Here is a 72,089-nt window from a genome sequence, read left to right as displayed (position 1 = left end):
GATTACAGGAAGAGAGTGAGAAGGGGCAAAGCAGTCCTGGTTTGGATCAGCTGCAGCCACTGTGGAAGCTCAGCTACAACCTGAGCCTATGGCACGTTCAAAACAAATAATGACACTCAGGACTCACCCCCTTCATATTGAGGGGGATGTTAGCTGTGGAACTGCACGGTGGTGATACAGATAAGCTCTCTGGCTGCTGGTAGTTTTATTAGAAACATCCATCTAACAGGATAATCCTGAACTCGAGCAGCTCTCCCCAGGGTCAGAAGCCACAACTATGCTCAGCCCATACAGAAGAACCACAGGTTTTCTCCACAACAGTTTCCTGTAAATGCCACACATTTGTCAATACAAAAATCTGCTGGATATTGGAAACAGAGAATGTGGAGACAGTATGAAATTGAACGTAATTTAAAACAAATAACACAGGGACTACCACCAAGTGTACTATTGACTTTTAAACACAACTGAGTGAAACCCACTGGACATCTCCTATTTAAAAGAAGCTGCCATGCAATTTTGAGTTTGTTGCCCTGTTGCCACATATTTTAGTAATGTGGGAAGAGTCTTTGGCTCTATCTTGTCACAGATCACATGCAATCTTACTGAAACCCCAAATGCAAACACAGAATGGGACCAAATAATATACAAAGGGAAAATGACAAATAATTTAGGCCCAAATACACTTTAAGAGCAACTAGAGATAAGAAAATGGAAAATGAGGGACAGATACCCAATTAATAAAATATCTTCTTGAAATGCCGTGAGGTTTATGATAAAACTCTTTCACAGGAGCATTAGAAACAAAGCAGAAACCAGCTGGAGGCAGCAACTGATGTTGTCAAGCAAAAGTGCAAAGAGTAAACAAAAAGTTCAAGGAGAGGATGCAAAGGTTAGTTCAAAATGCTTTTAGTTTTAACATTTCAGCCACACAATGGCCGGAAGCTTTAACTCTCTCTGTGTCTCTCTGAGTGGTGCAAAATTGCACATCTATTTACGTCGGTGCTTTGTGGGTTATTCTGACAGTTAGCTCAGTATGTGCTCGCCTTTCTAACAAGCCAGGGCAGCCAGAGGATGCACTCCCTGGTAACATTAGAAGAGCAGAAAACCACTTCAGAAACACGTGGTAGGAATGAGTAAGCAAGCCTTCCTAGCTGTTGGGCTGTGATATACTCAGCAATTCCAGCAGAGGAAATATTTATCTTAGAAGGGTGTACAGCTTCCGTCAGGTTTTCACTCCGGCGCTAAAACCTGGTGCTGAAAGCTTTCACGATCAGATGGTTTTCTTTCTTTCTTTCTCTGAGTCACAGTAGTGACTTTTGCTGTATGTTTTACCTGCTTAAGCAAACAGCCAGTGCTATTAGGTGGTGCACTTCAGGGGCCAAGCAGGAAGTTTGTCCCAACGTGCAGTGACAGAGCAAAATGTTTGCCTCCCCTGGAAGCTGGCAACATGGATAAATAGCAGAGCAGATTGGCTGGGTCACAGGTAGGCAACCTCCCCTCCTCCAATAAAATCTGCCTTCCTAGGCTGGGTCTCTGGAATCCTAACAGTGCTGTTAGGCCAAGAGCAGAGATCCTCATGCCTGTGGTATTTGCTCAGAGGGCATGACCACTTTGGGCAAGTCTTTCATGTGAGTCAGCTTTAGCTGATCCATGGGAAAATTCTTTTGTGTTGTCAGGCAGGGTTTGCTCACAGTTTCAAAGGATAATCCGACTGAAAGGAAAATGCATCTAAATTTTAGCATATTTTGGTCAGCTCTTTGATTTAAACCTGGTGCAAAGCAAAGGATGCTCAGTTTGCTTTGCAGGTCACTTCTAATCAGAAGAGCCCTCAATAAGGAACATGCACTCCCTGAAATACACCCCCTTCTCCCTGGATCCTACATCATCTCTGACCACACCAAACACCATCTGTGCAAATACCGATGAAATAGATTCAGATGGAAAGCGTAAATTCCAATAATGATACCTGGAGAAAGTAAAGAGCTAACCCTGCAAATGTTTATTGATTTGGTTACCCTGTGTCCTGCCAGGTTCTTTAGTCACTCAGAAAGGAGCAGCAGGGTCAGAGCAAAAGTAAGGCAGAGTACCTTCCACTTCCATTTGGTGTTCCTGTGTTAGGAGTATCCAGGAGCCTCCACTGCCCCATGTCTGCAGAAGAGCTGTTCATTCAGAACTGGTCAAGGGCATTGGAAATCCTTGTGTCATTTTATTGCCTAATCCATGGCTGTGACAGTCAGGCCTCTCTCAGTTGAATCCACTGGTGACAATGAGGATGGCAAAATGCAGACCTACCTTCTTCCAGTGCCTTCCAGGACCTGAAGGGAGCCCACAAGAAAGATGGGGAGAGACTATTTCCAAGGGCCTGGAGTGACAGGACAAGGGGCAATGGCTTCACACTGACAGAGAGGAGGTTTAGATTGGATATTAGGAAGAAATTCTTCCCTGGGAGGGTGGTGAGGCCCTGGCACAGGTTGCCCAGAGAAGCTGTGGCTGCCCCATCTCTGGAAGTGTCCAAGACCAAGTTGGATGGGGCTCTGAGCAACCTGGTCAAGTAGAAGGTGTCCTTGTCTATGGCAAGAACGAGTTGATCTTTAAGGTCCCTTCCAACCCAAGCCATGATTCTGTGAATACACACCTTGTGCATCCTTGGGATCCTACTGCCATGTAAGCACATGATGGTCATTCTACAATGGTGAACACATCGTGGGCTTTCAGAGCCAATCTGGCTGAATTTTCCTCTAGTTCAGTTATTGCTTCCCTAAAAAAGCCACATCCCTTTGCCATGGTACCTCATCCAAAGGCAAGGTCAGGAAATAGAAGGGCTTCATATACAGGTCAGAGAGAAATCCTGATCTTCTGGGACAAAGAACTTGGGGACAAATGCAGGGAAGGAAGATCTTGCAAACTGGATGCATGGACACAGTAGTTTAGTCTGGACTCTTGGCGAATATGAACTGTCATAGTCTATTGACTTCAGTGGATCAAACTGTGTTGTTCTACACCAGCTGAGAAGGGCAATATTGTAATTGTAACTGTATTGCAATCACTCAGCCATCGGTCACCTCAAGAAAGTTGCTAATCACACATTTGGGTTTGGTTTGTTGTTTTTTTTTTTTCCAGTGTAAGTTGCCAGTCCTTTTTTAATGAAGATAACCTTCAAAATGCCTTCAACCTCACTACTGCTGAAAGTCTGTCAAGGTGAGCTCTCTCACAGAAATCGGGTGAGTCACAACTCTTCTTACCCTTTCTCACAGCAGGCTGTGAATCTTCAGGAAGTCAAAACACAAGATCCACAGCCTGAATCATAGTCCAGCCCCAGCATCCTCATGAAGTAAAGGATCTGGGGGCTGCTGTGAAGATGCACTGCTCCATTACCAGACCTCAAACAATGGCATTGGACAGGTCATCGCCAGCTGACACGTGGTCAACAAGTTACTGGAGATCCACAAAACTCTAAGGAAGAGCGTGTTTTCCTAAATCTTCTCCATGTGAACTTAAACAATTCACCTCATGCTTGCAGGGAGCTTTTCCTCCTAAAGACTTTGACACTGTGTCTCAGAGCATTCTCCTGGAGAAACTGGCTGCCCATGGCTTGGATGGGTGCACTCTTTGTTGGGTAAAACACTGGCTGGATGGTCAGGCCCAGAGAGTTGGTGGTGGATGGAGTTACATCCATCTGGTGACCAGTCAGTGGTGTTCTCCAGGACTCAGTATTGAGGCCAGTCCTGTTTAATATCTTTATTCATGATCTGGATGAGGGCATCATGTGCACCCACAGTCAGTTTGCAGATACCAAGTTGTGTGGTGGGAGTGTTGATCTGCTGGAGGGCAGGAAGGCTCTGCAGAGGGATCTGGACAGGCTGGATCCATGGGCCAAGGCCAGTGGGATGAGGTTCAACAAGGCCAAGCGGTGGTCCTACCCTTGGGTCACAACAACCCCCTGCAGCTCCAGGCTGGGGCAGAGTGGCTGGAAAGTGCCCATCAGAAAAGCCCCTGGGAGTGCTGGTGACAGTGGCTGGACATGAGCCCAGGTGTGCCCAGGGGGGCAAGAGGCCAATGGCACCTGGCTTGGATCAGCAATAGTGTGGCAGCAGGACCAGAGCAGGGATTGTCCCTCTGTACTGGGCACTGGTGAGACCACACCTCAAATCCTGTGTCCAGTTCTGGGCCCCTCAGTTCAGGAAGGACATTGAGGGGCTGGAACATGTCCAGAAAAGGGCAACAGAGCCAGGGAAGGGTCTGGAGCACAAGTGTGATGAGGAGCAGCTGAGGGAGCTGGGGGTGTTTAGCCTGGGGAAAAGGAGACTCAGAAGGGATCTTATTCCTCTCTACAGCTGCCTGACAGGAGGCTGTGGCCAGGTGGGGGTTGGGCTCTGCTCCCAGGTAACAAGAGGAAATGGCCTCATGTTGCACCAGGGGATGTTAAAATTGGATATTAGGAAATTTTCTTCACATAAAGGGTTGTCAGGCATTGGAACACGCTCCCCAGAGAAATAGTGGAGTCATCATCCCTGGAAGAGCTCAAAAAACATGTAGATGTGGCCCTTGGAGACGTGGTTTAGTGGCAAACATGGAGGTGCTGGGTTAATGGTTGGACTCAGCGATGTTAGAGGTCTTTCCAACCTCATCAATTCTATGACTCGGTGATTCTAAGTGTTTAGTCACAGGTAAGGTGAACCCCATGGGAAGATTTCTGATGGCCTGCAAATGCAGAAAGAGTAGAAATCCCACTAGATGTCCCTCTGCCCCTTTATGCCATGGCATGGTCTTGACATAATGAACTGTCACAGCTGTGTTCAGGTGCTGGACCTGTAAAATGGGATCAAGAGATCCCTGTTACATGGAGATTAAGGAAGAAGCAATACATGAACAGCTAGGAGATGCTTGGATACTGCAGTAATGGAATTCATAAATGTGCCCGATGCCTGATGGCTGCCCCTGAAAATAACTACATATTACTCAATTCTGCCACACTTGTTTGTCATAAGAGTCTTTCAAAGAAGAAGTAAGAGCCTCTGGTTCTCTGGAGCTGTAGAGGATATCCTCATGAGCACTGGAATTCTCCATATGATCCAGCCCATCTGGGGATACATGCTGACTATAAAGTCTTCAGTGTCTGCTGATATTTTCACCATTTAACAAAGGTTTTACGAAAATCCATTTCAGCCTCTTGGCTGTTTATGAAGATTTCTTGTGGCTACTGTTTGCATGTTTGGTGTTCCCACAGATGTTTGCAAACATTTTGTGTGTGTTTGTGTGTGTATGTTACTTACAATATGAAGAACATGAAAAGTAAATACAGTGGGAAATTGAGGACATAACCTTCCTCAACACAAGTCACTGGAAAATCCTTTGGAGGTGGTGTATCCTGTATGCAGAGGTTTCCACAGGTGTTCTCCATAAACTATATTGAAAGTCTTTCTTTTACAAAGACTCCTACAGAACCAGTCTACAGCCCTGCACACTCAGACCCTCACAGTTGCATGAGGCTCCTCTGAGCCCCATCAGACAATTATTTCAGTACTATGGCCTGTCCACTCAAATTTTAGATGATTGAGTCACTCCTGAAGTGCATAGGCATCCAAACCCCCTTGAAATTATTGACAGTTAATTAGACATTTAACCACACGAAAGAATTGGGGGTTTGGGTAGTGCATCAGGTGGAAGAGGGTACAACATTCACATTTACAAACAGTAAATGACAAAGTGACAGCTGACTTTGGTTTTATCCTAGAATCAGCATTCAAGTGATCAGTTGCACAACAAATTAATTTGCAAACCACCAGGGGCAAAGCCCCCAACAAATAAATTATTTCTGAATCAGATACAGTTTGGAACTAGGGCAAGGGAGGGGATTCTGCCCCTCTACTGTGCTCAGGGGACACCCCCCCGCAGTGCTGCCTCAAGCCCTGGGAGCAAGTCCAGAGGAGGGACACCAAGATGATCAGAGGGAAGGAGGGAAAGGCTAAGAGCATTGGGATTGTTCAGCCTGGAGAAGAGAAGGCTTTGGAGGGATCTGATTGTGACCCTCCAACACGTGAAGGGAGCCCACTAGGTAGATGGAGAGAGACTATTTCCAAGGTCCTGGAGTGAAAGGGCGGGGGGAATGGATATTAGGGAGAAATTCTTCCCTGGGAGGGTGGTGAGGGACTGGAACAGGTTGCCCAGAGAAGCTGTGGCTGCCCCATCCCTGGAAGTGTTCCAGGCCAGGCTGGATGGGGCTCTGAGCAACCTGGGCTAGTGGAAGGTGTCCCTGCCCATGGCAGGGGGTTGGAACGAGATGATCTTTAAGATCACTTCCAAGCTGGGCTGTTCCATGATTCTATGGCTAGAGTCTCATGTGCAAGAGTCATGGGACAGTGTTGTGTGGGAATCTTTTCCATAGCATTTTTCTGAGATGCTGTTGGAGTAGGAGGGCTCTCTGGAAGATATAAAGAAGTCCCAATACCAATCATCAAAAAATGAAAAATCAAACAGCTCAGCCAGAGAACATTAGCTTTGCCTCCAAACCCAAGCTCAGCTCTTCTGAGGTTGCATCCCCCACAGCAACCATGTTGCAGGGTTCACCTGCAGTATTTCAAAATGCTGTGCTCTGGAATCTAATGCTGATCTGTATAGATCTGAACTTTTGGTCTTCCACACTTTATGTCCTCCTTTGGCACTCATCCTTGGCCATCTAATACAACCAGCTTCCTGAATTTCATGCAGCAGCCCCCCGAGCCCTGAGGGGAGCTGCCTGCAGCAAGCTTCCCTCCCTCCACCACTGGAGTCCAGCACCCAACTATTTGGCATCTTTGGCTCTTCTGGAAATGAATGTAGGCTTTTGCTAAAGATAGGAATTAGAGAACAGACAAATATCTAATCATCTAATTGCATTGTGTTCTGAACGAGTCAATTGTTTTATGGAAAGATAACATGGTGAGACAGCTATGAACTGGAGTAAGAAAAGAGCAGAATTAGGCTTGTGTCCATGGCCTTGATTGAGACATTTCCCATCTTTTCGATGTGAGGCATTCACTAGATAAGTTGTTTTCTGTGATTACTTAATTCCTTACTGAAGGGACCCATCTCTTCCTGGGCAATTTCATGTCACCTGTTGTACTTTTGATGTCTGTTGAAAAATATTTGGAAGGGACCTTTGTCATTATGAAAACACAATAACTTACCTACTAATACTGCAAAGTATTTTATGCATTTAATACCAGGCTGTATTAAATGTACTCTTCACCTGGAGTAGAGGAGACTCATGGCCATCTGCAGCTTCCTTGTGAGGGGAAGAGGAGGGGCAGGCACTGATCTCTGCTCTGTGGGGACCAGGGACAGGACCCCAGGAAATGGCTGGAGCTGTGTCAGGGGAGGGTTAAATTGGATATCAGGAAAATGTTCTTCCCTCAGAGGGTGGTTGGGCACTGAACAGGCTCCCCAGGGCAGTGGGCACAGCACCAAGGCTACCAGAGCTCAATGAGTGTTTGGACAACGCTCTCAGGGGCATGGTGGGATTGTTGGGGTGTCCTGTGCAGGGCCAGGAATTGGACTCAATGATCCTCGTGGTAGAATATCCTTCCAACTCAGGATATTCTATGATTCTATGGTTCTGTGATTCTATGTTTCATGTCTGATACATGTAATAATTTTTGAGTGATATTTTCAGCCTTAGAAACTATCAGTAGCACACTTTCCCCAGTCAGTAATTCAGGTAACTCAACCTACCCCCAGAAGCACATCAAGTGTAATTAAAGCTAAAGAGTGTTTAGATATACGTACTTATTGGTATTTTTGATACCAGGGCTAAGAATAATTTGCATATGAGACAGAATCCAGTACTCAAGTTTGTGCCTGTAGAGCACAAGACTTTTGCCTTTAGTTTTGAAAGCAGGAATTGCTTTCTGGGGTACTGGGACTACGTTCACAGAGGGTTTCTTGAAACTAGAAAAGCCACCTGTGTGCCAAGGCACAGGTTCTTTTCCACACTTTATTTGCACACAGTGCTTTCCAAGAGCCTGGCTATAAGGCAGAGCCTGGGGCTCCTGGACACAGTAGCGAAAATGAGACCTGGGAGGCAGGGAAAAGGCACCATCCCAGCACCTTGCAGGAGGCAGAGGAGAAAGAAGGAATGGGATCCGGAGTCTCCCTTGTGGGAATCTGCTGCTAAAGAGCTGTGGTCAGTCCTGAGCTTGTCACTCAGCTCTTGGCACAGCCTTCTATTCCTCAAAAACTCCACAGAACATCTGTATCAAGCCATCGAAGTACCTGATTGCAGGTCACTGATCCTTCTGCAAGGTACCCAGCCCCACAAAGGTAGTTGCAAACAGAGGCCATTTCACCTGAGTAGAAGAACAGAGAGCAAAGGACAAGCTTCTGGCACTAATAAAGAGCTTTCTGGAAATCTGGAGCATTTTTCTTTCCCCCTTGCTTTTTACTTAGGTCACAGCTTGGGCTTTTCTAGCAATGGCTGGGAGCCAAATTCCCTAAAACTGCTAGAAAGGCAGTTCTCATACTATTTACAGCATAACTGGAAGCCAGAATTAGCAGATATCTCATGAGTAAGCTCATTCTCATGAAATTTCAGGTCCAACTTTGCTCAGTGGGGCAGATAGAAGTGTTATGGCAGGACCATGTTAAGCTCCATACAAATATTACACGCCCAGACTGGTGTATTGCTTAAAAGTGAAGGATTTTAATAAAAGGTGTGCCAGCACCCAAGAAAGAGAAGGAAGGGAGTTCCCTAATGACTGGGTTATCTCATATTCTGGCTGGGAAAGATTGTCAAAGCCCCTTTTTTCAGGAGATAGGGAATATGGTTTTGATTTCTCCACTTTTCCCCAAACAGACCTTTTCCTTTCTCTAGATGAATAGTTAATTATTTGGCTGTGAGGAAAAAGAAGACACATCCCAGAAAGGTCAGCCCATTGGGCTTCTCCTGTATGGTTACTTTTCTGAGGATCCTTCAGGTTTGGACTCAAGCAGTGAGACAAGTTGGGGTGAGAAACTCCAGGATGTGGGATTTGCTGCATGTCCCCCACTGTAAAAACTTCAGTGCCAAGGGAACTTCAACCAAGCAATGCACCTGGAGAGTTAAAGTGCGCTAGGAATGAGTATTTCAGAGCCTCAGGGTGGCCAGCGTTGGACTTGAGGAACAAATAAACATATTTTAATAGCTTTGTACCAATGTGTTCTTCCCTGTTCTAGTTTCTGGATTTGCAGATTGGTGTCTACATTTATTTTTGTTCTACTGTCAAGTAACAAAAGTGAATACCACACAATTGTTCTAGATGAACTCCCAATCTAAATTATCTCTTTCTTTAATCTGAAAACACAAGATAAACCTGAATTCATAAGAGCATCTTTTTGCTAGATAGCTATTTATTTCATAATTCAATAGCACTTGAGGTTCTCATGTCAAACTTTAAAGCTATTTGAAATGATGATTTATGAGCTAAAATGGCATGGAAAACTTGTCAAGGGACACAGGACTTCATGAGCCTCCCTCCACAGCACCAGCAGGACTTTCATTTATTTCAATGTGTTTAGACCTAACTTTTAAATTGTGCTCAATGAAGAGCCCTTTTCTGTTTCTGGGAGAAAGGAAGATCTGTTCCTATGTGCCCTGGACGCAAGGCCAAAATTAATTTTTTAGTATATAGTTAAGAGCAGGATCAAACCTCTATTTATTTATACACCAATTAAAAAGTTCCATCCTTCCAGCTGGGAAAATGCTGTCAGACCAGATTTGTTGCGTACTGTACATTTTATTTTTGGAGCAGGGAGCTAACAGTAAGTTGAGAGATATTTTTTTTCCCAGGAGAAAAGATATAGTGAATGTTTTTAGACATTCCTAGAATTAGATCAAGTTTTGAACTGAAGGCATAATCAGTGGCTCATATCATGAAAAAAAAATAGAAAAAGAAAAAAAAATATCAAAACCTGTGCAATTATATCAGGTACACCACTCACAACAGCAATTATTGTTACTGTTATTTATTGATCAATACCCATTGCAACCGACATTTGGGAATCAAGACTGATTTCCATCTGCCTAATGTAATCCATAGCGGGGGATGAACAGCTGGAGAGCAGCCCTGGGGAGAAGGATTTGGGGGTGCTGGTGGGTGAGAGGCTGGACATGACCCAGCCCAGAACCCCCCCGTGCCCTGGGCTGCACCCAAAGCAGTGTGGGCAGCAGGGGAAGGGGGGATTCTGCCCCTCTGCCCCACTCTGGGGAGAACCCCCTGCAGTGCTGCCTCCAGCTCTGGGGGCACAGCACAGCAAGGACATGGAGCTGTGGGAACAAGTCCAGAGGAGGCACCGAGATGATCAGAGGGATGGAGCAGCTCTGCTGTGAGGAAAGGCTGAGAGAGTTGGGACTGTTCAGCCTGGAGAAGAGAAGCTTTGGGGGGACCTAATAGTGGCCTTCCAGGACCTGAAGGGAGTCCACAAGAAAGATGTGGAGAGATCATTTGCAAGGGCCTGGAGTGACAGGAGAAGGGGCAATGGCTTCAAACAGAGAAGGAGGTTTAGATTGGATATTAGGAAGAAATTTTTGCCTGTGAGGCTGGTGAGGTCCTGGCACAGGTTGTCCAGAGAAGCTGTGGCTGCCCCATCCCTGGAAGTGTTGAAGGCCAGGTTGGATGGGGCTCTGAGCAACCTGATCTAGTGGAAGGTGTCCCTGCCCATGGCAGGAGGTTGGAATGAGATGATCTTTAAGGTCCCTTCCAACCCAGACCATTCCACGATTCTGTGTTTCCGGGGAAAAAGAGGTCACTTTTCAGCAAACTCTTACTGTTTCCAGCACATCAGTTTCACTTCTTCATCTCGCTCGTGCTTGGTCTTCATAGCAATCAGCACAGTGAACTTTTCATGGTAAGGCTTTTCTGTTGCAGGGTAAATTCTAAGCAAATTGTGCAGAACAATTCCATGAAGTGGATGGAATGCACATTTGTGATTTGCTTTCGAAACCTAACTGCAGAATTTACATTCCTCAGGGAACAGGAACATTAGCTCTAATGACATTTCTTCCAGTAAACCAGCTTGAAGTTCAAATATTTGCAGCAAAATATTTCTGATGGCCATTAGGATGTGTGTATGAACCACAACAGTGCCACAAATAAATTTTAAGTAGGTCAATGAGACAACTTCTAGAGCTAGTCAGGAATCAAGGATTCCATTCCACACCTAAGAAAAAATTGGCACCGCTGAAAAAAGCATTTCCCAACAGAAGCTGAAATTCAGCAGAAATACATGATCACCATCTGCAAGTCCGTTGAATGAAGGTCCATCAGTTAAATTATTTCTTTTACCTCAGTTAATCTTACTGGACACAAAATTCAAATCATGGTTTTTGAATCACAGTACGGAAAGATGTGACAGGTCTCTCTTGAGCTCAGGACATGAAGAGAATGGGGGTAGATAAAGAAAATATTCCCACAGAATATTTTCTTTAATAATAGAGAATAACACAGAAAATATTCTTTTTCTTTGAAAAAAGGCAATTATTTAATTATCTAATTTGCTAGGGATAAGGCAGGAAGGGTATCCCATACTGTGGGAATACCTGGTGCATGAACAAGTGCTCAGAGGGAGGGATGCCCAAAGTGTTTTGCAACACTTACAGTAAACCCACCTAAACTCACTCCTCTGGCTCTGACTTCATTAAATTGATACACTGGGCCACCACATAAAGAACTTGACACAGTAAATTTCTGAGGAACTCCCATATTGCTCATTGGGACATGTTAGAACTCATGAACCTTGACAAAAATAAGAACACCTTTCATTTTCCTCACTCAGCGAAGCTGAGAAGGGAAAACTTTCAGCCAAGGACAGACAGCAGGATTCTTCAAAGGCAACTCATGCTCCATCAAAAACAAGTCCTGAAGGAAGAGTTTGGACATGCAACTAGCACATTTGTATGTATTACATCTGTGCTAGCAGCAGGTTAGTAAAAAGAAGGCATTACACCTGAGAATGTCTGTATTATGAAATATTTTACATCTTGGCTGGTTTTTAATATTCCCAAAGCAAAAGCAGGTCATCCCTTCTTTTTATTCAGGAAGCATTTATTTTCCTTTTTGACAAAAGCTTCTAACCAAATTACATGTTTGGGATTCTAAACTTCTGAAAATTCACTTTTTCCCAGGATAAGATGGGAAGATATCCTCCTCAAGAAAGAAAAAAAAAAAAAGAAAAAAGAAAAAAGAAGGAAGAAATAAAGGAAAAAGAGCTCGAGAACTTGCTCAAAAAATTTAGTCATTAACTTTTCTCAAAGTCTAGCCTTGGTCTGAGCAGGAGTCTGACTCTGTTGCTTTGCTAGGATGGAATGATAGTTCCATGATGGAATGATAGATAGAAGAATGGATAGTTTGTGATCTGATATCTCATAAGGAAGCAACAGAAGAGTTGCTTAAACATCCCTGCCCCTAATACGTTGAACCAGAGTCCTGCTCTTCCCCTTCCATCTGTTCCAGGAGAAGCCAGAGCACCACAGAGTTCTTCTTTTAGCCTGACAGATCCAAAGACACTCTCATTTGGGAGAAAAATGCCCTCAGGGGGGAACAGTATGACATAAACCTTCTGCTAAGACTGTGCTTGCTCACTGGGGACATCATTCAGGAGAGCTCAGGAGAAGTGGGACCAGAGCAAAAACTGCTGACACGTGTTCAGTGAGACCTATGCAAGACTGTTGGTCAAACAGCACATTCCCTAAATTTGCATCTATTCCAGGTGCATGCTATGATTGGTCTCCACAGGGGGTAGGGACGAGCCAAAGGGAAGCAGATCAGAGGGTTTGGTTTTGGCATCCACAGATTTGGGTGCACAGCCACACGTGAGCAGGATCTTAGCCTGCCATATGGATGGGGCATCTTTATGAGGGAGAACCTTCCAAGCCTGGGTGGGCAAATGGAGCACCAGGAAAGGATGCCAGAGCAGGAAGCCAAAGCCTTGCTCTGCTTTGTGTCTGTAGGAGTGGCTGCTTCCATCCTACAGCCCCAGCCTGAAAGAACCAGCGTTGGGCAGGGAAAGCTATTCCTGGAGCTGCAGCAAAGCTGGTTGAAGGACAGAGCTGGCTCTGTGTCCATTCCACCATTTCCAGTGCAGATTTGTGGAAGCAGCAGAACAGTGTTCCCTTTGCACCCATCCAGCTGCTTCCCAGACCCCAGTGCACACACTCAGCTGTGCCCCAGCCCAGCTCAGCTGGGTGACCTTGGATCTGATTGCTGGGAAAGAGCTGAGAAAAGCCTTACTGGGAGACTCTCCTCTTCCCTAGGGAGCCACCTTTAAGCTCAGTCCCTCAGTCTTTGCATGAGCTACAGAGCAGGTCACCTCAGTGATCCATGCCAGGGTCCTGACTCATTTTTCCAAACTTTTCTGGCCATCAAGGATCTTCTGGCTCCTCCTGCTCTCTGGTGTTCAGGTCCTATGACATTTTGCATTCAGAGAGCACCTGGTTGGTGAGGGTTGTAGACACCACCCTCTCCAACCTTGTGGTCTCCATCAGCTCCCAGATTGCCTTCCCATGGGAAGCAGTTCCTGGTATCATTAAACTCTGCTGTAGCTGCTTCATCACACCAGTGAAGACTCAGGAGAGATAGCTAAGCCATGTTTATTTACCACCTCTTTAAATCAGCTGGATTTAGGGACCTGTTTCTGATGTTTGGTGACCAGAATAGAGTCCCTGTGTGTCCCTTCAGGGTGGGAAAGGCTTCTGCATTTGTTTTTGCTATCAGGAAAATATTGTCCCCTGCAGTGCTTTCCCCAGAGATGTGTCCTGCTTATCTTCATGTGACTGAGAGACTGGAAAATTCATTATTTCCTAGAAACACTATCATGCAGCCTAAAAAAAAAAATCTCAGCATTATGAAATACTAAGAAAGAAAGAACTGTGTGACCTATGGACCACTGAAAGTGTGGCCCACAAAAATCCCAGAGAAATCAACCAATATGTCCCAGGGGGCAGCTCTCCCATTGCCAAAGGCACCAGAACCACCGAAAGCCATAGGAACTCAGATATCTGAGATGGCAGGTCTTTACATTCCCCACCCATTCAAAGACTCCTGTGAGCTCCTAAGCAGCTTGGGGACCTCCAAGGATCTCCCTGTTCCCTCATAGTTTGTTGCAATTATGGCAAAGCTGTGTTTCAGGCAAGATGACATAAATGTCCATAAGGACAATTTGCTATTCAGGGAGAGCTGTCTTTGTGCAGTTCATGAAGACCTGACCTGCCATGATTGTTCCTGTGATTTGACACTATAATAAAAGAAATAAAGTCCCAGGCAACCATTTGTTCTCCTTTTTCAGTGACCATCCCAGCCTGACACAGCTGTCCTCTAATATCCTTCCCCTTTAGATTTATTATTTCCTAATCACACAGTATTTTTTGAGCATTATGAGTGAAAGAAGGAGAGAGGAAGGAGATTCATTTTAAAGGCAGTGCAGTGCCTGCCTGGAAGCCCCTTTCCCAATCCCCATCCAAGTGTGGGAGGGTGTGTTTCTTTAAGGCTGGTTGTGTGTTCATGTAACAGGGCAAGTGCATACGTGAAACAAGCTTCTGCTGAAGCTTTAAGTCTGCAGGGAATTTTCTAATGATCGTTTTTAGTTAATAGGCACAAGTCGTTAGCCTGAGCTGGGAAAGCCTTTTTTTGTGTGTGCCAATTCCACCCCCTCTTTTTTTTTTTTTTTTGTCATGGATTTAGTTCCCACAGCTAATGCACCTAATAATGAGACTGGGCAAGCGAATGGCAGTGTAATGATATGGAGCTTGTTTGGCCCTGACAAAGAACACAGAGAGCGGCTGGACGGCCTGAACGACAGGCCAAGGGCTCTTTTCATCCCAAATGATCTCTCCCCTTGCGTGCCACTGAATCTCTCAGAAGGAAGGCTGCACCTCAGGATGGGAGAGGTGTCCAGCAAGGGCTCAGCTGTGCCCCACAATGCCCCCCACAATTCCCCCTGAGCCCTTGTCACAGGGCTTTTCACTAAACAGGAGTCAAAACAGAGGAACAATCAAGGGTTAAGCCCTCGCCTGGATATTTTAATTGCTGTTTCCTAACACACATAGGCACCAACCAGCTACAGGGAAGGAAGACATCCTTTAAAACCCACCAGGCAGGTTACAAGGACCTTGCTCAGCCACAGCTCCCCCAGCTCTGGTGGAGAGCAGGGGATGGTATTCTGTGTTTTTAACCAGCATTTCCCCTGCAGTGGTTTCACAGAATCATGGAATCATAGAATCAGCATCCCTTTCCCCTTCCCCTCCCTTTTCCAGGCAGAGTTAATGAACACCCAGCAACTCACTCCATGGTGTCTGTGTGCAAACAGCTCCCACTGAGCCAGTGAAAGCTGCTCCTGCAGGAATTCCATTAGGGCCTTTTCCACCCTGGCCTCCCAGAGCACTCCACAAAGGAAGGTGATGCTCCTGCATATCCTGCCCAAACCCCTTCCCATGGTTCATGTTCCATAAGTTCAGGCACCAGGACTACCAGATGTCCTCTATTGCTGCGGATTTGGCATCATTTTTGCACTTGTCACAGCCCACCAAATCCTCCTCAACTCAAGGAATGGAGGAAAAGCAGATTAAAATCACTGTGGGCACAAAAGACATTGGGGTGGGACAGGGCTGGCAGCAGATGGAAGCTTAATCATGTCCTAGAAGACCCTCCTAGGACTCCTTCCCTTTAAGAGGGATCCAAACAGAGGAAATTATTATGAGCTAAGCCTTGATAATCATAAATACGAGGAAATTATTATGGGCTAAGCCTTGGTAATTAGAAATATTTAGTATTACATAAAGTATTTTATGAATGGTACATTTTCTGAATGGTACCTTTTCTGAATGGTGTATTTCAATTTTTTTTCCTGAAAATGTTTCTTTTTCTAGAAAAATTGCCTCATATTTTATGGAAAGAAAAAAAAAAAAAAGAAGAAAAATACTGAAATTTTTTTCATCATCTGTAAATCTTTTATCAGAAGGAGAAGTAACAGATGAAAGTCCATCTAATACTCTCATTTTTGTTCTGTCAGTGTTGTTCATTGGAGTGAACAAGATCTTTTTTTAAGGAGCTCTATGGGTAAGTAATTTGAGTGAAACTACAAGAGAAAATACAATTTACTTTATTGTATTTTACTTCTTACAGAATATCTGCCAGAAAATGGTCATATTCTCTGTACTGTACAAAAATATTCAGCACCGAGGAGACTTTTTTAAAAAATTTACATTCTATTGCATTATTTTAAACAGATTTCTCTTGTTGCTAGAGGAAATAACTTGCTTTGGCGTAGCTGAGTCTATGACATATGTTTCTTGTCCTGAGCTGGATGACCATGAACATGAATGTGGAAATATTGACCTACCCAAGGCTGAAATCTGTATAGACTGGTTGTTTGGGATAAATAACTGTGTAAATGCTCCCAGACAGCTGAACTGAGTGGAATATTAGTATGGCTGGAGCAAATTCATGGCTAGATTTTAATGAACGCTCAGGGAAAAACGTTTGCAGAATCAGTTTGATTTGAAAGTGTCTGATGAGACGCTTCTCCGGTGCTTGATATATTGACAAGACCGCCATAAAACTGCCTTGGACTCTCTTTATGATCTTGTAGTTAGGCACAGGGTAGATTCCATTACACAGAAATCAGGTTCATTGCTTCTCTCTGAAGAAAAATACTGATTAAGCTTTGCCTTGGTTTCGTCAGGCAGGTAGATGGCACATGAGGTTATGGATTCTGCTTTGCTGCTACATGCTCTAGAAGGAAACTCAAGACACAGTAGTCTGGGTTAGAGGTACTACTGAGGTGTAACATGAATATTTTTTTAGCCAGAACCTTTTACTGTGCACTATAAAACCCCCCATTAGCATTTTCTTTTCAGATGCTTTGCTGCATCACAGCTGCTGTGACTCTGCAGTCAGGAAAGCAGAACCGGTGTGACTGCAATTCAGGAAAGAAGTTGAAAAGAGAAAAGGAATAAAATAAGGCTTTCTAAGACAGCTTGAAGAAAGCATGCCAATTAAATTTTTAACGAGAGACAGAGGGTGGGAAGGAAAAAAAAGAAAGCCAAAAAGCTGGACAAACCTGAGGGAAACTGCAGAAGGGAGAGGGGAAGGAGCACAAGGGAACCATAGAAATGAGAAATGGGATGAAGGATGAGGTGAGGAAAGTCAAGGCATTGAACAGCAGAAGCACATGCATTGAACCAAATTACTGAGGGAGGAGAAGGAATGGAAGACCAAAAGAGGACATATGATGAAACAAGGAAAGAAAAGTCCTTGCAAGGAAAGAAGAATCCGCACAGAAACAAGGCAGAAAGCAGAATGGAACATGATCAGGACAAGAAACCTTTCTCAGAGCAGTGTTGTCTCACCGAGCAGTAAGAAAAAGGGAGAACTGATATGAAATGTGTGCTACTAATATAGTGGGTTGGTCCCCTGCATTTGCTCAGCCTCTGTACCTCATTGCAAACTTCAGATGTATTTCTTGGAGTTGGTGGAATGTTTCTGAAAATGAAATGTAATATTAAGGGCATTTTTATTGACCATCCTTCATCATAATAATTTCAGAGTGAAAACTATTGTTTATATGACAAGAACATACAAATGTTAATATTCCAGAATAATAATATTCTAGAAAATCCTAAATAATTTGCTCCAACCTGTCGAGCTAGAACAGTGAGGAAACACAACTCATTCTCTTCTTAGGACAAGCCTCATGTATCATTCAGCACAGTGAGATGCTTAATTTGACTAGCAAATAATTTGATTTCTTGTGCACATGCAGAATACTTGGCCAAATTGGAACTTGGACTTCCTGCCACCAAATCAGCCACTTTCCAATAAAACCATCAGAACTGCAGATTAATCCTCAGGTACTAAATGATGAATCACATATAAATACTCTTTTTCCTAACTATACTTCTGTAAGACAGTCTCAGAAGTTAAGGCTGATAACTATAAGACTGGAAGCTCATTGATGTTGGCAAGCTGCACAGTTGTGCTCAAAGCTAGGGAAGGCTGGAGCTTTGCTTCATTTTCTGGTGATTAAGGAGTAGTATCAGAAGCAAGAAAACAAATATATCCCAGGGACCATAATAATGGTTAAATAAATATATCCCAGGAACCACATCCTATAGTCACACACATTTCCAAAAACTGCTGAATCAGAATACAAAGTCCCACTTTTAAAATTCTTTAGCCCACCAAAGATATTAAATTCTAATAAAAGTTAAAATAATTGCTCCTTTTCCATCCCTGTTTTGCCGAAATATAATTAACATTTAGGAATTCTGTTCTCCACATATACAGCATATTTTACTCAGGTCTTACCCCTGTATTGCAAAGAAACTTTGGCTTCTTTAAGCTGAATTTTTTAGGTGTGTAGGTGCTTTAAAACAAAACCTGTCAAGCAGAGACCATCAGAAATTATATACTCCTTCTGGAACCTTCCTATGCTCTGATATCTTTACAGAGTATAGACTCATGATCCATTTCACTTCTGTGGCACAAGAATCAGAAAGTTTGGGGTTTTTTTAACCTATCTCCTACTTTCACTGTCCCCTTTTTTCCTGTCTTAATTCTATTCTGACTTTATATATTTTAACTATTGCAATACAAGTAGAGGATTTGTGTTAAAAGACCTGTGCTGAATAGCAAGCTGGAGAAGTAGTCCCTGGGAACCTCATGGGGTTTAAGAAGACCAAATACAGGATGGTGCAGCTGAGGAAAGGCTGAGAGAGTTGAGATTGTTCAGCCTGGAGAAGCTTTGGAGTGACCTAATGGTGGCCTTCCAGGACCTGAAAGGAACCCACAGGGACAATGGAGAGAGACTATTGACAAAGGGTAATGACTTAAAAGACAGAGGATAGGTTTAGATTGGATATTAGGAAGGAGTTCTTCCCTGTGAGAGTGGGGAGGTCCTGGCACAGGTTGCCCAGAGAAGCTGTGGCTGCCCCATCTCTGGAAGTGTTCAAGGCCAGGTTGGATGGGGCTCTGAGCAACCTGGGATAGTGGAAGATGTCCCTGCCCATGGCAGGGGGTTGGAATGAGATGATCTTTAGGGTCCCTTCCAACCCAGGCCATCCTGTGATTCTATGATTCTGCACCAGTCTGGCCTCACCTTGAGATCTACCTGGGGGCAGTTTTGGGCATCACAATATAAAAAAGACATTAAGCTATTACAGACCACTCAAAGGAGGGACACAAGCATGGTGAAGGGTCTGGAGGGGAAGCCATATGAAGACCAGCTGAGGGCACTTGGTCTGTTCAGCCTGAAGAAGAGGAGACTGAGGGGAGACCTCACTGTGGTCTGCAACATCCTCATGAGGGGAAACAGAGGGGGAAGTACCGATCTCTTCACTCCCATGACCAGTGACAGGGTTGGAGGGAATGGCCTGAAGCTGAGTCAGGGAAGATTTAATTAGGTATCAGGAAAAGTTTTTTCACCCAGAGTACTGGAACAGGCTCCCCAGGGCAGCGGTTACAGCACCAAGCCTATCTGAGTTCAAGAAGCATTTGGACAACGCTCTCAGGCCCTTGGTGGGATTTTGACAACTGTCCTGTGCAGAGAGAGGAGTTGGACTTGATGATCCTGATGGGTCCCTTCCAATTCATCATATTCTCTGGTTCTATGACTGATGTTTCTCGGAGGACATGGAAGCACTCGGAAATGAGTCATTACCTTACAACAGTATTAGGGAAAGAGCTACTTCTGCTGGTTTGAGGTTCGTTGAGGTAAAGCACATGTTCAGTGGAAGCAGGAGCTCTGAATGGGACATCTCAAACATAGCTGGAATCACAGTGTAGTCATGTCAGTGATTTGCACACTGGTACCAAGAATAAATATTTATTGAGCCTTCCTTAAAAAAAAGTAACAATTGTTTTGCTTATCATTATTGTAGATTGCAGGATGTCGTGTACAAACATTTACATTTTCTCATCGTTCCCAGCAGCCACAGTAAAGAGTGGCTTTGCACTTGGTGGGGAACATCAAGTGTCACATCACAAATTTGGGGGCAGTGAAGAGCCCTCTCGCAACACCACGGCTCAGGTGAGGAACCTCTCCAAGGAAAGGTGTCTCCAGGTGTGGGGGAGTCAACCTTGCAAGTTCATTGCAATGCTCATTGCACTGCTGTGTGTTCCACACGGATATGACACTGTGCAGCCCCTCTCACAGTAACTCCTAGCAGAGTGGCTGTGCTCTAATGCCATTTAAAGCACAAGATTCAAGTTGTACAGCCTACAAATGACATTTCTGAGGCTCCCTAATATTTCCCACCCAGTTCAGTTTAACCAGATCCTGAAATTAGAGAAATGGAGGCAGCTTCTGTGCTCTCCATGCCTGTCTCAGGGGCCTTCTGTGTTATAGCTACTCTGGAGACCTCTCTTTTGGCCAGAGAAAAACATCTTAGGGACAGACTGTTGAAGGTATGTATGCACCTAAAGGCACAGCCAAACACCCACAGAATTTTTCAGGAACACCTTGGTGCTTTTCCAGGGCCAATCTGCATCTTAAGGTGCCCACATGCCTTTGAAAAGTTGGCCTTTGGCCCCTTATCCCTATAAAACTATTTCCCCTGGAATAAATGACAGGCAATCAGTTTAAGAATGAGGCACTCCCTTTTAAATCCAGTACAAATAGTGAGAGAAGATAAATCGCCACAAGACCGGTGACTCCAGATAGACATTTTGCCAAAGTAACTCACAACAATATAACTTTTAAGCCACCTGAGTATGTTAACGAACAGATAAAGTGGTTAAATCCTGTTACAGACAGTTTTTTAATATAGTTCTCACTTTGCAACTGTTTTCCAAAATTAAGATACTAATGTCAGAGTTAAGGAATGTTAAAAAGAGGTTTCCTGAAAGCTGATTTCTATATTGATTTGCTGAGATGCAGATGTGAATGAACTATTAGATGTTTTAAATAATAAAAATCTTATAATATTGAAAAAAACTAACACAAAATCCCTCAACTATCTGGGGCAAGGAAGAAAATTCCTTCATGAGCACAATGGTGCAAAATTCTTCATTATAATATAAGTGATCAACTACTTTCAAAGATATCAAATTATACAGATATAATGAGATAATCCCCCAAGAGATGTTTTTCACATGTGCTTGAGATGCATCTGTGTGTTCTCTTTGCTGAGCTGTAATTGTCCAAAGTGATGAGGTTTCAAAGTCCTGAGACCTTTCTACACGTTACCAGTTTCTTGCAGCTGAATGAACGGCCAAGAGTTTGTACTGGCCTTCTAATCACTTCTGGTGTTCTTCCTAGTATCTAACCTAAATTTCCCCTCTTGCACTTTGAAGCCATTTCCCCCTTGTCCTGTCACTCCAGTTCCCAATGAAAAGTCTCTCTCCAGCTTCTTTGTAGGTCCTTCAGGTACTGGAAGGTGCTGTGAAGTCTCCACACAACCTTCTCTTCTCCAGGCTGAACAGCCCCAACTTTCTCAGCCTGGCTTCATAGGGGACGTGCTCCAATTCCCTTGTCATCTTTGTGGCCTCCTCTGAACTTGCTCTAACTGTTTCATGTCCTTCTTATGTTGGGGGCACCAGAACTGTGTGCAGTATTCCAGTTGTATCCTTTCTGTGTCAGCTCTATATCGTTTGCTATACCCACATGTCAGCCTGTGCTTCTTTTACACATCAGGGCAATGATGCCTTTCCTGCCCATCTAGAAGGGAAGAGAAAAGATATCTATTTGTCTCTTCCCCACAGTAACTGGGAATAATAATAGCAAAATTCATTTAGAAGCTTCTGGACAAACAGTTGTGTGTGCTAAGAAATGAGAAAATCTGTGCTTTCTACTGGCATTGCAAAGTCCTTTGAATCACAGAAAATGTTTCTCCAACCAGAAATCACACTGATTTTCAGAAAGATATTTCTGATTCAGTTAGTGTCACAGTGGTTCTGGCTCATACATCTGTAAAGGGAAAAAAAAGACAACACGTATGTCAACAATTCTTATGAAGAGGTGGGGGGAATACAGAAGGTATTGAAATACAGTCAATACACTAAAGTATCTTCATATTTTTGTGATCTATCATTAACTTCTATCCAAACACTTGTTCAGTGCATCTTTACTTAAAGTTTATAATAGCTGTGAAACAATATATAGAGTGAACTCTCACTTGGGGGAGCTCTCTTGGCATTGTTGCAGAACAAACTTTATTAATAAAATAACAGCAATAAAAATACTGGAGTTTACATTCATCTCTATTAATGCTCATTGACAAAGATTCTCAATGACCACTAGTTATAAAAAAAACCCCTTCCAGAGAATTCAGACATTCAGGGATGACTGACTGCTAGGGAGGAATGAAATCCATTAACAAATGAGGACAAGGAGGAGGAAAGTTATTGTTGAGTTAAAAAGAGCAACAATGAACTCCTTTTCAAAGTGTATCATCAGTTCCAGAAGAAGGACAATAAGCCGGAGTTGTCTGCAAAGGAATGAATATCCTGTGAGTATAAACTGTTGGTAAATGGCAGGAAAGAGACCTCCTGGCACTTGTGAACATGTAAGAAACATCTGGCATCCCAAACCTCAGCTGACATAAAGTGCACAGTGACACCCTGGACTCCAGAGGGCAAGTAGCCTGATGAAATTTCGAAAATCACAGGATGAGAGGTTGTGGGACATATATTTGGGGTTTAGTTTGTTGTGTGTTTGTCTAGTGAAATAATAATTAAAAAATAAATAAATAAATAGTTATTGAATTTTGCTGAAAATTAAGTAGTCTTGCATAGACAGAAAACCCAATGAAACCCATGGAGATTGTACCTACTTTGCCATAATTTTAACCTCTTTGGCTGCAAAACGTGATGCTGATTTACATCTTCTGAGGTAGCATCTCCCTTTCTAGAAAGCGTTCAAAGAAATAGAAAAATGTTCAGTGTGGGAGAAGTCTGAAGGGTTTGGGTTTGGTTGCATTTCAAGAGCACCCAAGGGGGCAGAGGAGCAAAAAAGATGCTGTAGTCTGAGTTGTGAGTCTCTCCACATTAGGAGAAGAAGGGATAAGTAACTGAGGAGAGAGGAGAGTGACATAGTCAGAAGAGACAGTGCCATTAAAAGCAGAGATAGGAAATAAAATAACTTTGTTTGGAAACAGGTTTTTTTTAATTGAGAACTTTCCACATTTTATTTTGACTGATTATGAAGCAAGAAGAGAAGTGATGATGGGAAACCAATGTGACGAAAAAGGCATTGGGAGAAGGAAAGGGAGAGACACGAGGACATGAGATGCTGCAGGCAGGAGTTGTGACAGTAAAATTCTCTTTACTCAGCCATGACTGTAATGAGATCCAATGGCTGGAACAGGAAACAAGACCAGCTTAACAAATAAGAAATAACAACAAGGCTAATAATGGCAATCACCCACCAAGGGAGTTGCTAGAGGCTCCAACACCATCAATATTTAAGTCAAGAACGTTTTTCTAAGAGCTTTGCTTTCAGTTGTCTGAATGAAGTGTGTGGGCTTTCTGCAGAAAGCTCTAAATTCTGCACCATACAGACAATCCAAATAGTATTTTCTGGCCTTGTACCACGACCACAAGACGTTTAGCCCTGTTGCTGGGAATAGCACCCTGAGGTAGATCCCTCCCAGTGGTCAGTCACACCTCCCAGACCCATACACTATATCTCCCCGAGAGCACCACCAGTGTAAAGCATGTGCAAGTGAGAGAGAAACCAGTCTTCTTACCCTCAGTCTTCCCCACTCAGAAAACAGGACAGCAGCAGAGGCTCAGCTTAAAGATGTGGTGTGCGCAGTGGTGGCCCTAAGCCACAGATGCACATTTCAAATGTAGAACAGACCACTGTTTAAGAATTTTTAAGTTGGAAATGTACTTCAGCCTCATAGCAAGACAACAGCCTCCTGTGAACCCCAAATATAGGTTTGAACTTCACTGTTCCACCAAAGCGTGGGTATGTTCATTGAGCTCCACGTTTAATTTAGTATAATTTTCTAGCTAATCTGCATTGAAAAGGAGATATGCTCATGTAAGGCATTGGCTACTTCTCTGCTGCTACCTTAGGAAAGACATTTTGGCTTATTTATTTATTTTTTGTGTGTCAGAAGTTGTGTCCCCAAGCATACCCATATTCTTTAGGAACACTGATGTTCAGCCCTTCCTTATCTCCCAGCAAGCAAATTTACCTCCAACATTAGCAACTGCAACATTTTTTCTGACCTTGAGATCACCTTTTTACCAATTTTGCCCAAAGCAAGACATACCCTTTGCATTTGTACCATGTTTGTGGTCAATTAAACACCATGGCCACCAGCAGAGCTACAATTCAGAGCTCTGGAGGCACGGATCCTTATCAGTCAGGCTGGGGAATAACCATGGAATGGTTTGTGTTGGAGGGGACCTTAAAGATCATCTTGTTCCAACCCCCTGCTTCCAACCTTCCACTAGACCAGATTGCTCCAAGCCTTGTCCAACCAGGCCTTGAACACTTCCAGAGATGGGGCAACCACAATTTCTCTGATCCACCTCTTCCAGTGTCTTTACTGCCTGGATAGTAAAGAATTTCTTTCTAACATCTATTTTGAACCTAGTCTCTTTCTGTTTGAAGCCAGTCCCCCTTGTCCTGTCATTACAGTTCCTGATGAGGAGTCCTTCTTCGGGAATAATAATAATAATAATCATGAGGGAAGGGCTTGTATCCATGTACACTTCTAACATATAACAGGGCCATTTAACAGATTTTCAGACCAGAAAGTTTCACTGTGATCATCTGAGACTTCAGAATCCAGACAATAATGTCAATATTAAGGCCAGAGCTTCTAACTGAGTTAGATCAAACCATTACCCTAATCCAAGAAAGCAATGAAGATCCTTACAGCGCTCCCCTGAGAAGCCATGCCAACAGTTAGTGCCTGTCCTCATTAAAAATGTGCATCTTGTTTCAGACATGACCTACCTGGGGAGGTTTATAACTGGATTTTGTTACACGTTTGTCTACACTGAGAAAGGGGATTGTCCTGCACTGGGGCAGAGTACCTGGAATATTGTGGTGGTTTTGAGCACCACAATATAAGATAGATATGAAGCCATTAGAGAGTGCCCAAAGGAGGGCAATGAAGATGCTTGAGGGGAAGCCGTGTGAGGAGCAGCTGAGGGCACTTGGTGTGTTCAGCTGGAGGAGACTGAGGGGAGACCTCACTGCAGTTACAACTTCCTGGGGAGGGGCAGAGAAGGGGCAGGCACTGATCTCTGCTCTGTGGGAACCAGTGACAGGACCCCAGGGAATGGCCCAGAGTTGTGTCAAGGGAGGGTTAAGTTGGATATCAGAAGGAAGTTCTTCACCCAGAGGGTGGCTGGACACTAAAGGTTCCCCGGGGCAGTGGTCACAGCACCAAGGCTGTCAAAGCTCAAGAAGTGTTTGGATGATCCTTTCAGGCCCATGGTGTGGCTCTTGGGGATGGTTGTGTGCAGGGCTAAGGGTTGGACTCAATGATCCTTGTGGGTCCCTTCCAACTCAGCATATTCTGTGATTCTGTGATTCAGTGAAATGGTTCCTCTCCAGCTATAATTATCCCCCCTCACGGAGTTGCTCTCAGTCAGATCACAACTTCACCTGCAGTGGGCAGCTTGTGGATTTGACCATTCCAGATCACAGGCTGACACCAGCACCTGAGTATTGCACCTGAAGCACCTTCTTCCTGGGCTTTTCCCTGCCTGCCAAACCTCCAGCTGTCCAGCAGCATCAACACACAGATCAGTGCCAGGCTCTGGACACCACTAAGGCTTAATAGGGAAAACACGTGTGTGTGTGTGTGTGTGTGTGTGTGTGTGTGTGTGTGTGTGTGTGTGTGTGTGTGTGTGTGTCCCTGGGATCTGCTGATTAAATGTTTTCCTTTCCCAGGGGATATATTTGACATCAAGATAAAGGGGCAGCGTGGAAAACAAACTTACTTTCCACCACCCCCCCTCCCTGGAGTTTGGTATTGTAAAACAAGCCGCTCTGGCTGAGATTCCTTTTGAAAGCTCCCAGTTATCTTAGCAGCTGCAATATAAACTGCAGTCTCCTTGAAGTATCTCCCTGCCACAGATCCCTTCCTGGTGTGGGGTGGAGGGGCAACAAATACCATAGTATTCACTGGGAATAATGTATTTTATGGTAAGTTCAGGCATTTTTTGAAGCTGGCTAATGCAACACCGCAAGTTTTCTTTTGGAGCTCTGCTAAACTGACTCATGCAAAAAGTGATAGCGTCCATCTCTCTGCACCTCATTAACAGTATCTCTCTTGCCTTTTGTTTTGGTCATGATGAACTAGAGTGGGAAGTAGAAGGGGTGATGGTTATGAAGTGTGTGGGTGAATGGCATAATCAGAGTGGTTCTGCATGAGTGTTGCTTGTTTTGGTATTAAGGCTGTTTGAGGTGCCTCCTGCTGAACCAGGTCCCAAGCAAGCCAGCTCACAGCTGTGTGCTGTAGAAGAAGCATTCCTGTCATTCTGACACCCTGTGAGGATGATGCCTGGAGTACAAGCACCTGTGATAGGTACTCACAAGACTTTCAGTTGGTACCTCCTGCGGCTGCCCAAAAGTATCCTTCCTCCTCTTTCAACCTCTGGCCTTTGAAGGGGAGGGACCTGGCTCCGTGAGGAGGCTCTAAGAGGTGTCTGGGCTGTCTGGTAGGCAGTGATCTCCACACTCGAGTTCCTTAACCCACTCCATTTCCCCCCTCCCGCCCCCCCCCCCCCCCCCCCTTTCTCAGTTTCCTCCTTTGTGGGTGTGAAAATGACTCGTGAAAAAAAGGAGGAAATTGGAGGTGCCGGGCTGGAGAAGACATGGGCTCCCTCTTCTGCAGCTGATTTGCCACTACAAGCAATAGCCAAAAACCTTCCCCCTCCTCCGAAAGCCCCGGGCCCCCTGCCAGGCTGGGGACGATGTTCCCAGACGTGCAGCGGCGGAAACCCTGCGCCGGGTCAAGCCAAAGGCACGGCAATAAAGAAGGAGCAGGTCATGGAAACCTGTTTCCATTATGGTGCCTTGTAAATAGCCTTCCAGATTATCTTCTCGATTATCGTGCCCTACCTGTGCTGTTTCCAGCTCCGAGGAGCCGAGTGCTTTTAAGCCTTGCAGCCGCACCGATGTGGCAGAAAGTACCTGCAGGGGCAGAGGGCCAGCGGGAACCCTGTTCAAGGGGTTCAATGTCTCTGGCAGAGGGTTTTTCCCCCTTCTCAGGCAATTCCTGGCTTCCTAAGAACACTCCATGGAGGAGGGGTGGCAGCCCTGGAGACCACTCCTCAACCACGGTCATCATTCGTTAAACTCTTGAGAGCTCTGTCTTATCCCACCTTTCACCATAACTTGTACTTTAAGCTATGTCCTGCAGTTGAAATCCTTTTTCTCTGGAAAACAGATTTGCCACTCTTTCAACTCCCTCAAAGAAGCAAATAAATGAGTAATGCTTCCAGGTAACTCAGGAGCTTGTATCCCATTCATGCTAAGCAATTCTGATTAATTTAAAAAAAAAAAACAACTTGGCCCAAAATCTAATTTCCCAAAATAATTAAGGCACTTTGGAGCCACAAAGTCTAACTGTAAATTGAATTTGGTTTCATAAGTCACTTGCATGCTTTGGAAACACTCACCTTGATGTGGCAGCCCTCGTTACAGGTTGTTGCTTTCTTTACCTAGTTCAGTGATGGGACTAGAGGGCTTGAGCAGGGAGGTGAGACCACATCACCCACTGTGGTGCCTTCCAACCTTACCCATCCTGTGACTCTATGAAATGAAGGTGAATTTGTCCTTTATTACGTGTAGCAATGGCTTCTCTTTTTTCCTTTTCTTCAAGTGCCCCAAGACACCAATAAATGGAGCTGTGCTGCATCAGCAGTGCTCCAAGACCCCAGGGAAGGGGCAACTCCTGCTGCAAATATTGGCCAGCTGGCATGGATGGGAGAGGTGAGGATGCTGCAGATGTCACAGCCAAGAAAACAAAGAGGTGACAGCAGAAAGGTGAAAAGTTCCCCAGCTTCCTCTTGGTGATCATGGTCACAGTCACTGAGAAGCTGAAAAGTCTACAGAAAAGAGAGAGCAGCAAGGGCTGAAACAGAGCATAGTGGAGGAGCTTCAAGAAGAGGACAGAGAAGAAGAAAGAGAGACAATGTAGGGTAATCACCAAGCTGCTACTGCTGGTCTTTATCATGGTGTAGGCCAGCAAATATCTCTGCAAAATCAATGCAGATATACAGGGACACCACACCCGTAAACCAAAACTGAGCCCACAAAATCTTCACTGTCGATTCCCAAATTTTATTTTATTTATTTGGTTTTAAGTGAGAACTTAACAACTAAAGCTTTTATTTTTGTTACCTGCAGAGAAGATATGTAATGTTTATGAATTTCTATATTAGTATATTTCTGAAATTCCTCCAGTCATAATCGCTTCATGTGGTTTGCATGGAAAAGTGCTTCACAGAAGTGCTGTAGTGTGCCACATCCACACAACCCCATGGGTAGCACTGAAATGCAAAAGGCCATGGGTAACTGCACAAAGAAAAATTCACAAAGTGAAGAGCTGCTCAGCTGCTAAACCAAAATTACTGCCTTGGGTTAGTCCATTGTGCAGCATATCAGAACAAGACATAGGTGATGCTGACTTGCGTTTGCACCTTCGGTGTTGATGTCTCTGCAGCTCTGGACAGCTTTTTAAAATTCCCTCTCCCTCAGTTAATGTTTTAAAATAAAAAAAATGTGAAAATTGGAATCATTATTCTAATGACCTCCAAGATCATCGAGTCCAACCTGTGACTGATCTCCACCTTGTCACCCAGACCAGAGCACTGAGTGCCACGTCCAGTCATTTCTTGAACACCTCCAGGGATGGGGGCTCCACCTCCGCCACTTCATAGTGATAACACCACTAAGAACTTTTTAAAACAAAATAATCATAGTTGCCAATACCCATACCCAAAATTTGTTTATGGAAATGCCAAAGTTTTGACAAAGCCTTGGGAATGGTTCTAGGTTCTTGGATGGAGCCTGTTGAAGCAAGGCAGACCAAGAGCAACAGTGAGTTGTGCTATCCTGTTCCTCTCTCCCAGGGAGCCATAAAATCCCACCTTCTCCCAGCAGAGCCTCTTCTCCTGAGCTAGCCACTTCCCTCTCAACTTTCAGCTGAAGCACTTCAACAGGAATTTTCAGGCTGAGGAAGCCAGGTGACCTCTTGGTAAATGGTGACTTTAAGTTTCTTCCATTACTCCCAGATGAATCAAGGAGTGGGATCAATTTTAGTACAGGCAGTGATTTGGTTGTTGCTTTTTTCTCACACCAAAACAAAACACTTCAAGTTGCACTGAATAAAGAACTCCGGGCTTGAAACAGGATGTTCTCACTCTCCAGTTAAAAAATAAACAACCAAAGAGAAAAACCCAACTGAACAGAAAAACAGATAAAATGAATGGTGAAAAACATTGACCAGGAAGAGAAAGTAGTTGTGTCCCCTTTTTCCAGTTCTGAGTGCTGAGCCTAGTTTAGACCACCCCTTTTGCCTTAGGATACTCTCATCTCTGGGAAGTGACTTCACCACCTCGATTCTTTCACCAGGAGATGAGGAGTCAAAGCTACTCTGAATTCCTTGGCTGACCTGAGTCCTCTTTGCCTAAATAAATGTGCAAAAGATCAGAGCCTGTGACTCAGATGCTCCCTCTCTTTGGTAAGTGTCCTGAGGACAGGCTGGCAATCAATTTATTCTCGTTCCCAACCCTCCCTCCCCACCCCTGCTCCACAGCTTGGTAAATATTTAAGTATTCTACACAGAGTAGGATGGCTCTCATAGGAGCAGCCACAAATATCATCAACCAAAATACCCCAACTATAATGGAAAGTTAAAATCATGTTACATCAGGAAAAAGAGAGGCTTGAACTTGTCTCTCCCACATCCTTGATGCTAAGAGATAAAAAGGGAGGCATCAATTTTTCCTTTGGTTTTCTTTTTTTTCTATATTTTTTATCCAACCAACTTTTCAACAAATACCACATTAGTGAACAGTTTCCAGACAATAAAACCAATATTTTTCTCAGCAAAATTCCCATTTGCCACCAAGAGGGAAGAAAAATCACCCAGCTCTGTTATACTTACATGTACCTGAGCTACAACTTCATGTGAACTTGAATCCTACCCTGAAAAAAATCTGCAGTTCACCAAGACCAACATATACACTTGAGGGACCTCAGCACCATGGTCTGACTGTCCAAACATACCAATCTCATTTTAAACATTTCCTGTGATGAAGGGTGAGGATCCAGGGCAGGGAGAGGGTTGTGTCCCCCCCCATTTTACCAGAGCAGTGACCAGCACCTCCCTTGCACACCCCCGTGTATTATATTCCAGTTCTCCTTGTCACACTTTGTATAATGTTGATTCTGTGCTGTGAAGGGTGTCTGGCTCTCCCCTTGACTAATCACTGGGTGCTGGAGGATCCTCTCTGGAGCTTGAGAACTTGACCTCTGATGACACAAGGCTGACAGGGATGCAGATACATGTGGCTCCCCTCATTCATCCCCACTCACCCCAGGAGTTCTCTTCTGATGCCCTGTCAGCACAGGCTTTTAGACAAAAGATACTGGTGAAATCAACACAGGCCAAAGGAATGTGGCCTTCTGGCCTAACTGCCTTTGATTGATATTCTTTATTTCAACAAAACCTTAACTTGGTTCAAAATACAGTGTACAACCTGTTTTGGCATTTCCAGACAGGACATGTCTGCAGAACTTGCAGGGTCACCGAGGCAATGTGTTTCAAAACAAATAATGGGTCTCGCTTTCAAAATCGCAAGGTCACTTTATCTGTACATATTTCTTCTGTAGTCTGCCAAGCTGTCCCTCTAAAAGATTATCATACCAATACCCTTATTTACTATCTGCCTTACAGTAATGCCCAGAGGCCTGGCAAACCAAGGGTTTCCCCTTAATGAGACACATCCCCTGCCCTGCAGAGCTTCCCATCCCACCGGGCTGTTTACAGACAGGGATTTGGGGAAAGCTGAGGCCTTGGCGCTGAGACAAAGGCTGAAGTTTATTTTGGGAACTACTCCATTTCCCTTGTACATCCCTCTCCAACACAAGAGTCCCCTTTGGCAGAAGGTGAGCCCACTAATGCCCTCCTGTGTGGAACTTTCTACACATGCCATGGGAGCATCCTACCCACTGTGCCCAGCTTCTCGTCCCCCAAGAAAGGGGGAAGACAACACCAGCCGGGAACACCAGGAAAGCAAGTATGATGTCAGACCAACATCACACCCTTCACGTAACAACCCTTATGAATGGCTCCTTCCACGCTTTTCCTGCTCTCCACAGGAAATTTCATGGTCCCTTCCCCTCCTAAGAAAAATTGCAACTCTCTCAGACAAAACTGGAAGCATTTAAAAGCTCAGGCTATGGTTGGCATCTACTCTATGCCAGATTTTGATCCCTTTAAACGAAGAAGTGACAGAATTTCCATGAGAGGTAGGGAGTCAGGAGAGATTTCATGTGCAGAGACCTCTGTCCTACAACAATATTTTACTGAAAAGCTAACTATAACATGGAGGTATTTTACAGCTCCACCCTTTGGAAATGATTTTCTTAGAGAAGAGGAAAAATGTTTAATGCCCTGGTTTTCTAACAGCCATTCAGCCCCTACTTGCAAACAAAATTTTTCAAAATATTTTCCTTTCCTATCACACCCTCTCTCATTTCTTTGGGTGTCAGCAACTTCTTCCCTCTGATGCAGCGGCCCTGCCTTCCACCAGTGTGCCTGGCTCCTGCTGCTCTCACATTAGGAAGGAATCATTTGTTGTGCTTTGCAAAGCCTGCCAGGTACTCCTACATGACAAAAAGCCCCAACTGTGCCTGAGGCAGAGCAGCTACCCCCCTCTTGCACAGTTCTAGATGGTTAATGAATAGAGCAATACCAGGATATCCCAATATTTGAAAAAGACGCTTCCAAAGAAAACAGACAAGTGCAGCAAAATGCAGTTGCAAACCAGGAAGGTGGAGGAGGTTTCTTTGCAAGTCTGTCTTTAGCCCATCCTATCTAAGAGAACCTCTCTTCAATGTTAAAAAATAGGGTGCTGATGATCTCACGCTTAGGCCTTTATTTCTGGAAATGCTGGCACCTTCACAGAACCTCACAGAATCACAGAATCATTGAGGTTGGAAAAAACCTCCAAAATCATCATGTCCAACCTTTGACCAAACACCACCTTGTCAACCAGACCAGAGCACTGAGTGCCACGTCCAATCTTTCCTTAAACACCTCCAGGAACACTGACTCCACCACCTCCTTGGGCAACCCCTTCCAGTGCCTGACCACCCTTTCAGTGTAGAATTCTTCCTGATGTCCAACCTGAACCTTCTCTGGCACAGCTTGAGGCCGTTTCCTCTTGTCCTGTCACTCACCTGAGAGCAGAGCCTGACCCCCACCTGGCCACAACCTCCCGTCAGGCAGTTGTAGAAAGTGAGAAATATCTCCCCTGAGCCTCCTTTTCTCCAGGCTGAGCCCCCTCAGCTCCCTCAGCTGCTCCTCAATCTCTAAGTCATCTTCACCACGTGACCTCTCAAGCTGCTGCATCAGGGACTCATTGCCAGTGCTACTTGCATTTATCTTCACAACTTGTATCCTGATGAATTCATTATATATGTGAAAGACACCTCTCTCAAACAAAGTTTGACCAATCCTCTCTGGAGACTGAGAATCCATGAAGAAGCATCAAAGGAAACAATTAAGAATTTGTACCTGGAGAATTTTGCATCACGAACACAAAGAATTTGTCTGCCTGTTTTCAGACTGGAACACCATTAAATACTGAAGTGATGAACTTAGTCCTTCTTAGTGAGATTGTATCTGCTCAGCTGCTCATAACATGTTTTAGGGGTGGTGGGTTTTGTCTGGAAGGACTTTTTGCCTGCATTGGTACCACTAACCATAACCAAGTTGTCTCTTAGCTTTCTTTTGGGTAAACTAGACTTGGTCTTCTCAAGTATAAACATTACAACAGATACCAGGAATCACAATGCTCATTAAGACACATTAACTAAACTGCTTGCACTGATGAGAATCCTATCTGAGAATCTGAAGGAAACAACAAAATTAACATGGGAGAAATATATCAAAGGAGATAAAAGCTGCAGTTCAGTAACAGCAACCTAGATGTTTCTGCAGTTTAAGATCAATGAAGGCATGACCGAGATCTTCAGCCAGTGCAAACTGCTGCTGATGGGGCTATAGCAATTTCTATAATTTGAAAATGATCTGGCCCAAGGTGGGTTATGGCAATTTGTATAGTTTAAAAATTACCTGGCCCAAGGTAGACATCACCTTTTAGCACTTCTAAGAGAAAAAAAAAAAAAACAACCACTTATTAGTTAAGCTATTCCTCAAACATACTACTAAAAAATGAAGCCTGTATTTTACCTTGGACTAGCAGATCTTAACAGCAGTATCAAGGCATAAAAATGGCCTTCTGCCCAATATAACCTCAACCTAAACATGCTCATAGCCTACTCTCTCCAGACAGGTAAGTCATTGTTTAGTTAAATACACTGCCCCACAGCCCCAGAACCAAAAAAACTGAGAATGGCACCCTATGTGGAATTGAAAAAACAAAGGTTCAGACCTCACAATCAGCATCCTGGAATGAGCACACCCAAAATCAGTGCAGCCTCAGGTTATTTTGTATGTGGAATATCATAGTCTTTCAAGTAAATCCACATTTAATATAAAAGAACAACAAAACACTCTCCATTCCTCTTCTCAAGGTGCTTAGGAACAGGTGGGAGGTATTTACTCACACCTATGTACCTGCTCAGCTTTGGCTGTATTCCGAGAATTGTGCCAACAGTCATGACCAGGCTGTATTTCACTGAAAGATCTTTGTTATCAGGGCTACTTATTGTCCAACACCATCCTCCCCCCAGAGCTGAGCAGATGAGATATGACTTCCATTATTAGAGTCCCATCTCTGATCAGATGGCATCTCACAAGCTGCCTCTCCTTGATTTCCTGTGCTACACAAATATCCTTGCTTCCTCGAGGCTGTAGGAGATGTGGGATTGTCCAGTCTGTTCAGCTGAAAGCCTCTGGACACAAAACAGCTGCGTGGAGAACCATCACTTTTACAGAGATAGATGGTCAGGAGCTGCTGGAGGCTGAGGTCCAGAACCACTTTGTTAGCAGTGATTTATGTGACACCCATAATTTCTAAAAGCCAGCTGCTTCCAAAAACAGCTACAAACAAAGAGGCCAGACTCTAATCTTGGTTATGGCAGTTTATCTCTGCAGTTACTCCCAATTTACACCAGGTAAGCAGAGATCTGGATCGAGCTCCGTCTCGCTTTGCCTTGGCCATAAATAAGTCTGTTGGGGTTTGTCTCGATGATGTAATGCAAAACCCCACATGTATTTGTGTCAGTGGAGCTGCCGTGGGGGCAGACAGAGCCAGGATTAGCTATTTCCCATGTTTTTCAGACAGGGCAAATTAAAGTTTTATTCCTAGCCACCATCCCAGCATCCCGGCGTCTGTCTTAACTCCCTGCTCCAGACAGCTGCTTAAATGTTGTTCCAAATGTGGTGTTAGGGGCAAACAACAGGGATGCATCCTGCCACTGAGTCTGGAAAATCCCAGGATGAGACAGCAGGGGCAGTGATCATGCTCTTCAGTACACTTTTAACTATAAGGCTCTAGGATTACAGGGCAGGAGGAGTTTGTCACTCTTGGTAAGGCAACCTGCAGAGCAACTGCTTTTCAGACAGAAATATCTTAAAGGCAGTTCCTACAAATCTGGACTGTAACCGGCAACACAGGAATTTGCCCGAATTAAGGCCTCTGTACGATCAAGATATTAAACAATCTAACCATCTGCAGCTAAAAATATAAATATCCAAACACATGAGGAAACAGCCTAGAGTAGAAGGAAAACACAGGTTGTAGTAGAAGAAAATGTGGTGCTTGCTATTAGGAAAAGTCAGCTACCTTCAGTTTCTATCTACCTCTGTGGGGAGAGAAAGGCATATCATGCTACACTGGGTAGCATCTACATAATACCTGTATGGAGAGGCCCTTGATTTACCTCTAAAACCAAAATACTGCTGCTCCCCATCACATGCTTGTAAATCTCACAGTAGTGTTTAGGGTAGTTTCATCTTGAGCTCCTGGGTTGCTGTAGCCCAGTATGTATCTCAGCTCTCCTATTCAAAAATGTTTGCATTCTGTCCCTCAGTTGCAAGGAAATGCTTGAAAACATATACTGAGTGATGACTACTAGTGAAAAAGAGTGAAAAAAGGGAAATAATAACTCAAAATTGGAGCAGGGCAGAGTTTGGGACAGGTCCTCAGAAAGTGGAAGCAATGCCCACATCACCCTGTCACTCCCTCATATGCACCCAGAATGTTGGTGCAACCCACCCCACCCACTCTGGCACAGCAGCCCTTTGCCACCCCGTGATAATTTGGGGAGATATGTGAGATTCAGGTGCAGGCACTGAGAGACTCAGCAGCATTTTACAGACTGCAGCCCACCCTGGATTTGCATCAACACTTACAGTTCTCAACGAATCAAAGAGTGGCCGTGTTAGAGAAACCAGAATAAAACACTGGGCACAACATTTGCAACGGTTACAGAGAAGGAACACAACAACCCTTCCTAGACTGGCCCCTGTGGGCAGAGCAGAGCAGTAAAACAGGCATCCTATTGGGATACTTCCATCCCAGTGCCCTGCCTGCAAGCCAGTGTCCTGTGTTCTTGTGCTGCAGCTCTGGCCAGTCCCCTGCCAGCTGCAGGGAGGGCCCCTCTCCCTTTCAGGGTCTTCTCCTCCCAATCCTCCAGCCTCCATGCACAGCCAGCCCCCAAGCTCTGCACCTCTGCTCCTTAATTTCCATTGACTGGGGCCCCTTTCTGTAGTTGGAATTGGTCAGTAGGAGCAGCCACCTCATGCAAACCGAGTATCTTCAGGGAAACACATCTGAGTCAAGAAAGCCTGACCCTGGAAATCGGGTGAGTGTCCTAGAAAATAAATCATAGAATCAAAGAGGGGTTTGGGTTAGAAGGGACCTTAAAGCTCATCTAGTTCCAATCCCTGCCATGGGCAGGGACACCTTCCACTATCCCAGGTTGCTCGAAGCCCCATCCAACCTGGCCTTGAACACTTCCAGGGAAGGTCTCTGATTTTCCTATCATCATCACCTATACAAATTGGGTTTCCTGCACAGAAGTAGATTCTGCAGACCACCAAACTCTTCCCTTTTGCTCATCCTTCATTAAAGCAACAAACATACACTACAAATTAGTAGATTTCAAATAATTATAAAACATATCCAAAATATATAAATAATAATCCCATACATCTAAATATTTTTTAAAAAAAAAGAGAAGGGAAAGTAAGTCTGACTTCATTAGAGACAAAACACATCACTTGTTCTGGGTACATTTCACCAATATATGCCAGCACAGCAGGTACATTCCATGAAATAGGCACACATGATTGGGGGGGTATTTTTCATAGAATCATGGAATGGCTTGGGTTGGAGGGGACCTTAAAGATCTTCTTGTTTCAACCCCCTGCCATGGGCAGGGACACCTTCCACTAGACCAGGTTGCTCAGAGCCCCATCCAACCTGGCCTTGGACACTTCCAGGGATAGGACAGCCACAGCTTCTCTGGGCAACCTGTGCCAGGGCCTCACCATCCTCATAGGGAAGAATTTCTTCCTATTATCCAATCTAACCCTGCTGTCTGTCAGAGGATAGCCCAGTAGTCCTGTTCCTCCTGCCCTTCTCTCATATAATATAAACCTTCTGCCACATTTTGTGACAGGAAGGCAGCTGAGTCCAACAGTTCTCGTGGATATTTTGTCTGCAACTGCACAAACCAAATAAGAAATACTTTCCAAACTCATAACAACTCCTCCCAAGAACACTGGGAAATGAAAAAAATCTACTTGTGAGTTACAGCCATAATTCCCTGTTCACCCTCAAGGAGCCTGGGGGTCTTTAAACAGCTGAACTGAGAAGGCTCAAAGTGACACAAAAAATCAAATTAATGACCCATGTATGTTTCCAGACACATTACCTTATCCCCTCAGCCTCTGTATTGGGCATCAAGCTCTGCTGGAGGCTTTAAAAGCCCTGCCTGGCACTGTCCTTACTGTCATCTCATTCCTGAAAGCCACAGTCTCCCATGACAGCCAGATTTAGCAGGAATAAAAAACTGGTGTGCAATACATGGAGGCTTATGAACTCTGCCAGAACTTCCATAGGAGATAACCCTGCTGCATGCAGAGATAAATGTGCACAGAATCTGTATGTGCAGTTGGTCCCTCACTGGTGATCATTTTGCTTCTGTTCCTGTATTCTCTCATAAACTGGAGAGCAGTTACAAACACAGCTGAAGCTGAAAATAATATAATGGGGAGGGAAAATGTGTTTGAAAAGAGTTTTTAATGAAACCATATCTTTTATAAAATTATTTTCATGGATAAATCAATTTTATTCGCAGTTTGACAGGCAATATTCAGAAATTTATGCTGATCACAGAACAACACCTGCTTAGTTTTCTGATAAGGCGCTGAGGAAAATCAGCTTTATTTTTAAATCAGCCAAAATGTTTGTGCCACTCTGGAATTTCCCCCAGTATTGCCACTTGATGATCATTTGAGCAAGTTTCCAGTAGGAAAAGGTGTTCATTACTCCTTGAGTTCAAAGGGAGTCCCCACCTGCCTCACATCGCCTACGATTCCCCACATCATGCCATTGCCCCTCCAAACTAGCACTCCAGAGCTGAATGGCTCTCCTGGCAGATTGCTGGGAGCCTTCCCTTCGGACCTCTGAGTGTGCAGCAGCCAACTGGCCTGCGAGGAGCAGCAGAAAACAGTTAAGATAAAGAAAGCACCCAAAAGTTTGGATGCCTATCTGAATACTGGCTGCTTCCATTAGTAATAATCCATTGTGCAGTGAGAGAGCTGCTGCTAATGACCCCTGTTCAGGAAAGCATTTAAACAGAGGCTTAACTTTGTCCCTATTCAGGCTGGCACTTATGTCTCAGTTTAAGTGCTGTGCTGAATAGACTTTTTTTCCTGAATTGGGGCCAATTTCAGTTCATCATCCCTGAGGAACAGATGCATTCTTTTTCCCCTTTCTAACAAATGTGGAAAAACCTGTAGCTAATATTTAACATGGAAGAGAGGATAGTCTGGGACAAAAAGAGGAACCTCCTGGCTTCCTATCAGCACACCTGTGTTCCCCCGACTCTCAGTGGTACTAAATTCTCTTGGATGGATGGTGGAGGTCACTGAGATCCCAAAGGATGTGTCACATCTGGGTGGGTTGATGGGTTGCATTCTTAGGAAGCAGCAGTTTGGGTTTTTTTGCAAAATACTGTAAGATTCATTGGAGAAAGAGCTACAAAATGCAAAATATTATTAGTCATTATTTGAAGAGTCATGATTACCCCAGCGGTAAGAGCACGTCTCATTTCCTAAGGTTCAGCTATGGCATTATGAACAGGGGATGGGAGGGGATGCAGCAGCTCCACTTATCATAGAATGGTTTGAGTTGGAAGGGACCTTAAAGATCATCTCATTCTAATCCCTCTGCCATGGGCAGGGATACCTTCCACTATCCCAGGTTGCTCAAAGGCCCATCCAACCTGGCCTTGGACACTTCCAGGGATGGAGCAGCCACAGCTTCTCTGGGTAACCTGTGCCAGGGCCTCACCACCCTCACACAGAAGAACTTCTCCCTAATATCCAATTTAAACCTACTCTCTGTCAGTTTGAAGCCATTCCCCCTTGTCCTGTCACTTCAGGCCCTTGTAAATAGTGTCTCTCCATCTTTCTTGTAGGCTCCTTTACGGCTTGACATTGAGAAAGAACCTCTAAAAGGTATAAAGGGCTGTTAAGCATCAAGTTCCTGCATCAGTCTCTCAGATGCCCCCACCAAAAATTCCAGAATTGGGGTTTTTTTCCAGCAGCATATTTGCAGGCAGGGGCAATACCCCAACCATTGTCCTCTGCTCTGTAACGCAAGGGACTCTCATGCCAGGAGACACTTCTCTTCCCAAAGCAGAAGGGCCACGTGGGCCCCTGGCAGGGATGCCCAAGTTACCTGAGCATTCAGCACAAAAAGAGGCATATTTCTGCATGAGTTTAACCCAAGGAAAGAAAAGAGACATTGAGACTTTTGACGATGTGATGGAACTGATGATGCTCACACAACACATCCTGCAGCTTTAACAGTCAAACAGTATTGGCAAACTAAATGCTGTTTATATGCAACACAAGCAGCGGAGGAAGGAAGCAGGAAGACTAATTAAAAGTTTTCTAGGTGGTAAACACGATGACTAGAATCCACAGAGCAGCCCTTGGTCCCGCTGGGAAAACAGTATCCTGATGTCTTTAGTCCCAGTACAACTCACAAGCATTCCTGTCACTAGGATGCTAAAAACAAGTTAAAAGAGACGTGGACATTTTCCTTTAATTTCATGGAGCTCATTTTTCACGTGAAAGGGCAGAAGAAGAGGAATATGAGGAAGGTGCCTCTAAAGTCCCTGGAAATGTTTTGCCAGAAAAGCTTCAGAATCTGTTGCGGGGAGCCTGGAAAAGTGAAATCCACATTGAACTATGACAATATTCTCAATACATTCAACATATTTCACAAGCTCCAGATATGTAAAGACAGGGACTGCTTTTTCCCTCAACACAGGGCGCAGCTTGCAAAGCCTAAGGAATTTCTGGTTGCATTTTCTTATATATGATCCAGTAGCCTTCCTTTCTCTTTCATATTATAAACATATTATTACAAACAGGCAGTGAATAGACCTTTTTTTCCCCCTTGTATTACTTTTTAAAAAAAAATGAATTGTTATCAGATTTAATGATATGATAAGCTTTAAAGTTCCCCTGGGAAGCTACCACAGCCATAGTGATTTACATAAGCATTTTCCTACACATAATACAGCATGCAGGCTCTCTGATCTCATTATTCATTAGAAAATTAATGATAACTCTCAAACGTGAAAGCAGAGCAGTTCTGCAGAGAGTGCTGGAAATTGGCTAGTTCTCGACGCGGTAGTCATTTTCAATTTACTGCCTTGAAAAAAAGATGCTTTTAAGCAAATAAAAGGGTGCTGACATCAAACAGATACTTGTCTTGCTGCCAGGGAACGAGATGCCTTTTAAGGCAGGAAGGTGGGACTTGAGTGATGTGAATAGGAAGAAAAGAAAACAAGCCAGTCAGAGTTAAGCAGCTCTACCCCATTCATGAAAAATGTCTAGGCTCATTTCCTCATTGCCAGAGGTCTTTTTTGCTTAAATTCTAAAGCCCGTGCTCTGTTCTTGCCAATAATAAATAGCAGCCTGTAGTTAGAAAAAGTGCAAACTATGGAGTTTTTTAAGTGCTTTTCCCCAAGCTACACAAATTGTGACATCCCATAGACCAAGAGACAATGTTAATAAACCCCTCAAAACTTTGCTGATAACTATATCCTGAAACTGAGATTGCTGTGGAATGAACTATGGCATATTCGCTCCTGGGGAGCAAGAGCTGATAATCAAGGATGGAGTGAATTGCCATATGACTGAGCAGATTAAGATCTGATTTTTATCTTGGCTCTATTTAGATGACAGGACCAGCAGTGGGAAAGGATAACTCCTCTATGCAAGTCTGCTAGTTTTGGATATGACTAACAAACAGGATGATTGTTTCTGTCGCTGTAGTAACACAACTATCAGAGCATTGGGAAGGAGGGAGGGCTCTCTCACAGTGTCTCAAAGTGGAACACCTTTGTGTTCATCTCTTCCAGCAAAATGGATGAAACCTGTGCCTGCTGCTTGTTGAAGCAGATATAATCTTTCTTTGTGGGATTTGATTGCTGCTTTTTAATGCAATTCATAGCTCAGATAGCAACAGAAATTGCTCTGGGGTGTGGTAGAAAAGGGATATTAGACATGCACTGCAACATCCTGTTTTGGAACTAGTTTAGTACGAGGCTTACAGGCTCAACATTACAAAATTCTGCACTCAAGCTGTCACTTGCCAAATTTTTTGCACATTAGTTTTGTGTTTTTTTCTTGCCTGTGATCGGTAGCAATATAAAAGGAAACATCTGGTTCTGCAGGGTCTGAATTAAGGGATGCCACAGGAAAAACACTCCAGAGAGGCATCAAGTTGGAAATAACCAGGCAGCATTAAGAATGTGTGCCCCTTGCAAACTCTTCCAGTAGGGAACAGAAATCTGTCGCTGAGATGGAAATTCCACCAGCACAGAAAATGCACCACCATTGTACTGATGCTTTGACCACATCTTCAACCATTAGAATACCCAAATAGAGGATGCAAAACAGTTACACAAACTAAGAACCATCCAGTTACAGCTGTCCCTGGAGTGTCAGCTGTAGTTTGGAGGAAAAGACTTTCAGACCTTTTTCTGAGTTGAGATAAATGTCCTCCAAGGGAAGTAACGGTTCTCTCTGAGAGAGAACATTTCTATGGAGGTCTAATCATAGAATCATAAAATGGTTTGGGTTGGAAGGGACCTGAAAGATCATCTCGCTCCAACCCCTCTGTTATGGGCAGGGACACCTCCCACTACACCAAGTTGCTCCAAGCCCCATCCAACCTGGCCTTTGACACTTCCAGGGATGGGGCAGCCACAGCTTCTCTGGGCGACCTGTGCCAGGGCCTCACCACTCTCACAGGGGAGAATTTCTTCCCAATGAGTATATATGTATGGGGTTTAAATTACAATCTCTGATGGTTCTTTATTAATAATTGGAGCTGTTTGGCTAAAATATGAAGACACAGTTGCAGAGACAAAAAGAGATTTCCAGTCTGGAAGGAAAAGAAAATCTTAGTTGTTCTTAGGTGATTCATCAGCTACAAGACTCTTACATGGAACCCCTCAAATCTGCACTAGGAGCTATGGAACAGAAAAATATCCACAGCATAAATCTCTACATCCCCAAACCTGCAGCTGAGAACAATGTGATCAACATGTACAAATATCTGGAGTGGGCCTGAATTCCAGAAAAGCAAAGAAAGTGTCCCACTCAAAGCAGCCAAGGGCAACTGCTGGCACACAACAAAAAGCACTAGATACAGCAACTAGAAAGTCAGGACACAGATGAGATGAGAAGTAATTTAGCAAATATTTCCCCTTGAAGTTGCAGTTCAACAAATCCTTGAGGTTGACAGAAGACAACACTGAAAGTAACAGATCTGGTCTCCTGTGCCACTCCTCCCTTCTGCCAGCATGGGTCTTCCTGCAGCCAGGTGAAATGTCCTGGGGAATTGAAAAAAAAAAAAATAATATTTTTCTTTAATACGTTGGGTTTAAGCCAATTTTTTCTCTCCACTAAGACTCAAGAAAAAGAGTAGACAGCTGACACGGAGCAAAAGTAGGACTGTTTCTTTAGACAGCAGTGCCGGCTGGTTTTAAATGTCTGTGGAACCACACGCTGCCTGGGCAGCTACTGATTGTATAGTTAGACTAGAAAAGTGATGAGCATGCCTTTAAAAGGAGTGTTATAGCTAAGGATGCTCCCAGGACTACTGAAATTGAGGCCTTCCTCTAGAAATCTCAGACAATGCATCTGAAAGAAGTATGGGATTAGTTGCACCTTCCATGACGGCAGGAACCAACCCTCCTCTATCAGGGAAGATTAAGAAGCAAAATTCTCTTTAAAAAGCTCAAAATGCCAACCAGGTATGCCACATATAAAATCAATAGGACATGCTTTGTCTCTCTGGGAAGAAGGCATGAGTTTTGAAGGAATGTTATGGATACTGAACACAACTCACCATAAAACTGTGGAGTGCTGTAATAGTCTTGAAAAAGTGAACAGCAAGAAAACTATGCAAACTCCAAAGAGTTTGCAAAGGAAGGTGAGCAGAAAGGACCATGGGATGATAGAAGGCCATGAAGGGGAGAGGTGGGTGATCCATTCTGCCCATGAACTGAGTGACCACAAGAGTTGGTAACAGCAATCTTATGTGACTGGATTAAGGCAGAGAATTTAAGGTGAATTAAGCAGGGTATGGAAAAGGTGTAGGAAGCTTCAGAGAGATTCACTTGTGTCCAGCAAACCTAGAGCTTAACTGTGAAAGATAACCTTTAAGGTATGAGATGACCCTAGGTGGATGACCTGTAAATTTCTGCAGCTCAGGAAAGCCTCAAGAAAAACTCACTCTGAAGACCCGAAGACCGTGCCCAATGAAAACGGCTCACTGCAGTCTGGGGAAAATCCTAGAGGACAACTGAGGGGATGAACTGAGGCCAGGAATGCTCTGAAATTGGAATCTTCTCTTTTTGTAGGAGTTACAAAATGCCCCAAAGCTGTAATCAAATCTCAAACATGTGGGTTTCCTCCAGTGGGCTTTGCTCTGTTCCTTGTAGGTGATGTCTGCAATTAATGCAGGAGGATCTGGTAAACCCAAAGTATTTCTAATTGTTATGGCTTGGCTAGTAAACATGGACAAACCCTTGGGTGACCACAGCCCAAGGCAAGATGGAAAACTGAAGGCAGTGGGGCAGATTTCTCACCAAACTACAGCCACCAACTTGAGGGCTAATATTGCCTCATACTAGTTTCTGTGGAGACATTTTCTTGTGGAAGTGTGTAAGATCTTTGGCAATGAGCAAGTCATGGAGAGACACTGACACAGGACAAGTGCACAGCATCATACTTCTAGTTCAACCCCCAAGTTTGGAGCCTGGATAGCAGTGCATTGCTGTGGGCTACATTTTTAAGATGGGCGCCTAAATCCACAGTTCTGCTTCTAAAAGCAGGTACTTAAGAATCTAAAAATAGGTCTGCATAATTATCCTTTGGAAAGCAGTTTTTAAACTGTGCAGCTGACACTTGGGAATTCCAAGTGGCTGATCAAACTGAATAGAAAACTGTAGCTATAAAGTGAATGAGACACCAGACTAGATTGAAAAGACCAGCTTATTATGACTAGAAAAGCCAGTAGCACTTTTCCCATGATCACCAGCACTCTTATTTCCACAGTACAAAGTCTAAGGAAGATGAGAATTTAGTCCAGTATCCCACATCTGGACATTACCCTATTCTATATTTTGCCTTGTGCTTTTATCAGACTTGAATTTTATTTCAGTGAGATGTTCTCTTTAATTGCCAAAGTTTGTATAGGCAGCCTGTGTATCCAGGAAGTTATTAACCACAAACCTCTGAATCTGGGGGAAGAGAGGGGAGGGCAAAATTACTGGAAATTGAGATTTTTAAAAAAAAAAATGGTGTGGGTACTAGCTGAAGAAAGCAGAAAGTATTCTGTATGAATCAAACTGAACAGAATAAAACTGTGGGCGTGGAAATCTATACTCAGGAGTCCCTCACATAATCTCTCTCTCTTTCAAGGCAGTCATACCCAGGATGTGCACCTGGTACCTGCAAAGGGACACACAAACAGCAGATGTTGGACTGCAGGATTATAACTGTAGAGTTGCTTCAAAAAATAACAATAACATCAGTTTTAGTATTGCTATTCCTGATGTGAGCACTGCTTTAAGAAACTCCTTGCCTTGAGTATTAATGTGGTGCTGCCACACGTACATGGTCCAGCACAAAGCACAACACCTGGTGGGGCACAAACCCTGCTGGAGCAGGACTGACCTCTCAACAGCTTCCTACGCCCTTGGATCAACAAGGTGAGAGGACACAATGCTTATCTTGGCTTCCCGTGGAGGTGACATTTGTGACCTAAATTAGGTTCATCCTTGTCTCAAACTGCATCTAGAAATGTATCATTTCAGATGAGCTCAACGGTGGAGAAAATTTTTCCTTTCAGAACAAGGATACCTAAGAGACATCAGAACACTAAAACTGGGAATCCATGTCTCTGTCCTCTGACTGGTGACCCTGCCCAAGGCAGGGGGTTGGAACTAGATGATTTTTAAGGTCCTTTCCAACCCAAGCCATTCTGTGATCCCATGATTCTATGAGTCCAAGGCAAGCTCAGATGGATATGCCCAGAGACAGGCAAGACAGCTGTCATTCTTCTGTTGCCTTTAAGCAGCCATATCACCTTGGTGTTAGGTGAGCCTAATCCTAACTTGGATTTCCAGAGAAATATGAAATTGTATAAGACTTTTTCTGCAAATCATATAAACTTCTCTTTGGCTCCTGGAAGGTGTTTCCGTTACATGCTGGTAGCAGGTAGCTTGGGATAGAGATATTCCAGAGAGGCAAAAAATGTCTGATATGATGGTCCTAGTCTGCTGCAGATCCTGGAATAATAAGAAGGTCAACTAGATCTGAAGCTCATCCTTTGGGACAGAGAAGACAAAGAAAATTTAGTCTTCTCCACTGGGTCTGTGCAGGAGGTGATCTGTAGAAGATCCCTCACAGTTTTTTTCTCCTCCTCTCTGCAACCTAAGAACCATTCAACGTTTTTATTCCAGTAGACGTGCTGATGTTAACTCATACAATTCTAAATGAACATTTGATGTATTTAGATCCATATTCTATTATATTTACAAGGTGCTTTGCACATTTCACTATGAAAGTTTATGCTGTGTAGCAAGATGAAGTTCACCATGACTGATCATTTCATGTGAATATTAAACATAATTCAAAGTGATGGATCTCAAATAAACAAATGCTGGAGTGTTTTAATAAGATCAAACTCCTTCAATACTGGAACAAATGTTATTTTTTCCCTTCAAATCCTTTAAAGGGATTTTTATTTTTGTAATGTAAAGAAGTAAGGAACACAAGCAAATGCTTACTTTTGATTCCTCAAAGTTCGAATTACTCCAAAATATATTTTTATGATTATTCTGGTCTAAAATACTTTTTTTTTAATAGCAGGGAGATCAATCAAATACTCAATGCAAACATGGCATGTCCTGGATGGTGGAGGTTATGGAGTCTGACCAGCAGTGTTTCTAAGGCAATATGGAAAGCCAGAACCACACAGCTCTTCCTCTTTTCTCATCATGTGCTGCTCCTTGCTGATTTTAAGGACTCATTCTATCAGGAGAAGCTCAGAGAAGATGCTGGGAGGCCAGGAAACTTGAAAAACCCTCAGAGCTGACAGTCAGTGTAAATCTGTGTCAGCTCTGTGCCTCTGGGATTTCATGGCGTCTGACTCTCAAATATTCCCATGGAAAAGGCCAATCACTGGGATAGAATTAAGCTCTTTGCAAAGGGTCCACATGACATCTGTGCTAATCTCTGTTGTACCACACCTTTTGGAACTTTTTGAGCTCCTAAAACTGAAGAGGAGAGTAAAGCTACCCTTTTTCTAGAGAGTAAGTCCTGTAAGGAGCAGCAGAGGGAGCTGGGGGGGCTCAGCCTGGAGAAAAGGAGACTCAGGGGCCTTCTCGATCTCTACAACTCCCTGAGAGGAGGTTGTAGCCAAGTGGGGGTCGGGCTCTTCTCCCAGGTAATAAGTGACAGGGCAAGAGGAAATGGCCTCAAGCTGCACCAGGGGAGGTTCAGGTTGGACATCAGAAGGAACTTCTTCACTGAAAGGGTGGTCAGGCATTGGCAGGGGCTGCCCAGGGCAATGGTGGAGTCCCAATCCCTGGAGGTGTTCCAGGAACACCTGGATGTGGCACTCAGTGCTCTGGGCTGGGTGACAAGGTGGGTATCGGTCACAGGTTGGACTTTATGATCTTGGAGGTCTTTTCCAACCTTAATGATTCTGTGATTTGTTTTGTGGTTCCTTATGGTCTGTACCTGTCCTGACAGCTGTGCATATTTCAGTGGGATAAATCTGCACAGCCCTGTATAATCCATGACATTAGTCTTTCCAAGACTCCTGTGCCAGTATGAAGAGTACTGGACCACCATCCCCACCCAGGCACTTTGGCACAAACAGCCAAGAAGATAAAGCAGTAGATCTTGTCACATGGAACAGGGATGACTGCACTGCATTTCTTTTTACTTCTCTGCATCTGACAATTATGTCCTTTGGATGAGAACTCTTACTAACCCCATGGCAAACACACATTGTATGATTTGTGTAGTACTCTTGTAAAAGCATTTTTGTGCTCAGTTTGACAGAGATGAGTTTATTAGTATCAGCTGCAGCACAAATAAAACATAGTTGCTTTAAACAATATCACTGATGGACATAACATAGTTAACACTGATTGAGTTCCTAGACACCAGGGGGACAGCTTCTTGAAGTAGGTTGTAATTAGTGGGGGTTAGACCATGCTTTAATTTGTTGCTTAGTTCTCCCATGGAATTGGTTCCTTGGGACACATGAGAGAGGAAAAGAAGTAACTGGAAAAGATGTTTCCCAAACTTTTATTCCTGTGACCTGCCCTGCTGGAGCCAATGAAAACATCCACATCAGTAGCAGACTTGTGAAATAGGTTTCTTCCTTTTGACTAAATTGCACAGAGAGGAACGTAAGTTGCAGGATGATAATATCGATCCCCCAAAGCCAGGCACTTCCTCCCAGTACTTCACATCTTGGCTGAGTATTTTTGCAAGATTTCTTATCTCCATAGCAAGCACTGGGAGCTGGGAACAAAGACAACCAGGGAAGCTAGTGACACTGCTGTTTCCCACCCTGCAAGCCCAGCTGATGGCTCAGAGCGCGGAGCTGAACGGTGCGTCGCCTCCTAACAAGGACAGCAAGCCTGAGAGTGTTTGCCTCCACTGCAATTCAATCAGGGTGCCTTGCAGCTCGAATTGCTACTATTTTGTGGGTCACTACCTCCTCCAATATTCTGTGCCCTCTCTTGTTTTCTTTTCATTTGCTATGCAGGCTCGCAGACCTTCCTGCTAGATTTCACTTGGGAGGCCCAGAACCCCAGTACTGCAAATCCTAACAGGACCTTGATGGATGTTAATGTCTCTGCCTTTCATATCATTTTACCAGTGGAACCTTTGATCTATCAGCAGTCTTTATATCAATGCAGTCATTGCATAAAACGGAGAATATGACAAAAATATCTGCTGTGCTAATGCAGAGTATTTCCCCTTACCCCTCATAAAAACACAGTACTGGGGAGTTTATTTTAACCTTTGGATGTGCCATGAGGGTAGAACTGGGAGCAAAAACTTTTTTTTCTTTTTTTCTTTTTCTTTTTTTTTTAAAAAAAAAGCATTCTGGTAAAGGAAGTTGTAAAGCAACAAGTACTGTACATTATGATTCAGAGCAGCAAGGGACAGCTGGAGAGACTCGATTGGCTCCAGCCCAAAGAAACAGAGGCTTCTTGTGACCAGCTGCTGTGCTGCAGCATGAATGACAAGGGTAATAATTGATTACTAACTGGCAGCTCAAAAGGAAGAAAGAATTAACAAAAGCAATGAGGTGCTTTACAGCTTGGTAACTGTAAAATCAGCAGAACAATTAGGGGAAAAAGAAAGGGGTTTCACTTCTTACCTTAGTGTTACAAGGACAGTGCTGGTTAGTATAAATCGCATGACGAGCAAGCCAGAGGGGCAGGTCAGTAGGTAATAAGGGGGCTCTGCACACCCACAGGTCCCACAGGATCATTCAGCAGATTTGCCAGTGAGCAGCTAAAACTCCATCAAAAGCATCCAGCCATGCCAATGACATTGGTAGGCAAGGCAAGGGCTCTGAGGCACCAGTCATAATATCATAGTGAGGGTGAAACCTCCAGCAAATGGTGCATTGTGGCAAACCAACCCTTTGCCTTTCAGAATAAACACATGCCCTTTTTTTTTTTCTTTTCCTTTTTTCCCCTTCTTCTAAATGGCTTTTGTGTTTACCAGTAAATGCACTGGATGCATTGTTTGCTACACCTTTCTTTAAGGGGCTTGTAGTGACCTCATGCTCTGGGCCCTCTGAAACCTTCTGGTCACTGAGAGCCGGGCTCTGCCCCTTTTTTATGCAGAGTGGCACCTCACTTTGGGCCAGATCACTGCCAGCATGCCAATGCAAGGAGTAAGGGGGCATAACGTGTCCCGTGTCTTGCTTCTCACACACAGGGGAATAATAGCCTCTGCCCTTTCCTCAGCCCAAGTGGGGAGAAGGGAGAACTTGATGGATCCTTCATTTCCTTTCCCAAGGCATCTGGCAGCAAGAAGCATGTGCTGTGCCAGCTACAGGCCCGTCACGGTTTGCTCCCTTCCCAGAGCAGCAAGGAGACAGGTCCGTCCCAGCAGGAGCTCAGCAGTGGGTGGCTCCTTTTCTGGTCTAGCTCTCTTTGAGCAGAGCTGATAAAATCAATGGGACTAATCATGGGGAAAGGTATCATTCAGCATGAGCAAAGCTGGCAGCCTCTGGTCTGACATATGGAAAATGTTCTTCTAGCTGGGTGAAGCCTCTTCAGCCCAGCCCACTCTCACCCCTCCTCCCGCTCCAGAGTCTGCCATCCTGGTGCTTATGGAGTGACTCCTTACCCCGGCACCTTCCAACTCACAGTTAATAAGGCCTCTCTCCTATCTTTAGCCATTTAAAAGCTAAACAGCCCATCCAATTTGGGGTTTTAGTCATCTTCTACAGCCACTACAATGAAAGCTCTTCCCCCTGAGCTGAATTCTTACTATCTACCTCAGATGACTACTCAAGGATGGTGCACCATTCACTTGTCACACTGGGCTATAAACTTGCCTCAACAACTAGCTAAGAGCTGACTTTGAATTTTTTTGAGGATAAAGACATTGTCATGGCCTGTTTGGGGTCTTACTCTGACCTTTGAGACCAGTGAAGTAAACAAGTAATGCATGAAGGCAATTGGAGTTGGTCCCTCTCTGCAGTTAGAGGCACCACACCCTGGGCAAGGAGGACAGTGGGCTCAGGATACTTGCATGGCATTCCACCAGCAAGGAAAGCTGCCATGGCAGAGGGGAGCTGAGCTGCTCCAGGACAGGGTTAATTGGGGCTGTCTTTGCTCCCACTGAGTGGAACACTCGTGGAACAAGTTTCAGACAGAGGAAATGGCAGTGGAGCTCAAGATGCAAAAACGCAAATGGTACAAGGGGCATGTCTTCATCAGTTCACCCTTGAAGGCTACCCTAAGAACTGTAGAGGGAACTTTACTAGAAAGTCTACCAAAAATTCAAGGCCTGGGGGTGGGTTGGCAGGTCTGGGGTTTTTGTTGTTATATACACAGTGCAAATATGAGCTTGACTAATCTAAACCTTGTGCTCCTTTCTTACACTGCGAGAGCAATTACGATTGAGAAAAAAATCCCACGCATCACCCAATATGGAAACACTTTTTTTTCAAGTTTGACATTTTTACATCTTTACTGACAGGGCAAAGCCTGTAATTTAACTGGGCTCCATTTCCCATAACTGCTGAGAAGGGACTGGCCCCTCCTCCACATTTCTCAAAGGACTTATGATCAGAAAGGCGGCCATGGAAAATCCAAAGGAGTTGACTCCATCTATCGTGAAACACTGTTGGACCAGGAAAATTAAAAAAAAAAAAAAAAAAGAAGAAAATAAATACTTTCTCTCAAGGGTCTTGGTGTGTGCATATAGTGATTGTGAACTTGTGCAACAGAAATGGCATGATTTTGAAGAAACAAAGTATCTTTGCCACTTATCAACAAAATGAGAAGCTATTTTACTTTTCTTTTACTGAAGAACATTCCTTCCACATATTTTTTTTTTACTGTTCTTATTGCTCTTTGAAGTAGGAGCTCAACAACAGGAGGGGAGGGGAGGGGAGGGGAGGGGAGGGGAGGGGAGGGGAGGGGAGGGGAGGGGAGGGGAGGGGAGGGGAGGGGAAGGGGAGGGAAGGGGAAGGGGAGGGAAGGGAAGGGAAGGGAAGGTGATAGACCCTCCTTAGAGTGTCAAACAAATTGACAGTTTGAGTGACAAAGTACGTACCAAACAAGACACAAAGTTTTGGGCATACTGGCCCATATGTGTCTTGGGCATACTGGCCCAAGAAAAGTCAAGTAGCAGCTGTTTCCTCCAGAGAAGGTGTAAACACACGGCTGCAAGGAAGAAAAAGGAAATAATCAGGTGGTCACAGAGACAATAGAAACTGGAAACTGAGCACAAGTTATGTCATCACTGCTGATCACGTTTTTCAGAGTTTGGAAAGAAGTAAACATTAAAAATAGAAGCCACAGCACGTCTCAAATCTGTAAGAGCACAGTTAACTTCTTCTCTCAGCCCTCCTCCATGCACTGTCCCCTTGTGCTGGGAATGGGAGGGTGCCACAGGTGACTAGAAGAGATCTCACTCTGTGGAATTATGGCATAAAAGTGCTCTGAGCATCTAGAAGCAGCCAGAAGTAAGATACACATTTGCTCTCCAGACCTCTCCAGACAGAAAGGTGAGTTATTGTAGGTGCTGTTAGCAGATAAAGCTTTGTTTTCAGTGACTTATCACTTTGCCACATACACTAAGTACTAGTGTAACCCATGGAAAACCTTTGTCCATAGTGGAAAGGAATATCATAGAATCATAGAATCAACTGGGTTGGAAAAGACCTCTGAGATCATCAAGTCCAACCCTTGATCCAACCCCACCGTGGTTACCAGACCATGGCACTGATGCCACATCCAGTCTCATCTTAAAAACCTCCAGGGATGGAAAATCCACCACTTCCCTGGGCAGTCCATTCCAATGTCTGATTATCCTTTCTGTAAAGAATTTCTTCCTAATATCCAACCTAAACCTGCCCTGGTAGAGCTTAAGACCATGCCCCCTTGTTCTACTGCTGTTTCCTGGGAGAAGAGACCAAATCCCACCTGGCTACACCCTCCTTTCAGGGAGTTGCAGAGTGATGAAGTCTCTTCCCTGAGTCTCCTCTTCTCCAGGCTGAGCCCCCCCAGCTCCCTCAGCCTCTCCTCATAGGACTTGTGTTCAAGTCCCTTCACCAGCCTTGTTGCTCATCTCTGGACCTGCTCCAGCACCTCAATATCCTTCCTGAACTGAGGGGCCCAGAACTGGGCACAGCACTGCAGGTGTGGCCTCACCAGTGCTGAGTACAGGGGCAGATTCACTTCCCTGGTCCTGCTGCCACACTGTTCCTGATCCAGGTGAAGATGCCATTGGCCTTCTTGGCCACCTGGGCACACTCTGGCTCATGTTCAGCTTCCTGTCAATCCAAACTCCCAGGTCCCTTTCTGCATGGCCCTGTCCAGCCACTCTGTCCCCAGCCTATAGTGCTGCAGTGGGTTGTTGTGGCTGAAGTGCAGGACCTGGCACTTGGCCTTGTTGAACTTCATCCCTTTGGAATCAGCCCAACTCTCCAGCTTGTCCAGGTCTCTCTGAAGAACCTTTTTGCCTTCCAGCAGACCAACACTCCCCCCCAACCCGATGTCACTTGCAAATTTGCTAAAGGTACACTCAATCCCCTCATCCAGATCATCAATAAAGATATTAAACAGGACTGATAAAGATATTAAATAGGACTGCTGGGGTTAAACTGTTGGTTTGGTTTTTTCCTAGACATTAGCAAAAATAGTTTAGCTGATTATAAGAATAAAGAGGTGGAAAGCCAGATTGTCTTGACCACATCTTGAAAAATAGTGTCTATGTGGTGAAGAAAGGAACTACCTACCTGCAAGTGAACTCTGCTGCCTGACACAACTCTATTCATACAAGTGGGTCTGGCTCATCTGGCTTGTTCAGACAGCTCCAGTGGGACCTGGAGCTTTAGTGAAAAGGACAGTACAGGAAAGTGTCTGTAAGTTCTGTGAAAAACCCAAATTCCCGTGTAAAGCATTGTTGGAATTTTTCAATAGCTTTCCAGCAACTTGTCCTGGTCATTGCAGGTTTCTGAAAACACACTAACAAGAGGACAAGAGCTGAGCAGCAAGATGACTAATAAATTATTAATTGTTATCATCATCATCACCACGGTATTATTCCACTAGATTTACCAGTTGGGAAGGAAGGGTAATTCCTCTCTGTCAATTATCAACTCCTCCTGAAAGGTCAACACTGTCTCACAGAAACTTCCAGACATTTTTCCCTGCTTTGCTTTACCACATGCTAAATGCCTTAAAATCCACCATTGCACCCCCACAACTGCAATCTTATTTTATGGCTTCTGCTATTCCACAGAATATTCTACAGAATTCTGGAGGGAGCCCAGAGGAGGCACCAAGATGATCAGAGGGATGGAGCAGCTCTCCTAAGAGGAAAGGCTGAGAGAATTGGGATTGTTCAGCCTGGAGAAGAGAAGGCTTTGAGGGGACCTAATTGTGGCCTTCCAGGACCTGAAGGAAGCCCACAAGGAAGATGGAGAGAGACTATTTCCAAAGGTCTGGAGTGACAGGACAAGGGGCAGTGGCTTCAAACTGACAGAGAGGAGGTTTAGATTGGAAATTAGGAAGAAATTCTTCCCTGTGAGGGTGGGAAGGTCCTGGTACAGGTTGCCCAGAGAAGCTGTGGCTGTCCCATCCCTGGAAATGTTCCAGGCCAGGTTGGATGGGGCTCTGAGCAACCTGGTCTAGTGGAAGGTGTCCCTGCCCATGGCAGGGGATTGGAATGAGATGATCTTCAAGGTCCCTTCCAACACAGGCCATTCTATGATCCTTTGATGATTCTACGAAACTTCATAATAAATCAAGATACACATGGGGTTTGACAATAATATTCCATGGGCCCATTTAAGAAAGAGGAGAACATGAAGGCATCATTAGATATTAGGAATAAGTCACGAAGGTATAGAATAAAGTGGGAAGGTGCCTTGTGTGACTGTAATCAGATTAAAATTAACCTGTGATTCAAATTGAAAGTAAAAGGAACTGATGCTCTCATGGCTTGCAAATAAAGGGGGGTGGGGGTAGTATTAAGCAAAACTGAAAGTATTGCAGAATAAACACCTATTCTGTGGTTACACATTCTCATTTCTTCACCTACACCAGTGCAGTGTTTTTCCCTCTGCTGCCATCAGAAGGAAAAAATCATGATTTCTAAAGCAATTTCATTACAGTAGAAGTTATAGCAGCACATAGTGCGAGACCCTGGGAAAACTGTTCTGAGAAGAGCACTGGTCTTGTGGTAAAGCACTGGACAGAGATTTCTGTAGTGAATGCAGCTCCCGGGTCTTGAGGTGTCCTATGTCTGATCTAGTCATTCAGTGCATCAATTCCCCAGAGCACCAGATTTACCGTCTTGTGCAGAGTAAATTCATGACAAAAGTACCATGACTCTGCCTTCTGATGGTGGACTCCACACAGCAAAGACTGGAGATTACCAAGTCTGGAACAAAAGCACCTGGGAAAAAAAAGGTTCAAGAATTAGGGCACATAGTGGGTTTAGAGCTCAGTATTTGACTTAGTCTTGTGTGGTTTTTTCATCAAATCATCACAGTAAAATACAGGAACAGTTTTGGGAGGTGAGAGCTGCAGAACAACCTTTGGACTAAGGTAGCTTGTGACAGCCTAGCAGGTAGAACTTTAGGTCAAATGAAGGAGACCTGATCTTTTAAAGTAGATGTTGGCCATGACACTTCTTTGTAAGATGCTTTCTAGATGGGCTGTATATGATGATTTCCCACTGCCTGTCTTTCTGAGCTTGCAACTCTTCCAATCCTTCTGCTGAGCTTCCCAGCATTTGTGCTTCTGCCTCATCCAGGCCAGGGAGACAGAATCATAGAATGGCCTGAATTGGAAGGGATCTTAAAGATCATCTTGTTTCAACCCTCATGCCATGGGCAGGGACACCTTCCACTGTTCCAGATTGGTCCAAGCCCCATCCAACCTGGCCTGGAACACTTCCAGGGATGGGGCAGCCACAGCTTCTCTGGGCAACCTGTGCCAGGGCCTCCCCACCCTCACAGGGAAGAATTTTTTCCTAATATCCAATCTAAACCTCCTCTCTGTCAGTTTGAAGCCAGTGCCTCTTGTCACTCCAGGCCCTTGGAAATAGTCTCTCTCCATCTTCCTTGTGGGCTCCCTTCAGGTCCTGGAAGGCCACAATTAGGTCTCCCCAAAGCCTTCTCTTCTCCAGGCTGAACAATCCCAACTCTCTCAGCCTTTCCTCTTAGGAAAGGTGTTCCATCCCTCTGATCATCTTGGTGCCCTCCTCTGGACTTGCTCTGACAGGTCCCTGTCCTTTCTGTGCTGATCTCCAGGAGATGTGTGCCAGGGATGGTCCTGCAGAACGGTTACATCTGGGAGCAAACCCAAGAGGGAGGATATGATCTTGCAGGATGTTTTTGTCACATTACTTGAAGTTTTGAAGACTAGGTTACAGGAAAGGCAGCTCTTTCCCTCAAACCTGCCTCCAAATCTGGGCCCTTCACGCTGTCTCAGAAAAGCAATGCAAGCACAGAAGTGTTTTGGTGCACTTAGAGAAGTGCCACTGATGAGAGATGAAATGAGTGAGCACAGAGCAAAGCTCTCTCAGTTCATTAAAATGTAAGGCTTAGAGCCTGGAAGAGGGGAGGTTTGAACCAAACCTATGGAAAACTACTGTGAAATTTAATAGAAAAAAATATTACAGATTTTGAAGGTTTATTGGGAATTTACGTCCCCCTGAAAAGGTTTTGGGGGTTTTGCACTCACTTCCTTGAAATCTGTTCTCACATATTTCTGTGGATCCTCCTGGATTCATACCTATTACATTTCACCAGACTTTTCCATGCAGACATGCAAACTGAAACCACAGAAAATATTTTCATGCACCCTCCACCCTCCAGAGCAAACCCACCACGTTCTCCCTGACTCCAGCGAGGTGTGACGTGGCAGCTTTCTCAGAGGTGCCAGCCAGGCAGAGAGGCAGCACAACCTGGGTGGAGGGAAATAAAGCCAGCTTTTAGGGAAAAATCCTGTGCTCCCTGCTTTTTCCCTTCTTTCCTTTGCAGCCAAGCTGCACAGCACTATATCAATAGACTCAAAAATCCGAGGAAGTTTATAATCCTGTTTTAGTAGAGACTGGTGACAATACTAAATATAAGGTGTCCACAAGCTACCAGATCCAGTTCTGGTGAAAGTGAGTGCATCTCCTATTGGGACCAAAGGGAGCTCTCCCAATTGCATTAATGCTCAATGTGGCCCCTTCAGTGACTTATTTTTAATTGTTGGACATGGTTTTAAAAAAAAAAAACTGGAAAAATGTGCATTCTATCAAGTGTTGTGAAACTGTGTGGGTTGGAGAAGGCTCAGTTTTTAATAAAGGAAACATTCATTGCATCCCATTTCAAGGACTTCCATTAGATAGAAGGGAGGCAGCAAGCAGGAAGCTCAAGCCTTGCTCTTGCTAGTTCTCCCTTTGCTACCAAACAACAACACTTTAAAGGAAAAGGAAAAGGAAAAAAAAGGAGGGAGGAGTAGGAAACTGTGTAACCCTGGAGGCCAGAGAGGTTTCCTCACCTTTGCCAAGGTCAGAGCCTGGCATCACATAGAGTGTGAGAGCGCTGGCTGCTAAACTGGCTCTGTGGGAATCCTGACTGTATCCCATTGACAGGAAAAGGTGATAGATGAGCCTTTTCCAGCTACTCTCAGGTTAATTTTTGAGAGGGTCCTATGAAATGTAAAAAAACCCCTAAATAAAAAAAAAGAGTAGTAGTATTTTAGAGGCAGATTTAAACAAACGTGAAAACTCAGCATACTCTCCTTGAGTCATTTCCCAGTATACCCACAGTCTTCAGTCCTATTACGTTTCCAAAGGCATTTTCCACCAGGATGGAAGAGTTTTAGGTATAGTTCATTCTTCCCAGCTTCCCTCTGCTCTGCTTCCTCCTTATTGTTTTCATCTGCCAGTACATCCCGGCCTGATTTGTCATAATTTCATGTTGACATACTGTAGTAAGACAATTGCAGCTGCTCCCTCTGAAGAATGCAAACAGGGATCTGTCATCTCCTCTCCCTTCCTCCCCTCCCCCTCCTGGGAAGGATGGATTTCACTGGGAATGACGGGAACATCGCCACCAAGCAGCGGCTGCAGTCTGCCCGTGCACAGGGGCTGGCAGATGATCCCTTGTCACTCACACCTTTGTTTGGATATCACAGTTTCTGCTCGGGCTAAATGCTCACCCTTCCAAGTGTGTGTGTATGTTTATGTAGTCAACTCCAGGATGCAAACGGCATTCCTCTTATCATAGGGAGAGAGGATATGAGCTCATTCATAAGGAATCCCAGCTCTGGGGTGCCCCACTCAGTTAATCCAAGCATCCCCTGCATGCCCCTTCTTCTGAGAGGGTGGAAGAAAAGCAAAGCACAGTGCTATTGGCTTTTAATAAGGGGGATAATATATTTCAGAGAAGAGCTCAGACAGGAGAGGAAATGAACTTGGCTAGACAGTCACTTAAAATAAAAAAAAAGGGGGAGGGGATTTGCAAAACTCATTCCATTATTTCATGTAAATATACTTGGCTGGGTTAAGACAGGCTGATATAAGATGCTGAATAAGACTACAGGCTGCCTGTCCCCTTTAGACAGATTTAGCAGCACAGCACCATTTATTAGCCTGCTTGATAAAGAAATAAACAGATTATAGGCATGGCAGTTGCTGACTGTCAAAATAAGCAAAGCTCTAAATGCTGTGAGCCTCTGATCTTGGAAAAAGGCCCTGGGAGTGTTACAGCACCCAGGGGCTCCACCTGGGCTGAGGATCTGCCTGTGTGGTGTTCTTTGCATGTCTGGGCTTAATATTGGAGCGATGAGCAGCTCGTAGTGTGGGCACAGGGCTCAGCATCCGCACAAACAGGAGTGCAACTGGACACAGCAGGGCAGAGGGAAGGTTTCCTGCCCGGGGCTTTGGCTGAGCACACAACTCCCAAGTGGTGAAGTAATTAATAAACGAGATTTAGGTGGAAGAAGAGCAAGGAAGGCTGTTGGCATTGAATATTCTGAGTAAGAAGGGACCCACAAGGATCGTCAAGTCAGCTCCTGGCCCTGCATAGGACACCCCAGCAATCCCACCCTGTCCCTGAGAGCGTTGTTCAAACACTCCTTGAGCTCTGTCAGCCTTGGTGCTGTGACCACTGCCCTGGGGAGCCTGTTCAGTGCCCAAACACCCTCTGGAGGAAGAACCTTTTCCTGATATCCAACCTAACCCTCCCCTGACACAGCTCCATGCCTCTTTCCCTGTTTCTGCCTTGTCCCTGCACAAGTCCATGATCACTCATTCAGTAGGAACAGGATCATCCTTGTACAGTACTGGATTAAATTATTAGAAGTAGAGACAGATACACATTACAGTGAAGGCAACTTTGCAAATGTGTGGGATTTATTGTCATGACAAATCCATGATTCTCTTCTGTTTAAATTTCCAACTCCTGAAGGTATGTGGTGACATAAGCAACTCACTGGTACTCTTTCAGTGATTCATCTGTGTTTGGTTTTGATGAGAAAGCTTAAAAATGTAACAGTAGATGAATGAAAACTGAAAAATGTGAACAGAACTTGAACTACTTCCTAAATCTCATTTTTCAACCACTCCCGTAAATACTTGCAGCCTGAACTTTTGGCACTGGCAATATTTCTTATGCTTTAAAGTGCAGGGTGCAGATCATAGTTTTTAAAAATTAATGGGAATTTATTATCACAAATATGCAAACTTTAAGACCTGTAATTTTGTAACTGGTTTATAATTTTCAAAAATTATTTTTAAAACTTTTTTAAAAAAAATCTCATTATGTGACTTTTTACTACTATTTTCAGCCACATAATAAAATTTATTATAAAATAATAATTATAAACCACTTGGCAAAAATTATTACAAAATAATTTGAAGGGAAAATACAAATTGGAAATTAAGATGATTTCAAAACCTTTATCATATTTATTGATTTTTCAGTTCAGCTAGTAATTGTGAATACTGTTTTCACACCCTAATCTCGAATTGATTTAAAGGAGCCCTGTCGTCAGAAGAATTCAGTTTCAGCTGTGAATGTACAGCACACAGAAAACCCAGTTCCTCTAAGGCATCACATTATGAACAGCTGGAAGTGAGGCACAGAAGTTCACCAGCCAGTTTAAAAGCTCTGGCCCATAAGGAATTGTTGGAGTTAAACTCTTTAAAGTGCAGAGGGTAGAATATCCTATACTACTGTACTATATCCTACACTGGATTTTTCCACATGTGCAGTGGTGAGCATGAGAAAGGTGGCAGTTGCTCTTTCCTCAGGGTTTAAATGGTGAGTTATGGGGCTGTACACTGATGATAAAACAGAACCATGGAATCATTAAGGTTGGAAAAGACCTCCAAGCGCATCAAGTCCAACCTTTGACCGATCACCACCTTGTCAACTAAACCAGAGCACTGAGCACATTGCTTTGCCCATAACGTGGGTATGGTTGGCTGGGAAGCTCTACTCCTCCCTTCAAAAAATACGTATAATACTGACAAAATGAGGTTTGCTCTTTTTCACTTAAAAAAGTAACTTTTAGTTTTCTCATTTTTGTTTTTTAAAAAAATAACACTCGCCCAAACGAACATTCTCTTCAGTTTGGGAAGAAAAACTCATACGCTTTCCAGATACAAATGTTACATCCAGAATTAATAAGCTTCCTTGTCAAATATGTTCTGGCAGAAAAAAATTCCACTGTTTCCTCCATTAGTATACACACTTGTACACAAAATTTCATGCATGTTTCTTTCCACTTCTACTCAGTTGACTTGTAAAGGTCTAAAAGGCTCACAGCAGCTTCAGTGAACGAGGAAGAAGAGCAGTGCATCTATTTTACAGATGTGCAGCAAGATTTATCAGATTTACTCCAGGACACACAAGAAGTCTGTGCAACAGCTGGGAAGAAAACCCCAAGTCCTAGTCATGTGCTTTAGCCACAGAATTATCCTTACTCTTGGAAAAGCAGAGGGGTGCTTTTGTGGAAAACAATGAGTTGTAAAGCCTGAGGAAAATAAACTCTCCCAGGCTTTTTCTTAAGCGGGGCTGGAGAAAGATTTGTAATGGAGGCGTTGCTTGTAAGGATGTTTAAATGCAGATTTTGGTCCTATTTGTAGCCTGGTTTGCTTTAGTAAATAAATATGTACATGTGTTTAGGTGGGTCTGGATAAACCTCCACCAGTGAAAGACTCCTTCACAAAACCAGTGGTGCAGAGAAGAGCTCAGCTTCCCCCCAATTCGCTCGCAGGCAACTCCACGCCCAGGCCACCCCACTGATGTCATAAATGCTAAATTCTTTCATCCTTGTTTGAAACAAGACCTCCATTATAAGCCCCATTTTGACTCCCTCTCCAGAGGAAAAATAATCAGCCTGAACTTTCACAGGCATGATATTAACTCAGGGTAGAATGTCCTTTTAGGAAACTTGAGGCTAACTGAACAAAGTTTTCAAGAAATTCTTGGGTGAGGGAAGCAGGGGACAAAGGGTGACAAGGAAATACACCAAATTGAGCTGGTTTTATGATTTTCTAGCTCACTGTTTATGAAAAACCTTTAAGTCAAGAATAACCAGGGGGACTAGGCAAGCTTTCTTTTCCACACAGTATCATGAAATGCACACACTGACCAAGCAACCCTGGAGTGGCCCACACCAGGAGTGTCAACACAAGGTGGAAAGTAGCTCTGGAGAAGCTGGAACAGCCTGCATGAACTTTGAGACTTTAAACCTGTTTTAACTGAGCAATTCAGGTGATGAGGGACCTCTGGATGTTCCTACTCCAACCCCTTGCTCACAGCAGGGCCAATTCCAAAGCTGGATGAGATCTCACAGGACCTTGTCGAGTCAGGCTTGGACAATTCTCAAGGATGGAAATCCTTCACCTTCCCTAGATTCCTTCTCCTGAGCTGCACCACTTCACAGAGAAGAATTTTTCCTAATGAAAAATCAGAATTTTTCCTAATGAAAAATCAGAATTTTTCTTGTTGCAGTACATGCCCCTTGTCTCTGCTCCCTTCTCTGTGCACTTCTGAGGGGAATCTAGTTCTGCCTTTTCTAAAACTGCCCTTTAGCCAGTAGAAGTCTGCACACAGACACACCTGAGTCTTGTCCAACCCAGTGCCCTCAGACTCTCTTCATACAGAGAATCAAAGGATGGGTCAGGTTGGAAGGGACTACAGTGGGTTTTCTGGTCCAAACTCCCTGCTCAAGCAGGATCATCCCAGAGTACATGGCACAGGATTGCTGGGAAGCAGCTCTGTGGAGAAGGACCTGGGGATCCTGGCAGACAACAAGGTATCCATGAGCCAGCAGTGTGTCCTGGGGTGCACTGGGAAGAGCCAGCAGGTCAAGGGGTCTGATCCTGCCCCTCTCCTCAGCCCCGTGAGGCACATCTGGAGTGCTGTGTCCAGTCCTGGGCTCCTCAGGACAGGAGGGACATGGAGTTCTGGGAGCAGGTCCAGCGGAGGCTGCGGAGATGATTCAGGGACTGGAGCATCTCCCTGAGGAGGAAAGGCTGAGGGAGCTGGGGCTGTTCAGCCTCCAGAGGAGACACTGAGAGGGGACCTCATCCATGTGTGTCAGTGTCTGCAGGGAGGGGACAGAGGATGGACCAGGCTCTGCTGAGGGGTGTCCAGTAATGGCACAAGAGGCCACGGGCAGGAACTGATGCCCAGGAAGTTCCACCTGAACATCATGAGGAAGAACTTCTTTGCTGCGCAGTGACTGAGCACTGAACAGTTTGCCCAGAGAGGGTGTGGAGTCTCCCTCACTGGGGATGTTCCAGAGCTGTCTAGACACAATCCTGTGCCATGTGCTCTGAGATGACCCTGCTGGAGCAGGGAGGTGGGATGACCAGATGACCCACTGTGGTCCATTCCAGCCTGACCCAGTCTGCAATCCCTGTTTCCTTTCCAGGTCTCTCCACAGTCACCTCCAGTTTCCCAGCTTTACAGGCACACACTGGTGTTTTGAGCATGTGTGGGTATCTGAAGTGCTCACTCGAGGATTTTTCCAGGCTGTGGGCACAGCTTTCCAGCTGGTTCAATTCCAGTGTGTTCCACTGAAGACTTCAGATTTCCCTCTGCCATCTGCACAGAAAGAGAGTGCAATGGACAACCAGGACAGCACAAGTCAGGCAGGCACTGCACAGCACTGAAAATTGGCTGTTCCACACCAGACTGTGGCTGTTGAAGGCACAGTAATGCCTGAGCCCAGTGATACTACATTTGGCTACATGAAAGGGTTCTTCATCCAGCCTGGAGTGAGGCCTGAGGACTAAAGGTGGCCAGGTTGTTCAATTCCTCCTCACAGTAGCAGGGGGTAAGGGAAAAGAGGCATGATCAAGATATCCATGGATGATGGTCAAGCCTTCCTGACGGAATTGCATTCTGGGGTCATTCATAGCTGAAATAATAGCTAACTCCAGGGGAGCTGCCTGGGCCTGGATCTTAGAACACAAAGAATTTAATGTCTTTTTTTATGGTCTTATTTTTCTTGTATAATACAGGCTGTAGGCTCTGATTGTAGGTGAAGACTCAGGTTTTGGTATTTCCTAGAATCCTCTCCTTTCCTTAAATAATTCAAGAAAATAGTGTTAACACAAGTTTTTGCAAGGAAATCAAAACCTAGGTATGTCTGGTATGTGGTAGAGATAATCAGAGCAATACTGAAGCAGTAGATGACAAATTTTGCCTTTCATGCATCTTTGCCTAACTCTCCAGCACTTTTGCTACCTAATTTGTCTTCCACAGGCCCTCTGCCTGATCTCTGTGTGGCTTCTTAGGGCCATCTTTGAGGGGGAAAACAACCAAACAACAAACCGACAACAAACTTGTCAGGGGAATATTTTTTCCATTTTCTTCAGAAATAAAATACCCACACAGCCTAAAAGCTACAGCAGCCAAGCTCTGGCAGAACCATCAGGAAGGAGACTAAGCCCAGTGGCAAACTGAAGACCTGATGTGCTGAGGCAAATGATGAGAGAAGTTAGAGCTTCCTATTTCTGAAAATAGGGAATTCCCAGGTCACCAGCAGAGTATGTATCATTTCCTGACATCTCCAGAATACCCACTGACACAAGGCTTCTAGAACCACAATGTTATTCTGGTAGAAAAATCTATTTTGCTCTTACTTTCTGACTTAGACAACAGTTGTAATATTTTTCTCCTCATGAGGTTTACCCAATTGCAGAGCTCTGGTAAGTAAAGAAACTTGGTTTTTCTAGGAATAGGTCCTCTGAAAAAATCTGTAGCCTTTCCAAGCTTTCTAAAAACTCTTTTTAAACTTTTTTTTTTTTTTTAATAAATAGAACCCTTACTGACATGACCTTAAAGACTCACTAGCACTTATACAGAGCAAATCCATACATTAGCTGCATGCCTTCAACATCCATGAGTAATGAGGCATCTCCAGCCCCACAATAAGGTTTTGATGCCAGACACCACTGTCATGTATTTTCTCCTTCTCATATATATGCATCTGTGTGTGAGAAAACCCCACCTTCAAATATGGTATGTCTTTTTAGAGGCACTTTCACATGAGAGAGAGAGGTTGAGGTAATCTTATTATCACCAAAACATTGTAAAAACAGCAAAGCATTGGAGAACTTTAATCCTTTTCTAAATTATGGACTGAGAACATTACAATCATGCTGTGCACAAAGGCAGAGCTGTAACTTGACAGGCTTGTATAATTTACAGCCTCCACAGTAAAAGAGGTGTTTTTATTAAATGACTGCCTGAATTTCTACAGCCACTTCAGACTCTGATGATACTGGGGAGGTTTGCATTCTGCTGCCATCACTAAAATCCTTCCCTTTCACTACAAGAATATGGCTGGGATTCAGGTTCAGAACCCATATCCAGTTATTATCTATTACTGCTCGTCAATTCAGAGCTGAGGTTATTTATGCTGGTACCTTATTTCACACACCTTAAATAGCTTTTGTTTCTCATCTTATAAAGCTGAGTTTCCTTTATCAAATAAGCATAAAACATTAACTAAACAATTGCCAAAATCCATTTATCACCAGGAAAATGCCCCTTGCAAAGAAGGCCTGTGTTTTATGTTCACGTATTCAAATTTCTATTTAAACTAACATTCTATTTAAAATAACATCCGACAAACAAAGAACTGATGCTTTTTTGCTGACTGAAAAAAGGTACCTAACAGTAATTTTCCCTTCCATATTGTACATAAAAGAAGAGCATTTGTATAGTGAAATACTTTTATCAGAATCCACAAAAGAATATTTTTGCACTGATAAAATAAGACCAGGCAAATAGGGTAAGTGACTTCAATCTCAACATTACAGTGCATACTCTAGAAGGATGTTTACACTGCTGGAATGAAAACAATTCATAACCAAGCTTTTAACTTAAAATCAGTAACATAAATATTTATCAGAGTAGTGTTTTAAGGCCTATATTACTGAACTATTTCTGTATAATATTGGGAGTGACAGCTATTGTTAAAATTGAAATGCTTTCATAGCAGAAAATTAACTGAAATCCATTTAGCCAGCATGGAATTTTGCATTAGTGAGTATCCATTTACCAGGCTTAGAAAACTCAGGTCAGAAATTTCAGACAGATAGACCTTATCCTGGGAATGTGTTTTGTCTTAGCTTGACCTCTTCTGTGAATCCCACTGATATTTAGTAGAGAGTCTGCATCCTTCCCTCTTTTAACACAGGTCCTTGAGGATGAATTCTGGATATCATTGCACAGTACACAAGCAGCTGCTGAGCTTTAAGGCTGTGAATGCCATCACTGACTCCAGTGCAAGCAGATACACACTTAAAGCGACTGAAATTCTCTTTACTTGGTGAGACTCACAGCCCTCAAACCCTTGCAATGCCAAGGCTTCGTGCCTCAGATGGTCATCCTGGGATCATCACTCCCCTTTCTCAGGAAGAAGCTCCCTGGCTTTTCTTTATCACCTTTGACTGAAATCCCTCTACAGTCTTCAAAATTAATTTTTAATCTACTTGCCAAGCCCTCTATTGAGGCAACCAGAGGAGAAGCATAACATCCCCAACACAAATCCACAAACAAAACTGCATCTTCAGGCCATCAACTCACATATGACACTCTCTCCTCCCCTCCCACAGCTACTAACATGACATACCTCCCACAGGCTGCTGTGGGGACTTGGGCCATGGTGCTCCTTGGCTTGCTTAGCAGCATCAATTCATTCCCTTCTCAGCTTCCCAGCTCTTCCAAGACAGCACCAGGAGCCCTACCTAGAGCTGCAGATGTCATCTCCACATCTGTGCCAGATCCCATGGTGTCAACACTGAGGCCAAAGTAATCACAGAATCATTAATGTTGGAAAAGACCTCTGAGATCCTCGAGTCCAACTGCTAACTCAGCACCACCATGTTCACCACCAAACTGTGTCCCCAGGTGCCACAACCACACATTTTTGAACATGTCCAAGGACGGTGATTCTGCAGCTTCTCTGATGCCTGATCATCACTCCAGCGAAGAAGTATCCCCTAATATTCAATTTAAACATCCCCTCGTGCAAATTGGGGTAATTTATTTCCATCCTGTTGCTTGTTACTGGGGCTAAGATTCCAGTCCCCACCTGGCTACAACCTCCTGTCAGGGAGTTGTAGAGAGCAATAAGGTCCTCCCTGAGCCTCCTTTTCTTCAGGTTGAGCTTCCCCCCACCCCAGCTGCTCCTCACAGGATTTGTGCTCCAGACCCTTCACCAGCTTTGTCGCCCTAAATAATAAACTTGATTGGACCTACTTGCCTCTATCCAAACCCCTAGAATTCCTATTTCCAGGAGAATTAGGCAAAGACCACGAGCAGAGACTCATCAGTGGGACTCACCCACCTCAGCCCTGTGCAGTGGCTCATCTGAGAAACATTTACAGCTGCTTGAGGACCATGGATGCTGTATCACTCATTCCATATGCAAACTTTATCAGGCTGCTTTTTTCCCTCCAACTATCTCCCGCAGGAGTAAATTATACTCAGAAATGCAGTTTTGGAGTATCTTTGCAGAAGAGGAGACACGAAAGGGAGAAAAAAGAGAGGTTTTGTCAGAATGGCCACAGATCAGAACAGAGGATGGTCAGTAAGCTGGAACATCAGTAGAGGCGAAATGTGCTCCTTGTGCGTGACAGAAGAGAGGAGAATGCCAACTGGTTTAGTATTTCCCTGACTTTACAAGTCTAAATGAGGTATATTCATAGTCATGGAAGCCTTATTACCTGCTGTGATGTTTTGCACACCAACTTGCACAACTTTTTAACCACTTGAGCATAAGAACGGACTGCGGATGGATGGGGACAAAAGAACACACCACCAAAGAGCTCCAGGTCAATGCTTCTACATCTGCAGCACCACCAGCACTAGCAGAGAATAATTGTTGTTGAAATTCAAGGTTTACCAGTCAAAGAGGGGTGTAGTTATGCCCATCCCAGTCAGCAAGATCTATGTACAGTCAGCCCCATCAATAACATGAAGGTGGTGTTGCTTAGTTACCCCATGGATAATGGCTGGAAATGGAAGGGAATGTAATTTCAGTTTTAAATCAGCTGTTAAATCAGAAAAACTTAGCATCCATGATGCTGACCTTTTTAATTGACTATGTATTTTTATATGTATGTGTAGTCCACCCAAAAAAAAAAAAGTCCATATATAGATGTATATATGAATTTAAAAGCAAAAGGGGTTGAATTTTAATCAGCACTTGATTTCAACTACTTTCTGTAAGAGCTTTAAGAGAAGGGAAAAAAAGACGTCAAAAAAAATCCAAACTGCAAAACAAGTGTCAAACTAAGCTTACAGGAAATTTCACACCAATTGATCACCTAGATTAACCATGGAATTTATGCTCCATTTCATCATATTCCTTCAGAGTAATTTCAAGGCACCACTTCCATGAACTTGAACAGAGGGATTTGGATTTGGCCACAGAAAGGCACCCTCCTGATTGCTTTTCCAGGTGGCACCTCAAATATTGCGTCTGGTATCTAACTCTGTTCCAACTTTCAGTAGACTTTTAGGACTCTCTATATTTGAATGCTCTGATGCTTAATAAAAATTGACACTTTTGGTTCATTTACTGTTCTTGTCACACCTGAGCATTTCATGGTGGCTAACGAAGTACAAAAAAAAACTATGGAGGACTTTTAAAATCAGTTTGGGAATTCTCCAAAACACAGTTTTCAGACAAAGGACTCTGTCAACCTTTCAGAAGACTGGTTAGGCATCCAAAGCCATTAACGAGCAAAGCATCCACTATCCATATGATTTTGGGAAGGAGATGTGGTAGTTTGGTCTAGGCCTTCCTTGGTGACCAGTCTGTAACCAAGGAAGTGCCCAGATTTACCCAGTATTCCCTACGATTTTTACGTAAGCCGGGGTATAAGAAGAAAGGAGGAGAGGCCTTCGCTCTCTTTCCTTCCGGCGGCTTTGGAGGTGCAGGTTCCCTGCTGTTGAGTCTGTCGTGTTGGGGAGCGAGGCCTGGTAAGGCCTTGTTGACCTTGGGAGGCGGAGGTTGCCGGCGATTGTTCCGGAGCGACTCTCGGTTGTCCCAAGGAGAGTAGTAAGATATTCTTTTCCTAATTCTTTTAGTTGCTAGATCTTGGGCTATTGATCGTATATATTTTATTTTGGTTTTGTTCCTTTTTTTCCCTTCCCCCTTCCCTTTCCCTTTTCAAATTGTACATATATTTCAATTGTATATAAATGTAATATAAGTGTAAATATATTTATATATATATTGCTTTAGCTGCCTCTCTCTCGTTTCGGTTCTCTTGTTTTTTTTTCTTCTCTTCTCCCTTGGTTTGGTGGGGGGGCTAGTTCTTGTGGTGAGGTTTGGAGACTTGGCAGGGAGCCAGCTTCAAACCACAACAGGGGAGAAGTCAACTAATTTCATTGCCTTGTGTCTCATCCATGAAAAATAAGAATTATAACCTTGATAACTCAAATTTGATCTTTTTAGTCATCTCAATGTGTCTGTTACTCAGAATGAGGATCTTTCCCTCTATCCAAGTAGAGTTATGAAACTAGCAGTAATTACTAATGATGAGAAGATGATTCTGTAGTGTCCATGCCCTCAATACAAAGAATGGGGAAGAAAATCAACTCTAGCAAAAAACAAGACTGTGATGACACAAGAATTTCCTTGAATTGATGAAGTCCAACTACTGACTTCACACAGGACAACCAAAAATTAAACCATATCTCTAAGAGTGTTGTCCAAATGCTTCTTGAACACTGTCAAGCTTGGTTCCATGGCCACCTGGGGAGTTTGTTCCACTGCTAGGCCACCTTCTCAGTGAAGAACTTTTTCCTAACATCTAACCTGACCTTCCTCTGATGCAGCTTTAAGCCACTCCCTTGTATCCAGAGAGAAGAGATCAGCCCATCCCTCTCCTCTCCCCCTCATGAGGAGGTTGTAGACAGTAATCAGAGGGAAAGGATTAGGATTATCTGAATTTGCAGCAATTCAGAGGCTGTCCAGATCTGCTATATGGAGAAAAATGTGCACTGCTCAGTTTACCTCTTAATCCTGGATTTTACCAATTTTTCTGACTCAAGACCTGTAGCTACTGCAACACTGTCCTTTACCGTGTTTCCTGAGTGAGTCTATTAAAAACCTGAGCAGCTCCTCTGGTTTGGGACTGCTGGTCCTGGAGGCAACCTGACAATAGGAAAAGTCATGTTTTTAATAAAAAATGAAAGAAGAGACACTGTCTGGCCTACCCTGCCCTATAAGATTTACCATTCTTTCACTTCCCTCCATCTCCAGTATTAGAAGGTGGTAGAAGTAGAGAGTCCCTGGGATGAGCCATTCCAGCAAAATGTTTTCCAGTCAGATTTGATGTCTCAGGCTGGCATGGGCAGGTTGTTGTAACACATTGCATGATCAATATCACCAACCAACCAACACCACCTCTACCTCCAAATCAGTCTGCTCGTGTATCATAACCAAGAAGAGACTGAGGAACTTTGAATCCCTGTAACACCCTGTAACACTGCACACTTCCAGGAAAGATTTTAGGATCATCACACCCTGCCCGACAGACAGCTGAGCCATGATTCAAAGTCCAAGGTCTGCACCTATCTGGGAAAAGAAAAATGGTTCTCCACAGCCTGGTTAAGGACCTTAACCACTACATAAACCTGTTGAGGTGTTGCCAAGACCTATCAATGCGACAGGCAAGCTTATTTGTTCTTCTTGCTCCACAGGCCTAAGCGACTGCCCTGATTGCCTCTGAGCCCATCACAAACTGCCACACCAAGCACTGCCTGATCCCACTGCCCCTGGGAGCTGTAACCATCCAGTGCTCCAGCACTGCTGAGGCAAATGCTGAGTTTTTAATGACACCTACTGCACACAAAGAGCCATGGAAGCTCCCCTGGATCATCCAGCACACACACAGACTGTGGCAGCCAAGTGTGTGTTATCCCTCGGCACCTGGAAAGGGCAGCAGGGCACATCTCTCTTCTCAGCTGTGGCATAGTTTCAGTAGCGCTCAATGTGGCCCCAGAGGCATTTCCCTGGATGTAAAACACCGGGCAGGCTTGGATTTATTTTTATTTTTTATGGAATTTAATGCTAGCAGTATGTTGCCTTCAGGAGCCATAGTGCAATAGAAAATTAATCCAGTCTTAAGCAGCAAAGGGGAATGCAATGAACATATGCATGAACATGTGACTGTAAACAACAGGTCCAAAAGCCCTGCACTCCCTGCTCACTGGGTTTTGCACTACTTGCACTATCCCAAATACCCTAGGATGTGCAGGCAGCCATCTGTCCTTCCTATCCTTTCAACTACAAGCTCAAGGCAAACACCCATAAGCCAAATGCTTTGGGGTTTTCCACAGAGAACTGGGGCTGTCAAAGGGTTAACCTGGGGTACTAAAGGCTGTAATTTCACAGCTCACACGCAGAGGTGCAACCTTGTCTCAGGAAAGCCAGCAGGACCACCCCAGCTTTATCATTTCACAGCTCAGGAACAAAGGTGCTGCATTGCCCTGTCTCAGGAAGTTCATCAGGACCTCGGAGGCAGGGAGAGCTCTCAGTTGTACCGGGACCTATCTGCCAAGATCTGTGTGCCACAAGTTCTGCAGCTCAGCTGATTTCTTGCTGAACTAACTTGGTGGGTCAGGCCTCAGTGCTGGCTCCCTGCCTGACCCAGGAGACTCCACCACTGGCACAAGAGAAGACTGAGAGGGAATTTCATCAATACAGACAAGTACCTCCAAGGCAGGTGTCAAGAGAACGGCGCCAGACTCTTTTCAGTGGTGCCCAGAGACAGAACAAGGAGCAATGGCCATAAACTAAAACACAAGGAGTTCCTCCTCAACATGAGGAAGAACTTCTTTATGTTAAGGGTGGCAGAGCACTGGAACAGCTGCCCAGGGAGGTTGTGGAGTCTCCCTCTCTGGAGACATTCCAAACCCACCTGGGCACATTCCTGTGTCACCTGCTCCAGGTGACCCTGCCCTGGCAGGAGGGTTGGATGATGATCTCTAGAAGTCCCTTCCAACCCCAATCATTCTGATTCTGTAAAGAGAGGTGAAGGGGTGATGTGAGCAGGGGGCAGGACTGCCCTGGTAAGTCCAGTGACTGTTTGACCATGTCACACCCTCGGGTACATTATCTTAGTCTTTTCATACAAGGGTTAATGATGTTTAATTGTTTTCCAGATAGGAATTTCACCAAGGAGTGGTGAACCTCACCCACAGGCACAGATCAATGGGTAGCATGTCTTAGCCTCTCCTCCCTCTTTAGAAATAGTCCACCAGTGCCCCAGGTGTCCGTAGGTAGAGCACAGTGTCAAGCAGAATCATAGACCTCCAGATCAGCAGTTGTCTTGCTTTCTCCTCAGGCTCTGACAGATAAGTGAGAAGGAAAAAGAAAACCTACAAAGGTTAAAATATATCTACCTTAGCGCTGGCAAAGAACAGGGGAAAATCATGCTGGAAATCCAGTGGTTTACCCTTGGAAACTCTGCTTTGCTAATGCGCTGAACTGGAGATGAAGAAGAAACCAGTATTGGCACCAGAGCTTTGGGTCTTCTTCAGCACACAAAGCTCTTTCATAGGCAGAGAGCAAGCAAAAAGCCTAAGCCCAGCCTATTCCCATTCCCTACTGGAGAAACAACCAGGCAGCCTCGGGAAGACAAGTAAACTCATGACTCTACAAAAAAGTGCAATGGATTAAGCCAGGTGGAACTGGGCTGTGGGGGAAATGTTTTAGGTACATTAGGTCTGTACCTAATCTTATTGTGCTGCATATGCACCTCAATTTACCAAAAGTGTAGAGGAAGTACAGTAAAATTTTACAAATGTATTTTCTACACAAATCTGTAAGCACCCATGAGCTTCTAAGATTATAAAATATGTATCCCCAAAACCAGATGGAGAAGTATAGCTCTATTTACAGCCTTGCTGCAGTGACTTCTCACAGAACAGGCCACAGACTGGTTGACTGAAAATCCATTGGTGCAACCCCACACGGAAGGCAAACTTATGCTACAAGGTATTCATTGTGCTTACTGAGTAGCCAATAGTGTATCTGTCCGGGTGGGGCTTTTTAGGAGCTGGTATACAAAAAATACCATCCCATCCATGCTCTCCTGCTACCTCACTTGAAGGGTAGACTACACTGCCTCACCTCTCCCAGGAAGCAACACCCCACAGTTTATTGTGGAATCTCTGCCAGTCAAAGCATCTGGAGCCATCTCAACATCACACTGATCTGAAACGAAGTACTGTTGGGAAGCCTGCTAGAAAGAGTCAGATAGTTTTGAAAATCTCAGCAAGATTTAATTTTTTCCTTGGAATAAAGGAAATATTTTGTGGTCACTGAATTGTTATCAAGTATTCAATGCAAGTAGCTCTGTTGGAGCACCAACACACACGGAGAAAACTCACAGTATGAAATGCCAGATGTACGAGGATCTAGTTTTGATTTTCATTGTTTTCTCTACCAGATGGTTTTATATCACACCCCTGACCACGACTTGCAAAGCATTGAAAATTTAGCAATTAAAAAAATAAATTTATTATATTTGACCTCTCATGTTACTGCTTGGATTGCATTTTGTTGTGATAGCTACTTGTTAAAGTTCATTCTCTCCTTCCGTGCAAATTTTTCTCTTCCCCAGTACTTGCAGCGCCTACATTCACCCTTTGGATTAGAACATTTATATCTCTATTGTGAGCTCACAAGCTTGTCCTTCCCCTCATTGCAGAGGCTCTTTTCCTAAGAAGCCCTTTCAAATAAAGAGTAACTCAAAGCCTAGTCACTCCAACATACCCACTTCCATGAAGTTATAGAATCAAAGAATGGCCTTGGTTGGAAGGAACCTTAAGATCATCTCACTCCAACACCCTGCCATGGGCAGGGACAACTTCCAC

Source organism: Chiroxiphia lanceolata, chromosome 5 (genome assembly GCF_009829145.1).
Source record: "Chiroxiphia lanceolata isolate bChiLan1 chromosome 5, bChiLan1.pri, whole genome shotgun sequence".
NCBI classification, from domain to species: Eukaryota; Metazoa; Chordata; class Aves; order Passeriformes; family Pipridae; genus Chiroxiphia; species Chiroxiphia lanceolata.
This window is presented reverse-complemented; position numbering follows the sequence as displayed.